This window comes from Ochotona curzoniae, unplaced genomic scaffold, assembly GCF_017591425.1.
Source record: "Ochotona curzoniae isolate NIBS_2020 unplaced genomic scaffold, NIBS_Ocur_1.0 contig_457, whole genome shotgun sequence".
NCBI lineage: Eukaryota > Metazoa > Chordata > Mammalia > Lagomorpha > Ochotonidae > Ochotona > Ochotona curzoniae.
Genome location: NW_024466334.1, coordinates 12,700 through 84,788, shown reverse-complemented (window position 1 = coordinate 84,788; position 72,089 = coordinate 12,700). Strand labels below are relative to the sequence as shown.

General features: G+C 41.7%; 1 protein-coding gene across 1 annotated transcript; it reads left to right on the top strand.

Moving 5' to 3' along the window:
• The first annotated feature begins 27,286 nt into the window (after positions 1-27,286).
• Positions 27,287-33,125, top strand: LOC121160775 (putative vomeronasal receptor-like protein 4). Its single transcript, XM_040986842.1, has 2 exons — positions 27,287-28,104; positions 33,020-33,125. The coding sequence occupies exons 1-2, from the start codon at positions 27,287-27,289 to the stop codon at positions 33,123-33,125; spliced, it is 924 nt and encodes a 307-aa protein (XP_040842776.1).
• The last annotated feature ends 38,964 nt before the right edge of the window (positions 33,126-72,089 follow it).

Here is a 72,089-nt window from a genome sequence, read left to right as displayed (position 1 = left end):
CAGAGAAGACATTTGATAAAATCCAACACCACTTCAGCTTAACATCCCTAAGCAAGATAGGCATAAAAGAGCATTCTATAACACACTCAACACAATATTCAAAAACCACAATGCCAGTATCACACTAAATTGGGAAAGACTGGAAGCTTTGCCACTAAGATCTGGAACTAGACAAGGATGTCCACTACCACCACAGCTATTCAATATAACATTGGAAGTGCTTGCTAGATTAGGCAAAAAAACTTTGCAAAGAAATGCAAATTGGATCTGAGGAATTAAAAATATCACTATTTGCAGATGACATGTTTCTCTACATAGAAGCAAAAGATTCAATCAGGACACTTTTGGAACTCATATGAGAATATGGCAGAGTATCAGTTTGCAAAATTAATGAACATAAATTAATGGCAGTAATATATGCAAATAGCTCTGAGTACAGTTCCTGTAAAATATTGGAGAGGAATCTCAAATACCTGAGGATCAAACTAACCAAAGATTTGGAAGCCCTCTATGATGTGAATTACAAAGCATTAATAAAAAATATCAGAAGATATTAAAAGATGGAGAAACATGCCATGTTCCAGGATCAGCTGGATTAATATCATCAACATGTCCATGTTTCCAAAAGTAAGATACAGATTTAACATGATCCCAATAAAAATAGCAACATTTTTTCAGACATAGAAATCATGATACAAAAACTCATCTGAAAACAAGAGACCACAAGTAGCTAAAGCTGTCCTGAAAAATAAAAATCAAAAAGGAGGAATCACAATTCCAGACCTTGAGACATAGTACAGGGCAGTGGTCCTCAAAGCCATTTGGCATTAGATAAGAAACAGAGACGAAGCTCAGTGGAATAGAATAGAAGCACCAGAATGGTGACCACACATATACAGGCAACCAATCTTTGACAACAGAACTGAAAATAATCTAGGAAAAGTCTAGGTCTCTTCAAAAATGCTGCAGCCTGCAAAAGCAAGAAGCATGACACACACCACCACTCACCTTATACAAAAATCATTTCTAAATGGATCAAGGACCTAAATCTGCTCAAGAAACCATCAAAGTATTAGAGAAAAAACACAGGAATCAGTCTCTTAAGATGTAGGAATTGGGAAGACTTCTTAGAAAAGTCACCTAAAGCACAGGCAGAAAAAGCAAAGTGAAAAAAAAAAAAAAGGAACTACATCAAACTAAAAAGTTTCTGTGCAGCAAAAGAGACCATCAACAAAGTGAGACAGCAACCGACATAGAAAATCTTTGCACACTACACAACCAGCAGGGAACTGATATCCAGGATTTATAAAGAGCTTCCTAAACTCAACGGCAGCAAAACAATCCTGTGAAGATATGGTCAAAGGAAACAGACAGATATCTTTCAAAAGAACAAATTCAAATGGCTAACAGACATAGAAAAGGATGCTCAGTCTCCCTAGCTGTCAGGAAATTACCAATAAAAACCACATTGAGGCACCTCCTATATCTAGTGAGGTTGGCCGACATTCAGAACTCTACTAAAAACACTTGCTGGTGTGGATGCGGTGAGAAATATATCCTACTTCATGGTATAGGAATGTACGCTGGTATGACTACTATGGAAATCAGCATGGAGAGTTTTAAGATAACTGTAAATTGACCTGCTGTATGACATAGCTATCCCATATCTCGGAATATATCCAAAGGCATGAAATCTGCATATGAAAATTGGACCTGTAGTCTTATATTTACAGCAGCACAAGCTACAATAACAAAGACATGATAACAACTCAGATGCCCATCAAAAGAGGAGTCGAGAAAGAAACTGTGGTATATCTACTCCATGAAATATTACTCGGTCATTAAGAAGAATGAAATTCTACCATTTGCAACTAAATGGTCCTAAGTTGAGACCATTATATTTAGTGAAATAAGTCAATCCCAAAAGGACAAATGTCGTATCTTCTCTAATGCACCCTTCATTTAAAAAACAAGATTGATATTTTTTTCAACACCTTTATTCTACATCTCACAGGTTTTGATATTTTTTGTTTTATTTTCATTCACTCTAAAATTATTTTTCTTACTAATATCCCCACTGACTCATAGGTCACACAATATCATCGCTTTCTTCAAGGCTTTTTATTTTTCATTTCTTCAGCATCACATCAGTCATTCAGTAGCATGTTTTTCAACTTCATGTTGTGACTTTCTTACATTTTCTGTTGATTCTTTTTATGGCTTTTCATTTAAGGGGATGTTTAGTACTGATATGAAGATGCACACATCTCTGTTCTACATCAAACATGGACTCCCAATATACTTGTTGAATATATCTTGACAAAAGTGCTGGACTTTCTGCCATTGCCTGTACCTGTAATGTCAGGATTCAGTTAAAGAGCAAACTAATGGACTTATCACTGAGAATGAAGAAGTATTTTTTATAATGATGTAAGGGAAATCATTTGGGGAGGGAGCAGTGGTAGCAATTTGGGGTGGGGAAAGATGAAATTCCAGAGCAAATGGAACTATATCATAAAATAATATAATAAATAAATTTAATATTGGAAAGAGATACAACATCTCACACAATGTTTATACCCTCTCCAAGTAAATAAAAAGAAAATCTTATTAAATTTGTAGATCATTACAATCATATCTAGACAATATTTGAGATATATTCATATTATTTTCTTTGCTTTTATCTAAAGTGACCAATAAATACTACCAGTTAATAATAATATTAAGAGGCATGCTGGTTTTCCTGTGATAATTACACTAATCACATTATTTTGTAGGACTTGTGCTTTTTTCAGCACCACATATACTAATTAACAGGAGTTGCCTAAATCTGATAAAGCTAACACCCACTTATCATATGCTTCAAAAGCAATTTTACCCTTTACCTAAATTAGCAACACAAAATACAAATACAAAATAAACACAAAATGACTTGAGTCTGCCTCAATCAGAAATATATTTATAAATTACTTATAAAGTTCACACTTATTATTTAAAACAGGAACAATTTTTCTGACTCTATTCTTTTCAAGGAAAATTACTGACAGATGCAGAGGATACCGCATGTCATAGTCCACAAAACAATTTAATTCAACATTATTAGATCTATATATTTCCTTTTTTTCTGTTTACTTTTTTAAAGCACAATGCTCTTAGAAGAATTTAGGACAACATGACTTTATAATATTCAGAAATGACTACACAGAGCATGTGCCATGATTATGTGATTTTCTGTATCAATTTAAAGTAATTTTCAGGACCCAGCCGCGTGGCCTAGCAGCTAAAGTCCTTGCCTTGAAGCCCGGAACGCGCCCGGGATGCCATATGGGCGCTGGTTCTAATCCCGACGCTTCACTTCCCATTCAGCGCCCTGCTTGGGAAAGCAGCCGAAGACAGCCCAAAGCCTTGGGTTCCTGCACCTGCATAGGAGACCTGGAGGAAGTTCCTGGATCCTGGCTCCAGATCGGCACAGCACCGGCCGTTGGCACTCACTTGGGTAGTGAATCATCAGATGGAAGATCTTCCTCTCTATCTCTCCTCCTCTCTATATATCTGCCTTTGTAATAAAAATAAATAAGTCTTAAATAATAGTTTTCAATATTTTGACATTAAAAATACTAATAATTACTTCAGACATGATACTGCATTTATTTTCAAAGGAAAATTAACATTTAATAACACACTTGATTTGTATCTCTAAAGAGGCTACTGCACTGGCAAATGATTCAGTAAATATTGGAGAGCTGTGAACAGCAGATCTTAGAAATACCCCAACCTGAGGAAATTATGGCTTTCACTGCTCCCTGCCTCTGCCAGAAGTCCAGAAAAAACCTGCAGCACAATCACCCACCTGCTGTGCTTCTAATTCTAAGCAGCAAAAAGAGGCATCCCCCGTGGAAAGGAGGAACATTTTCAATATGAAGTTGGAAGCCCCTATGTGGGTCTGAAAGACCTCAGAATCCCAGTTACTTAGCTTAACTGATTCCCTCTTTAGCCCAGGTGACTCCCTGTCACTCTAATCTGAAGTTACACAAGTGCCAAGTCACCATGACAGGACATTCCTCAAGGGAATGTCCCCTTTAGAGAGAAAACTCTATGCAAATGAGGGAGTGAGAGATGACCAATAGTATGCCTCAGAGATAAGACTCTATGTAACTGAGGAAGCAGTGGTTGTAATTATGGTTGACTGAAACATAAATAACCAATCATAAATGTGATTGTGTGGAATCCCCCTTAACTGTGTAAGAATCCTGTGATTTTCTACCTTGGGGCTCTCCACTGAGAACCACTGTGTTAGTGATGTTTGGAAGCTTGAATACACTGCCCTTGTGTATCTGCATTGAAGTCGGCCTCCAGCTGTTTCATTAGGGAAAGGCCCAGGACTGCGAGACCAGAGCTGCTGCACACTGGAGCCTGCTTCCCAGGCTGCTGCTGAGCTACCAGACCTGCCTCCAAGCTATGACTAGAGATGTGACACAGTCATGGTGGCTGACACTGTCCCAGCAGAATCGGGATGCATATAAGCTCGGCTGTGTGGCTAGCTGTCTCCACCACTGAGCTGTATCATGGAGGCAGCTTCAGTAGGCTTCCCTGAGCTACTCTGGCGGCTGGCAGTTGGTGGTCGCTGCTGCTCCATGTCAAGATAGCTCCGGCACAACAGGACATATGCCTATTTAAATCTCAGAGATGTGTGAAATTCCCCTAGTAGCTGTTTGATAAGCAAACAAACACAAACAAACAACAACAACAACAAAAACTGGACACATCTGATTTGCTCAAAAACATAATATAGAAATTTCAGGAATAATTGTAAAAATCATCAGGAGAAATGCTCAGTGAAAACTGGTCTCTCAAACTCAACCATCTCAGGGCTCAAACACCTGTCATTCATCCAGGCTGTATTGCTTCTTTCTATTCATCTGGGATGCAATTAATGAATGCCACTAAACCACTTTTTAAGCCTCCTTGGTCCAAAGCATAGGACTATGATTTAAGAAGTCCTCTGCATGGCTTGTGACAGCAGGCTCACAAGATCCCAATTTCTGACCCTTCTTTCCCTAATACCATGTCAAACACAGAAAGCCTCCTGTCAGGTTACTAATTTTAAGATCTTGAAATACAGAAACACAGTTTAAACACTTTTAATTCATTTATTTATTAAAATGTTCTCTACCAAGATTTCACATTAGCTTACAATTGAATCCAGTCTGTAATTTTTCTGGGTCCCACCTCAGTTTTTACATCCAGCCATCAGTGTGAACAGCATCTGCATGGTGAGAGCCCTGCAGTCAGCCTGTGTTCTCCCGGGGAATCAACTTGATGTTAATATGTCTCTGCTGTGAGGTAAAAGATGCTAGCTCAAATTTATTAGAAAAGGAAAAGGAAAAAGGAAAAGGCTCTCTGTGTCCTATAGCATTAGAAACATAGAAACAGCCATAAAAATGTCTCATGTGATTGACATCCAACACCTTAGGATCATGCCCCTTTCAGTAATACGACCAGCCATTCACAAAGCACTGCGGACAATACAGGTTGCTGACATTGTTGAGCTCTGAAGCAATAATTCAGAAGTTACAGGGCTATGCTCAATTATGACCAAAGTCACATCTCAAACTCATAAAATTCATTCCATAATAAAAAATTATCATGGCAGTTGTGCAATTGCCAGTGCAAAAACACAGAAAATATGAAAGCGTGGCATCTCTAAGTGAACTCTGTAGTTCTCTAGAATTAGATTTTGACCTGTAGGAAATCCATGCAGATTCTGTATAAGAATTCAAAATGATGCTAAAGGGAAACAAGATGTGACAGTATAGAAACAGTGAGGAAGAAAGGGAAGTGAGGAAAGCCATAGATCACATGAGATACACTATAAAGAGATAATAATCAATAAAAACACCCACAATTGATAAAACAAAACTTCAAGAAGAGCACAGCAAGAAATTTCCAATTTGGGGGTCAAACTAGTATACAGAAAGTTAAGCCACTATTTTCCATGCATCATCATGCAAAGGGGCTGGAAAATCCTGGCTTCACTACTTCTAATACAGCTCCTGGATAATGCACCTAGGGAAGTACCGAATATGCCACAGAATTGTAGCCCGGCACCAATGTGAGAGACCTTGAAGTAGCTTCTGGTTTCCCCCTTGTGTCTGGCCCATCCTCAGGCCCTAAGGCCAGTAGAAGAGTTAAAGACTGAATAGAAGACCCTTCCTTTTATTCTTCTCTCTGTAACCTTCCCGTTCACATTAAAAAAATAAATAAATAAATAAAACACATAAGAATTTCTCATAGAGAAAAACAGTTTTGAAATAACACAGACAAAAATTTAAAAAAAGGAACTGAGGAAGATGATATGCCATATACAATGCCATTAAACAAATCTAAGGATTCCTAAAGGAGGAAAAAAAAAAGACTGAAATAATCATTGAAAACGTCTCAAGTATGAAACATACAAGGGCAAACATACATAGAACATTGCAAGGATCCCAACTACATTCAAGAGCAAAAGATATTCTCTGAAACACATTATATGCAAATTTTATAAAGTTAATGAAAAAGGGGGAATCCTACAGATTGTAAAAATGTCAACATTCCTATAAAGGAAAGTAAATTAGATTAACAAAGACTTCTGAAATGTAAACTTATAGGCCAAGAAAGAGTGAAATGATATATACAAGATTTGGATAAAAAACAAAAAGCCTCAAACAAGATGATATCTAATAAAGCTATCTTTTAGAATGAAAAAGACATAAGGTGTTGGCTAGACAGTGAAGTTGCCACCAGACCAGCCTTGTGAGATTTTTGAAGGTACTATTTATATCAGAAGTAAACATCATTAAAACATGTGACAATATCATCTTCATTAATAGAAACTATGTAATCAGTATCACATTAACAGAATGTTAGGGATTAGTTCTTTTGATCATAATAACCTTAAATGCAAATACATCATATTCACATTCAAAAGTTTTATGCTTGCAGACTGTATTATAAAAAGGAAACAATTATACTCTCCCTACAAGAATTAACATCAAAGATAACGATACACAGCCTCTCTTTCTGTCTTTGCCCTTTTCTGCATCTGTGCATCTCTGCCTCTCAAATAATCAAAAATAAATCTTAAAAATGAAAACCATTGAGACAACTGCCAAAAGTGAACCAGAACCTAAAGTGGAAGACTCACTCCAATATTGCAATACTTTGGGAATATTTTGAAAAAATGACTTAGTTATTATTGGAAAGTCAGAATTACCGGGAGAAAGCAACACAGAGTGAAAGATTTTCCATCCTCTGGTTTACTCCCCAAGTGACTGCCATGCCTAGAGTTGAGCTGATCTAAAGCCAGGAGCTTCTTCCGGGTGTCCCGTGCAGGTGCAGTGTCCCAAAGTCTTGGGCCATCATCTAGTGCTTTCCCAGGCTACATCAGGGAGCTGGAACGGATGCGGAGCAGCCAGGATATGATTCAGTGTCCACACAGGAACTTGGCGCATGTTAGGGAAGGTCTTTAGCCACTAGGCTATCGAGCTGGGTCCTGCTTTGGGAATTTAACATCTTACTATTATCAAGCAACATTCATCCAGAAAGAAAAATTTGCAGATAAAAAAAAAAATTATCTCACAGATTTTCCCAGAACATTTCACTAAAGAACTTATTAACACATAGATACATTATAGGATAAACCACATATTAGGCTATAAATTAATTCTCAGTAAATATAAGAAAACCAAGTCTTACTGTATTTCTCCTTAAATTAAAAGCCATAAAACAAAGTCAATAAGAAGCTAAACTGAAAATATACAACCCTATGGAAGTTAAATAACATGATACTAGATGACCAATATGTCTCTGAAGAAATGAAAAGAGAAAAGTTTTCATAAGAAAATTGTGCTACTGTATGATCAATATATTACTCAATAAATTAATAAAAAGAAGAAATGTAGAAGTAATGAAAATTAAAGCAAAAATATGAAATCAATGAGTTATAGCAGAGTCCCAAAATAAATATTTATAATATCAAACACTTACAAAAACAGAAATCTCTCAGGCTCAGTACAATGGTTCAGTGGCTAAATCCTCATCTTGCACATGCTTGGATCCCATATGGGTGCTGGTTTCTGTCCCAGATACTCCAGTACCCATCCAGCTTTTTTCTTGTGGCCTGGGAAAGCAGGAGAGGATGGTCCAAAGCTTTGGAACACTGCACCCACATGGGAGACCCTGGCTCCTGGCTTTGCATCAGCTCAGCTTCAGCCATTGTGGTCATTTGCGGAGTAAATCGGCAGCTGGAACATCTTTCTCTGTATTTCCTTCTCTGAAAATTTGCCTTCTAAATCTTTTAAAATCTCAAATAAATTAACTATCTCAAAGAATGATTTTTTTTTTAAAATGAGCAGGAATTTTAAAAAATATTTTAAATTGACAGCAAAAATAAATGGAATTGAAATGAAAAATACAAATTATTACAAGAAAAACTATTTTAAAAGAAGGTGAGCAAAACAAATTATAGCTAGACTAACAAAAAAAAAAAGAGAGAAACATTAACTAAAATTAGTGATGAAAAAAAAATCATAAGAAACTGTCATGAACAACTATACACTGCCAAACTAGGGAACCTAAACGTAATGGATTCTCAAACAAATCTAATTTAACCCAATTAAAGGATTGGAATTGACATCGTGGCATAGCACATGAAGCTTCCCTTTGCAATGCTGGCATCCGCCCCGGTTGTCCCACCTCTGATTCAGATTCCTGCCCATGCTTCTGGGAAGTCAGCAGATCACGGTCCAGGCCCACAATTAACCTAGCTCTGACTTTCAGAAGTCACATGATTTGTACTGGGTGTCTTCATGCCAGTGCTTCTGTTAAAGTAAATCTAGGCTCAGCAACAGGGCAAGGGTATAGACTGCCAGGTAGGGGGAGAACCTAATCATGAGTCAGATACTTGTGCACTGTGGAGTTAGAAGCCAAGTGATGCACCTTTCTGATCCTAAGCAGCCTAATTTGTAAAAAAGTAATTACAACAGCATATTCTCAAAACTGTTGTGATAACGACAAGAAATTATACATGTGAAGGATATAATGGAGTGTCCAGCTCAGAATCAACTGATCAATGAATACTAGTTTATTTTGTAATCTCTCTGCCTTCCCTTCTCACATACAATTTTAAAATATTTTGAAATCATTGCATGCAATTTGAAAGAGTTCACTGCAGAAAAGAGCTCACTTGAGGGGTCAAGCATGCTGTGCTGCCTGTTTTGTGGTACAAGGACATGGACCTCTTACTATCCAGGAAAATGTGCTCTCCAAGATATAAAGTTGCCCTCTGGTAAAAACATGGTATCAGAGAAGACAATTAATTTCTTCTTTCAAGCCACAGCTTCAGATGACATTTCACCATTCAGGTTTTCACAAGAGATGTGTCCTTTTAATTTTAGTTTTAATGGAAAGTGGGAAAAGAGAGAAAGAGTGATTCCATCTTCTCTCTCATTCCCCTACATAGCAGGGGATGGCACTAGTCAAAGGCAGGAGCCTAGAGTTCAGTGTTGCCTCCCTGCTACACTTGAGGAGAAAGCTGGAAGAGCAAGGAGGGGGCAGGACTCAGGCCCAGCACTCCTGTGTGCACGATGGCCATCCCAATCAGTGCACAAAGTACTCTACCAGACACTCCAGGGAGGTTTGGATGCTTATTTTAATAAACCAACCTTTAGAATTATTTGATTTTTAGTTCATTCTTAGTCATTTCTTTTTCACTGTAAAATGTCTAGAAATGTGTATGTTCTTCAAGGACTTTCACCGTTTTGTGTACTTTATTTGAATGCCAGATTTACAGAAACAGAGGGAAGGAAAAGAGAATGGGACAGATAGGAGAGACAGGAAGAATCTCATCTAGAATAAAGCCAGGTGTCAAGAGCTTCATGCAAATCTCCCACTTGGGGAACAAGGGCCCAGATACTTAATTTTTGGATGCTTTCCCAATGTGTGTTATGACTGGAAGTAGAGCAGTCATAACATGCACTGGCCCTCCTTGGGGTACTGGAATAATAGGCAATATCTTTAGCCGCTACTTACAACTGCTGTCCCATCGTTTGAATCTTATTTCTTCAGCAAGTCAGTTTTAATGACACAAAACTTTCCCTAGTTTTCCAGAGTCAACACAGATTCCTGTTACAATTTACATTTTCCTATGAATATAAGATGCAAGCCGTGTGCAGCAGTAGTTGCGGGGACTGGAGTCTGGCATCCCTGTCACAGGAGTGCCCAACCCCTGTGTGCCCAGAGCCTGGGAAGCTTCATTTCTCCCACCCTCCAGTACCCAGCCCAGCAGGCAGGCCCCGTTACCTGGTCTGGTCCTCACACTTCCCACCGTTTCTCCTAACTGGCTGGAGATGCTCTTCTCCACCTGACTCCCTACCTTGGCTTCTGAGAAAGGTTTCTGCAGATCCTCATCTGGCAGGCTGTCCCTCGACTGCGTTTTCATCCTACTCAACATCTCCACTCCTGGGGCTGTTTAAGAGATACTTGCCTTTCTTAAGATGGGAGGTAGAACGTTCACGGCTGAGACAATCGGCACTTTTTCCGGCTTGGGGAACCAGCCTTGCAGATGAGCCCCAAGTCTGGCCTCTGAGAGACTGTCCACTTCACGTCACAATGAGCGTTGCCCAGCTACACAATGAGATGCATGCGCACCTCACGCCTCACGAAGGCCATCTGCTGCGCATTCGCTTGGAGGCTTGCTGCACAGAACTGATGGTTATGTCTTCCTTTCTGGACAATTGTTTTCAAAATGAATAGATATTGGCTGACCATAGGGCTCAATCTGCCAAACATCGGTTTCTGAACTTGATTCTAAACACCTGGTTCTTGTGTGTTTCCACTGTAAGTTGACACTTGCAAAGACAATTGTGTCCTGGAGATCTCAGAAACTGTGGCCATCAGCAGCATCGTGAACCGCAACTTTCAAGATAAAATCAGCGTTCGTTTTCCAAGATTCATGAACAAAAGGAGCCTTTCCAACTTTTTCTTTTAAAGCGTTCTTTTTTTTTTTTTAAGTCTGTATATATGTTAGAGCATTGGAGTCACAGAGAAAAATGCATAGACACAGAAAGAGATTTCTATCCACTGGTTCCCTCGCCAAATGGCTGCAAGGGTAGGACGTGGGACTTTCTGAATCCAGGAAACAGAAGCATCTTCCAGATCTCCTGAATGGGGGCAGGGGCCCAGGGATTTGGGCCATCCTCTCCTGCTTTCCCCTGTGCGTTAGCAGGGAGCTGGGTCAGAAGTGGAGCAGCTGGGATTCCAATTAGCAATATGACCATCAGTACCATCAGCATTATGACCATCAGTACATCAGACTGTACTCAGTACACTTCAACACCAGCCGATACACACTATTTCTCACTCCTGGGGATGGCCTTCACAGGCTCCTCTCTTAAGGGTTATGTCCTAAGGTTCACAGATTATCAATTACTTCCTTAATTTTTGCCTCTTTTTATTACTAAAACACTCTTGCTTTCCATGTTGTGCATCAAATCCCAATATTGAGCAGGGCAGTTGTACAAAATCATCACAATCAGAGCATAACCTTCCATTCTCCTGTTTGTACACAGTTTTGCCCACTTGATACTGCATGGATGAAAAGATTTGCAATTGTTTTAGTACTCTAAATATTCCTTTGAGAAAAGTACTTGTTTGAAGGACTAGTGCATTGGCTCAACTGACTAATCCTCCAGCTTTTATCACAGATCTTCCATATGGGCAATCATTCATGTCCCAGCTGCTCCACTTCTCATCCAGTACCAGTCTGTGACCTGAAAAAGCAGAGAAGGATGGTCCAAAGCCTTAGGACTCTGTACCTGTCAGGGAGAGCTGGAAGACTGTCCTGGCTTCTGGCTTTGAATCAGCTCTGTCCAATTTTACTGTTTCCAGAATGAATCAGCAGATGGGAAATCTTTCTCTCTGCCTCTTTTTCTATTTGTGAATACTACTTTTCAATGATAAAATTTATCTGGTTAAAAATTGGTTTTTTTGTTGTTTTATTTGTTATTTTAATTTTTCAAAATAATTCTATACATGTGTGAAATCGTTGCACAATTATGTTGGCCTCTGAATCATATGGAGAGGCTAAAAATGAAGAAAGGTAAAAGGATGAGAGAAAAATGCTTCAGTCTTTTGTGTCGAATGGGGAGGGCAGGAGTGTACCATTCATTGTTGACACCCTATATCAATGCCCATGGATAGAGACAGTCATTTTACGTCACTTAGATTCTCCAACATAGGCAAGAACATTTTTAGGATGTTACTTGAGTGGGCTTGATTGTCCTGAAAAATTTTAGTGAAAAAATTTTCATGGTCTATTGGCTGCCCTTGTTAACTTGCGTGTGCTCACTGACCAAGATGCTTGCTACAAATCCTATCCAGGAGTGTTGTTCACCCCATGCTTCTTAGTCCTCCCCCAGTTCAAGGCCCTGAGACAAATGGTGATGGCATGAACCACCACTTGGATGTTGCTGGTGTGATGGAGAGGTCCAGAATCACCCTCTCCAGATAAGCAGGAATTTTGCAGCCTGTATCACCCAGGAGGTTTCCCAAAACAAAAGCCTTAGGCATTGTTTTGAAAAAAGGATGTACAATGTTCACAGAAGCTAAGTGTGTGAGTAGAAGATATGTAGATTTCTTCTCATCCAGCACAAAGAAAATGCACACAGAATTGGGGGGGAAAAAGACATATTCCTCACAATGGCAAGTCCAGTTATGAACAGAAAGCTTGTTTTCTTGATGATGTGCAAAACAATTTCATAGGCAGAAAAATTTTGGATCCAGAAAACATTTGTGAAAATTGAGTCAATAATGATGACTTGTATCTGCAACAAATATGTTATATCATAGAACTTTTCAGGACAAAGAGCCATCGACCTGTATGTAACAATTTGCATTTGGTCTCAAGAGCTGTGTTCCTTCTCCTGGAGGGTCTCTGTGGGCTCTCCTACATGACCTTTAACTCCATCTTGTGGAAGAGGACATAAATGTCAAAACTTACACATTTTTTCTGAACACCCAAATAGTAAACCTAAGCTGCTTGTCTAATGCTTGTGTATATCCTATTTAAGCTGCATCTTAGCAGGTTTTTCCTTAAATTCTAAACATCTTGCAAACTGAATGTCTCCTTTTTTTTTTTTAAATAATCTGACTCAAGTCAAAAAACCTGGAGCTCATTCTTCAATTATCTACCCCCTCCAAAATCCCGTGTGTCAGAACATTGCTTCAAATTCTTTAACATCTCTCAACTTTAGCAGCTTTGTATATTCTGTTACGTTTCTTTGTTCACTATAACCATAGAGGTCTCATTTTAATCAGTGTATATTCTTATTCCAGTACATTTGGTGCCATACCTTAATATTTCAGTATTCTTTTTAAAATAAAAATTTGATTGTTTTTAATCCCTACAAATATTTCACGACTTTTTTGGCTTCTTTGTTTATTTGTTTATTTTTGAGTTCTCAGTTTGAAGACAAATTGCATAAAACCTGGAGACAGAATTCCAATAATCAAAGCCTAATTTGGCGAAAAGCTGCAGGGACAAACTTATGCTCCGAAAACCAGATATGCATGCTGGAGGTAGTGTGCGAGGGCTCTACAGGAAAGAAATGTTGCTTTACTGTGTCTTTGGGAGAGGGCTGAGTCTCTCTTGAGTGCTTTAGAGCCTGTGAAGAGAGCCTAAGTCAAGCCAGGACAATGAGATTCTTGGAAAGGGTCTGGGAAGGAATTAGGAGAAGCGAATCAAGGTGTTATTTGCTGTCTTGGCTAAGGGTGATTTATGAATTAGTAACCTGCAATAATGACTGTGAGTAATAAAGTAGAATAGAATTTCATTGTTAAGAAATGAGGACTCAGACATGGCTGGCTGCAGTGTGACCTTGGAGAGTGGTATCTCTATTAGCTTTGCATGCTGCTTAGTAACAAGCCTGACTTGGTGTTTGTGCAGGTGACAGCCACTCTTCCAGCACTGCTTACTCTTTTGCCTCCAACTTCTACAATGCCTTTCTCCAATTAGGACTTAAGTCAAACTATGGGTGATTTCCCCAAACTAAACAAGCCAGGACGCATGATATAATCCCCAGGATGGACATGCTTATGTGTATTTGTAATGCTTTTTATAAACCTTCCCCATCCACCACTCACCCACCATTAAAGACGATCTACAAGTTGTTATTTTCTTGAGGGTTTCTGGAAGCACAAAGCTTTGTGAAACTAAGCTTATATCACAGATTGTCATCAAACAGCCAATAGGAACATGGTAGCAGATGATATTGCACAAGTCACAAAAAGTCTGAAATTCAAGAGCAAAATAGGTTTATAGCAAAGCCATGTGCATCAGAAAATATTCAATCTTTATTTCAATAGCAATTTACATACTATGATTCAAGGTGAAGATATGAGAGTGGAGGATGTCTATTTCTTGTTCTCTCTCTCTCATCTCTCTCTTTGTAAGAAAGCAGAATATGCAACCTTAAAAATAAAAATATAGGGGTTTAATGGCTCAGTGGGCTAACACTCTACCTGTGCTGCCAACATCCTATTGAGCACCAGTTTGTATCCCAGATGCTCCACTTCTAGTACAATTCCCTGCCTATGTCCTGGAAAATCAGTGAAGGATAGCATGAGAGTTTGGGCCCTGCACACATGGGGAGACTTGGATGAATCTCCTGGTTTCATTTTGACTAAGCTCCACCTGCTGTGGCATTTAGAGAATGAACCAGGTAATGTAAGGTATCTTTATTTTTTCTTCTGTACTATTTGAATTCCATATAGAAATGGATTCATTTTCTTTTTCTTTTATTAGTTTTATTGCATTATGTGACACAGTGTTATAGGCACTGGGATATCCCCCACCCCTCCCTGAACCCTCTCCCCATGGAGATTTCTCCACCTTGTTGCATTACCACAGTTTAAATTCAGTTGAGGTTCTTTCATTGGAAGTATTTACCAAGCATAAAGTCCAGCATCTTACTATGCTAGTGAGTTCAACGAATTCTTGGTGAGACCATCTCTGGTCTGAAGGTAAAGCTGGCAAAGTATCATCCCAATCAATTAAAAGCCCAAATATAACATCAACAACAATTGACATGTTATTGGTTAACCAATATGTTAATAGGAAAATGCAGGTTCTTAACTACATCCTGTGACTTCTTCATATTCATTTTCTAAATAAATACATACATAAAGAAATAAATGAAACAAGTTTCACAGAGACCATTTGGGACTACACTTCTTACAGGTTTTTAAAAGATGCACTTTTTTATTGGAAAGGCAGATATACAGAGAGGAGGAGAGACACAGAGGGAGAACTTCTTTCTATGATTTACTCCTCAAGTAACCACAAGAGCTGGAGCTGAGCCTATCTGAAGCCAGAGGACTGGAGCCTCTTCCCCCTCTCCGAGGTGGGTGCAGGGACCCAAGGTTTTGGGCATCCAAAACTGCTTTTCCAGGCCACCAGCAGAGGGCTGAATGGGAAGCAGCATCAGTGGGACAAGAAGGTGCACCATATGGGAGCTCAGTGCGTGCAAGGTGAGGACTTTAGCCATTAGGCAGATGTGCTGGGCCCCTATGCTTCTTACAATTTGTTCCTAAATCTTGGTAGTGAATTAAAGAAGTGACAAGAGATCACAATCAAGTCCAATCTACCTGGACTCCTCTGAGACCTGCTCATCCCCGTGCTACCTTCTGCTCATTACTGTAGGTTCAGAGTAATCAGGATCAGAATGTTTCTGGACTCAACAGTCAAAGGCTCAGCAGGGAGAGGGAAGAGCTGGCCCCAGGGACCCACATCATGCAGAAGGAGCCAAACTCATTACACTGACATGCTGACAGCACTGAGAGTGTCCCTGAGTGCTGGGACCAGGGAAGGATAAACAGGCCTGGCTGTGCTGTTCTGCCACAGCTCCTGCCACCGTCCTGCAGACTGCTCAGGTAAGTGAGGCTGACTGTGTGTGTGTGTGTGTGTGTGTGTGTGTGTGTGTGTGTGTGTTTAAAGGAGTTGCCTTTACTCTGGAAGAGAAGCTGTGCAGATCAGGCTTGTCAGGGCCAGGCTGAGAAAGGGCAGCATCTCAGATTTTCCTGTCCCCTGTGGAACAGAAATGTGTGGGCATCCAGGGAGAGGGTGGCTATCACTCTCCAGCACATCAAGCTGCGCCTGTTTGTGTGATGCTGCAGGGAGATACCATGCAGCAGCAACATTGATGCCTTGAGAGTAAGGCTGCTACATTTCCCAGGCTTGAGGGAGGCTAGGGATTTGGCAGCAATCTGCTCTAAGCCTGTATGTTTAGCTCCCCCTCCCACAAGTTCTTGGCCTGTGTATACTTTGCAGCTCTGCGATGATTTTGTTGTTTTCACTTCGTTTGTCTGTTTGAATGTCCTTTTGTACTTCAGTTTTTTTTTTTCTTCAGCATGTGCTCCTCATAGCTTTATCTGTTGTCTTAGGATTTTGACATTCATTTTGCAAATTCCCTTTAAAGTAACACTCTTTTAACACAGTACAGGACACTGTTTTAGAGTTGTAGACACACTGGAGGAAGATCGGCTGTGAGGAACACACCAATTATTGTAAAAAAAAACACCAATTATTGCTGTTTAGAAATTGTTGCAAGGTCTTACCATACACATACAAAACAACATTCAGCCATGTGTCTGCTTCTCACTGCAGAGCAAGCACTTCCTTGTCCTTACAGTGGACTGGGGTTACAGCGGTGGTGTGCAAACAGACTTTGGGGCACCCAGAATCTGAACTTCAGAGTAGGTGATTGCAGTGTTGGTTTTATGAACCTCTGCATGGTCACACCATCCAGACCCAATGACAATGAATAAACGAAGAGTGAGTCAATATATCTCTATAAATATTTCTGAGTCAACATATCCCTATAAGCTTCTTCATTTACTGATCAGATCTGTTTTGTATTGCTGTGAATTCCCAATTATTGAACCATTTATGGAGCCTAAGCAAGAAGAAGGTATACTAGAAGATGCAGTTGTGGCTCAAGTTGTGCCCGCTTTAAAATGAGGAAGCAGAGACCCCGGGAAGGAAGCCTATGGTCCCCAAATTAAGGAACAGGTACCTACCAGACCAAGGATGTAAACCCAGGCTCAGCCAAGGGTGTGGCACTGACACCTCTCACGTCAGTTACTGTCTCAGGGTGTCAAAGGGACTGGGCTTTCAAGATTACTTGGGGAAAAAAAAAAAACCTTGGAAATATTGGTACATTTTAAATGACAAATCTCAGGGCTATATTATAAAGAAAATCTTACTTTTATTTTCAATTGTGTATTTGCTGGGCTTCCAACTTGACTTTCAATTTCAAAACTTTGTGGTCTAATGGGGCATAGGAATTTTAATGCCAAAAAACAAACAAACAAACAAAAATTAAAAAGAAAAAAACAAACCCTTTAGATCAGAAGCACACGTTCTCCTGTTACAGACAGCCTGTAGCTTTAATCCAAGTGAGGCAGGTGGCCTGCTTTCCTCTTCCCTTGCCTCCCTGTAGCTGGAAAGACAGGATGCTGTTAGGCACAGCTGAGTCTCTCAGGCAGTTTGCAGGCTCCTCTCTGACATGCTTGCTGGGTGCTTGCAGCTGCAGTTCCCTCCAGTCAGGCCTTCCTTCTCACGCAGAAAGGCCGGTTTTGAAACCTGCACTGGATGTAGGCTGTGGACTCTCAGCTGGGATGCATTCAGCACAGTGGACCCCAATGTCCATATTGCACTGCTAAGCCACATCATGGACCACCTGGCATGCTGAGTGAGTTTCTTTCTCACTACAACTATTTCCTATGGTGTTAATGTCCCTGAGTAGCATCTTGTGCAACATGACTCCTGCATTATTGCTGAGAGGCCCTTCTTATGTTTGGAATTAGGATAAGAGACCCCCCTTCATTCTTTCCCTTGACAGACTCCAGAAGAACCTTGCCACAGCAATTTCTGCTCTTAATGGCCTGTAAATCCAAGCACCTTGAACACTGAAAAATTTGGAACTAGATTGTAAGCTCACAGAATGCAAGAACTGTAAAACTGAGTATGCCCAAAAGGAAATCAGAAGATTGCCACATATTAGTGTGCCCTTAAACTTTGTATCCTTTTTAATAATGAGATTTTAAATATTTATCTCTGCCTTAAATATTCTACATTGGCAGGCAAGAATGAATGGGTTAACCAGGAACAAAGCCATGTTTTGAAGTCTATGCATCTTGTGGAATGGCTACATCTGGCTAATTAGCATGCACATTACCTATGTTATTTCCTTCTGTTTTGGGATTGTGCTACACTAAGTAGTCACAAAACTAGGAGCAATAGTTGAACAACAGCACAAAATGCCAGAGGATAGGTAAAAGGTTAAACCTAGTAGCTGCCAGTTGGTGTAGTGGTGAAGATGTTGCTTGCAACACACACATCCCATAGCAGAGGGCTTGGGTTTGAGTCCTGGCTCTTCTGATTGCAGCCTCCTGCCCAGGTGCACTCCAATAAGCAGCAGGGAGTGCTGAAAGAGTTGAGTTCCTGCCACACACCTGGAGAGATCCAGATTGAGTTTGTTATTCTCAGGGAACTGCAACATGTTGCAGGAATTTGGAAAATACAGATGAGGAATCTCTCTCTCTCTCTTTTTCTCTCTGACCAAAACCAAAACAAAAGACACACACACTCTCTCAATTATATCATGTGATGTTAGGAGAAATATCCAAAGAAGGAAGATATGAATGAATCAATGGTACTTTTTTCCAAAGAATTAATGATTTTTTTTTAAATACAGAATTACAGAAATAGAAGGATACACACAGGCAAAAAAAAAAAAAATCTCCCCCAAACAGAGAGAAATCTTCCATCCACTGTTTCACTCCATAAGTGGCAACAAGAGCCAGAGCTGGGCCGGGTCCTCCACATGAGTACAGGAATCCAAGCACTTAAATTATTTCCTATGATTTCCGCATGCCATCAGCAGCGAGAGAAGTTGGAAGTGGAACATGTAAGAGTTAAATTGGCACCTTTATGGTGCACCCGCATTGCTGACACTGGTTTAACCCACTATGTCCCAAGAATTTGACTCATGAATGAAATTTCAAAAACAACTGAAAATTTTCTTAAAATTTTAAAAAGTAAGCTGGATAGTCAACAGAGGCAACACCATATTGAAATATTTGAATTAGGGCAGTGCATTTTAAAGCAATAAGAAATTCACTGGGTTTGAAGCATACATCCAAAATAAACATGTGAAGTGCGTATGCCAGCTCTATATTGCGAATATCAAGCTGAGAGAATCAGGTATTAAGAGTGGCCAGACAAGGGGCTGCCATACCAGTGGGACACAAGGACCTGCCTCTGTTGGCTCCCACATACCTATGAGCCTTGACTATAACTTGTTCCTCTTCATGAGAAAACACTGGGGATGCTAACAAATGTATGGTTAACAGTGATGCTCATGAGTTTTCTAGGACACAGAGTTCTTCGATTCACAGAGAAAGGAAGTCTCCTCAAATAGCTGCTTCCCTAATGGCCTTGGACTTCATCTCTGTCATTCACCTGTGCATGCACAGACAGCAGCTCATGCTTAGTTGATTTCCATTTGATCGAATTGCATTGGATATCATTTTTGCAAGCACAGAGCCAGGTTGCCTAGACTCTGTATAAAAAATGAAACCTCTCTGGATTTCCACAGTCAGGTGCTGGAAGAAAAGTGAAAAAGAGTCAGTGATGGCACAATCCAGTAGGTCCAGTGAGAATTTTTTAGGCAAGAGTAGTAGCTTGCCTGTTGACAAACAGGTATCAGTTGTGGAAAAAGTACATGACAACAAGTGAGGGAGTTTGGATAGAACATATATCCAAGCCCGCATGATAACGTGAATGCTTAGATTTAATTCATTTGAAAGTGTTCAGTGTACTTTAGCAGTGCAGTGTAAGTTTGATAAGAAAGCAAGGAGACCACTGAAAAAAATGTAAGATGAAAAAGAGAAGAAACATGCTTGAACTAATGGGAAGAGAAGTCATGGGGTATGAGTTCAAATAAACCGATTTCTGTTTGAATGTCACCAGGTAACAAATTGATGGAAAAACCTCGAGAGAGAATGAGTTATGAAAGTATTTCACCAACTGTGGCATAGATATTAAGTTATCATTTCTGGCTGAGAAGGTGGTGAGATGAGGCAATGTTCAGGGAGCGCATCAAAAGGACATTGATTTTGTCTGAGTGGCTTCAAACAGATCTTTAAAATGGGATTTGGATCTACATGATTATAGAGGGAGTTACAGGAAGAAAATCGGATCATGTAGTAGAAGCAAGTGGGTCAGATATGTATCTATTTCTTTGAGACTGTGAGATGAGGGGATGACTTTGTATTACCTAGGGACCCAGGCAGAAGGGACATTGTAACTTGGCTTGCACTTCTATGTCAGTTGTAACTGGTCCAGCTCATGTGTTATAGGGGAGAGAGGAAGAGGATGAGGAGGGGGAAGAGAGAGAGAGAGAGAGAAAGGGAGAGTGAGAGAGAGAGCGTTTCCTATTAGAGGTTGGTGGATATTTTCTTTGGACAACTCTGCATAGAAAGTTTCAGCCATGAAACACCTGCAGACCACACTTAGCACACTCTGGGATTGAGCAGACGCCACTAAAGCACACGTAACAGGGAACTCACAGTGCTCACAGCATGGCAGAGATGACTGATCATGTCAGGGAGGTGAAATGGCATGTAGGATTACAGGGCAGTGACTGACCATGTGTCAGGAAATATGTGAAGAGAGGCAGGATTGCCACATATCACCAACTTTTATAAAACATGCAGGCAAAATATAAAATGACAAAGATAATTGAGGGAAGTACAAGCTTAGTCATGTACCTTTATGAATCACATTGTTCTTGTTCTTCTCATTTTAGCAGATGAGATGGAAACCACACATGAAGCATGTAACCTTGCTCATTTGTCTTTTTCCAAAGTTTTTTTTTTTCCTACTCAGATGTATAAAAGTGCAGAATGAGCTCGAGTATCCACATACAAAGAGCGATCTTCCTTTCTCTCATTGGACTTGGCGTCAGAGGGAATTAATTTCTGTTTCCGAAGCATAGCCACATGATTACCATGGGTCCCGAGGAAAAAACCACAGACATTAAATTATGGCATTTTGTGACAGAGTATTCTCAAGCATATTATCAGCGTTTCTTTTCAGTAACTTCCTACAAAATATTATTTGTAAAACTGTGATTTAACTGAGTAGGGTGGCTCAAAGTCTCCCCATATGCACCACCTGCCTCTTAAGTGTAGTCAAGGCCATCACTAACAGTACTAGGAACACCTTGTGGAGAAAGCTCAAACCACGCACTGTGTGGCAGGTTCTTTCCTACCTCCTCATCTTCTGGGTCTTTACCTTCCTCATAAGCTCTAACTTTCTCCACTACATCACAGTAATCAACAGCATGAATAGGTCTAGTATTAGAATGTATATTGGCAATTGCTGCATGCTGCCAGTTCCACAAATGGTCAGATGGCTCTTCCTCTGCCTCATGGCTCTTTGGGATTTCACCTTTCAGAGTCTCATGGCTGAAGCAGTGTGTACATGGCTTTTTATCTGTACAAACATCACAAATGTGTCCTCTACCTCCAGAGCTCCAGGTGTGCCAAATATCCCAGCCCAGAGATCAGAGCCACTCAGAGTACTCTCATTCTCATGACCTGTTTCCAGTTCTTATATTGGATATAATTAATTTTCTCCTTCTATTTTGGAGGAATTAACAAGTGATTTCACATCATTAAGTAGCAAGTTGTTTCTGGAGCTAGGGTATGCTAGTTTCAGCCGCTTTGTCCTGATCAGCAGGTATTCTAACTTGGTCAACTATTGGTATACTTACTGAGAAACTGGAAAATTACTTTCCATAGCAAATGCTCCAATTAAGGAACACATCACTTACAGATTTTTATATGCAGCACAATTTAAACATGTCACATATAAATAGTGTTCTTAAGATGCAAGCAAAAACAAAATCAGAACTGATTAGGGTTAACTCCTGGAGAGAAAATTCAGAAAATTGTGATGATTGGAAGCATGGGGGGAAGAAAGACAGGAACACCTGGGACTACTTGTGATCTGACTTGATATAATTCAATCATGGACTTTGTCACTATACCTCACCACAATATGGGCACAGCACAATATGGACACATTATAGAAAGTGGGGGTACCTGGCCAAGTACTTTTTGCAGTTTTGTGATCTGCTTGGGATATTCTGGTTTTTCACAATTGACTGTGTTGTTAGGCTGTCTAAATCTGTTCAGGGGCTCATTCTTAAGACACAGTTCTTGCAAAAAATATTTTATTATTGCTCTTAGGATATTTTTCTTTGTGCTTGCAGAATGATGGATACTTACTCATCTTTTTTTGATAATGGAAGAAAAGGAGTGAGTTAAAAAGCAGAAAGAAGAGCCAATCATATGAGAAAAAAAAAAAAACACACTTTGTCTTATTTTTCCCCAATGTTTGTCCCACTTTTAGTGTCAAAAGTGCTTAGCCACTCAAAAGAGGCCTGAGGGAGATGTGTTAGCCTCCCCCTCCTCTGACATTCTCACACAATGAAAGACAGGAATGCCACTGGACTGAACCACTGTGGGTGGGAGCTGAGTATCTCTGCAGGAAGGCCTGGGTGTCAGGGACCCTGCAAGCAAGCATGTCCAAAGAAGGAAGACTTGGAGGAAAGAGAAAAGAGGGCAGGCACTTCTCTACCTGTAGTTCTAGACTACAAGGCTTGGCTTCTTAGGCTCCTTTCTGTTTGAGAACATCCAGCAAAACAGCCTGAACAAGTGTTCCATCTGATCAACGGCACTTTGCCTTTGATAACAGCTGCTGGTGAAGCTGCAGAGGATGTGCACATTTGGGACAAATGTGACCTCAGCTCATCGCAGTAGGCAACAATTCACAATAAAACAGGAATATGTGTACATTTAGACTCAGAGATCTTATTTTGTCTAGCAAAGAATGCTGTGGCTACTTTCACATGAGATGTGATATACGCCAAGGTACATTTCAGTGTCTGTGCTTTCAATGACTGGAAGCAGTGCAAGCACGCACCAGAAGGAGACTGGGCCCAGCACATCCAGGTGTATCATGAAGTGCAATGCTCTGTGGCTTTAAGGGATGTAGGAAGTTCTCCATGTACCAATATGTAGCAAGCCCCACAGGGAAGAAGAAGCATTTACAAATCAAGCCACAGAAACATTTACACATTCGCTGCTGTTTACACTGAGAAGGAAAAATATGACTTGCATATTTCTAAGAGACAATATGTATTTGCTGTAGTGTATGAGCCAAATTTGATTTTTAAAGTTTATCTATGAGTAATTATTTTTAATATTTTTATCTTATTTCTAATATTATTTACATAGTTGAAAGGTATGCCTGCCCATGTGTGCTTCCAATTATGGTGGAGAGGGTCAAGGTATGGAGCAAGGTATGTGGGACAAAGGTTTCCTTTCTTCTGTGTCTACTGGATTGTAATAGGAGAGGGGCTGTTAATGGCTGCTAAACTACATCAGCACCAGTAGATGGGGGTTGGTTATTTGATGGCACTTTAGAAATCGTACTGTTCATAGAAAGGCTCTGAGGGTGTTGCTTGAGTGGATTGGCTAGTTCTGAGACATTGTCTGCTATGTTGCTCAAAGTTGAGAAAATCTTTCCAAGGTCTGTTGACTTAGTGTAGCCACACACCCAGAGACTCATTGCAAAATTTGGCCAGGAGAGTGGTGCCACCTGTTGTGCTTTCCAACTTCTAATGAGGCAATTGGTATCCTTTACTGGCCTAAATGAGTTGGTTGTCGTGTTCTTTGTTTGCACCTGGGCATGCTGTCCATTGCACAGAAATTAGCAACTGAGGATGCCCAATACTGACACATGACTGCAAAGTCAGACCTCACATCCTGTGATTTGCCCTGTGGCCAGGGTCTGAGTCTGGGAGTCTCATTGAGGAGTCTCCCAAGAAATGGCATGTGGGGAGATCTCTGGCTTGACACTTGTAAGCACCAGCCAGTGCAGTGTCAAGTTCAAGCCATCACCTGCACTAGCCAATGCATATACAAGTGGATGCAGATGCCTGATCAGTTCTGCACCAGCCCCATCTTTCATGTGAACTAATGGGTGCTACAACCCAGCCCTGCCCAGCCTGTTACTTTTGCAGTCCTCACAAATGCCAGTGTATGCTTTGGCTCAGTTGGGGTTACCCCCAACTAGCTCCACAAAACCAGCCCCAACCCTATTTTTTGTGTTTACTAGCCTATGTTGTGGCCAGGATCAGCCAGGCCACACCTCGATGCAGCCCACATGCCAGCCATAGGTGCTACAGCACTACCAGGGCTGGCCCAACCACAGTTCCAGTTCTCACACTCAGCTGTGGAAACAACATCCTGGCAGGGGAGTCCTTGATGTTTCCCTATTATGTTCACTCTGAACTTTGTGTCTGACAAGTGCTGTGACTCTGCTTGTCATGATCTGCTTTCAGTCCTCTTCTTTGCATGTGCCAGGAGTAGAAATTTAGGATCACCCCTGTTCCGGGCATGACAAGCCAAGACTGATTCTGATTCTTGCTCTCTGTGGCCTTCTGTGGTCATTACAGAGTACTTTTAAGATATTCCAAAAGGATATTTGAAGATGCTTTTTGGTAGAATATGAAATAAAGCTAATTTAAGGGGGAAACATGTATACTCACAAAAATCTCTCTTCCCTGTCATTCTCTACGCTGTTTCAGCTGAGAGATACAACACTGTCCCTAAGACACCTTGTCAGTACAATGCTACTGGACATTTGCCTGCCCAGAATGCAGGTTGACAGACACAGGTAGTTAATTTTAGCTGTTAAGTAAAAATAAACTAGTAGGTAATTCTCATTTTCTCAATGCACACGGCGATGTGTAACTGACTTTTGGGAAACCCTTGAAGAGATAATACACTAAAACTCTGTTCTTTGTGAACTGAATATCTGTAGCTGCATTTTGCTGATCTTTACCATTCTCTGTGTGTAACTGAATTATATTATGTTACGATACATCAGCAAAAGTGTAGAGATTGCGAAAATTGATATACATTGTACAGTTAATCAATGCAAACTCTTTCTGTTGCAGTTTTCAGAAAAAAAAAATACATGCCTAAAGCAAATTTGAGAAAGTGATCACTTCTGACTCAAAGATGCTTTTCTCGAGTTGGCTCATGAGCCTTAGTGGTGAGTAGAAGTGATATCATATCACAATCAAGTCCAACTTGCCTGGACCTTCTGAGATCTCCTCATCATCACATTGCCTTCAGCTCATTAGCACAGGTTCAGTGTAACGAGGATCAGGATGTTTCTGGACTCAACAATCGAGGGCTAAGCAAGGGAGAGGGCCGAGCTGACCCCAGGGACCCACAGCATGCAGAAAGAGCAAACCTAAGCCAGATTGCTCAGGTGAGTGAGGCTGAACGTGTGTGTGTGTGTGTGTGTGTGTGTGTGTGTGTGTGTGTGTGTGTGTGTGCGCGTGTGTGTGTGTGTGTTGCCTTTAACTGTAGAAGGAATGGTTTTCCAAGTAGGGCTGGTCAGGGTCAGGCTGAAAGAGGAAAATTCTCAGTTCCCTTGTGTCTGACCCTGGAGGGAGGCTCTGTGCAGCAACAACATTGTCACCTTGAACCTGAGGCTGCTCCATTTTCCAGGCATAAGGGAGGCTGAGGGCATCAAGCAGCCATGGGTTCTTTGGGTGGGGACCTCTTCTTCTCACAGACTCCTGGCTTTCCGCATCTTCCCTTCCCTGCACTTGTATTTGGGATTTTGTTTGTTTGTTTCACTTCAGAGTCTCTTCCTTCTTTTGTCCCTTATTCATTTCAGGGTGAAATATTTTGGGGTATATTTTAAATTAAATTATGTTATTATTTTTTAGACTCACAATATGACACAGTACCTAGGTAAAGAGAATTGATCAAATGTGACCACTGATATGAGAACACATAATGACACAGGTAATTTTTTCAGAAAATCAGTCTTCATTTCTGGGGATTGATGTGGGCAATGCATAGATCTGCCCATTTAATTCTCACAGTGTGCCTGACTGGTATATATCACCACCCTGTTACAGATCACAGGACGGCAAGTCATACTCGCAGGGTCATAGATGGCAATGTTGTTTAGAGAGATGGAAAGTAAGTATAAGGAAAACAAAACAGAGCAATCAGACAAATATTCCCTCTGATCCCCTGGAGTGCTAAAGCAGAGCAGAATCCTCAGCTCTGCCACTTCCACCTCAGGCAAGGGGTCATTCCTCCTCCCCTACCTCCCCCTCCCTATCTCATACTGGCTTCTAGAAAATGGGCTTGAAAAGCACGAATGCAATTCTGAGATGCTGCCACTCATGTTACATATAGATATGATTCTTAAGTGTAGCTTTTACTTAAAATTGACATGCAGTAATTGTACTTACTGATGGGATTCAGTATGACGTTTTAGTACCAAAATGCAAAGTGTAATAATGAGAAACTGATAACTATGGCATTCAAATAGTTAAGTTTCATTTCTGTGGCTGGGGAATATTTAAAGTTCTCTCTACTGACAACACAGAAACATACAATTAATTGTTGTTCATCATATATATCCTGCTGGGCTATAGAATAGCAGCTGCATCCTATCCACTAACTTTCCTCTTTCCATCCTGTCATTTACACCCTGTAGTAACCATTTGTTTGGATTTCTTGTATGTGATTAAATTTTCACTCACAGAGATAAGTGGGGACAGGTGATATTTGTCTTTCTGTACCTGGCTGATTTCCCAGTGCTCACTGGAAGGCTAGTATGGAGGATGTACCCGGCACACCAGCACAGTCCAGATGGCTAAGGTGCTGAGTGTCAGTAGTGAAAAGGAATGGCCTTAGGGTCATGGTTTAGAACTGATGAAGGGGGGTTATCACTTTAAGATTTCTGGGAAAAGTTCTTCAAGTAATTTTCCACCTAGGGAACACATAAAAGGCTCTTGTAGAAAGGCAGGAACATGCACTAAGGCAGGTGTTGTGTTTCAGTTGCAACTTTTACCATCCCTGTTTCAACAGAAGCAAGACAAAAAGAGGAGATCAAGTAGGAGATGAGAGAGCTTCTAAGCATGAACAGTGATGTATGAATGTGTATGCACATATCAACATGTATGTGCATCACTACTGCTCTTTTGAATAAGCAGAGAAGATCCACACACCTGAAATTTGCCATGTTACCTTCTTTGTTTTCCTTAAAAGTTTCCTAGTCCGTTCCTGAAGTCGGAAGATGAGCTGGAGTGACCTAATCCAGAGAATAGTCATCCTTTCTCTCTCTGGACCTGGAATGGTGGGAAACCTCCTCATAGTTGTGAGACATGCACACACTTTGGTCATGGGTTCGGTGAAAAAATCCGTAGACCTTATCCTCATCCATTTGGCTTTTTCAAATATTATCGTCATCTGTACCACAGGAGTGAGAGACATAATCACAGTCATTTATATCAATAACTTCCTACTAGGTGACATTTTTTGTAAAACTGTGTCTTACTTGAACAGGGTTGCTCGAAGTCTCTCCATCTGCACCACCTGCCTCCTCAGTGTAGTCCAGGCCATCACCATCAGTCCCAGGAACACCTTGTGGACAAAGATCAAACCACACACTGCATGCCAGGTTCTTCCCTACCTCCTCATCATCTGGGTCTTTAGCTTCCTCATAAGTTCTAACTTGCTCCACTATACCACAGCAGTCAACAGCATGAATAAATCTGCAGTTAGAAAACATGTTGAGTATTGTTACCTACTGCCAGCTCCACACATAATCAGATGGCTTGTCCTCTGCTTCATGGCTCTTCGAGACCTCACCTTTCAGAGTCTCATGGGATGGAGCAGTCTGTACATGGGTCTACATCTGTACAAACATCACAAACGTGTCCTCTACCTCCAGAGATCCAGGTGTGCTAAATATCCCAGCCCAGAGATCAGAGCCACTCAGAGTACTCTCATTCTCATGACCTGCTTCCTGTTCTTTTATTGGGCAGATTTCATTTTCTCCTTCTACATAGGGTTCACTCTGACACAGATTTTCACATTATCCAATGTTAAACTGTGGGGAGCTGTAGAGAGCCTACAGCCCACACCCTAGACAGACGGGCGCCGAACTGCTGCTTCCTGCTGTGCTAGAAAAAACAAGTCACAGGAAGTCTGCTGTGATTGGCCCAGGGGTGCGTGGATGGCGCGTGGACAGCGCGTGATCTGTGTGAGGATTGGCCTGCCCGCTGCGTGCACAGGTGACCTTTACGTTGATTGGCCGGGTTACCCAAGATATAAGGGAGCCAGAGAACCGGGGAGGGGGGAGAGAGAGTGCGCCTCGGAGGGAGAGAGGGGGAGAGAGAGTGCGCCTCGGAGGGAGAGAGAGGGAGAGAACACGTCTTGCCAAGATGTAGCTGCTGCACGCCTCATTATGCGCACCGGTTTTGCTGTGTCATCTCTACAATAAAGGTTCCACAAAGACAACGAGTGTCTGGGTTTGACTTGCTGGCCAAGGGACCCCGACATCTGGTGCCGTGACTCGGATAGGTAAGTGTAACTACAGGTAAGTCGTAGCTGGGGATAAGGGACTCAGGGAGCCGCAGAAGCGGGGAGTGTGAAACGGAGCTGAGCAGAGACTCAGGGAGCCGCAGAAGCGGGGAGTTTGAAACAGAGCTGAGCAGAGACTCAGGGAGCCGCCTTGAGCGGGGAATGTAAAACGGAACTGAGCAGAGACTCAGGGAGCCGCCTTGAGCGGGAAGCGTACGCTAGGTTCGCGGGATAGCGACAAGAGTAGGCTCACCGGAAGTGGTGACAATATGGGGAATTCAACTTCAGTACACATGCAGAGTTACTGCAGAAGCTACTGAAGAAGAATGGAACACCGGTACAGGTGCAGAAAGTACTTTCATTTTGTCAATCTTGTGCTCCTTTTCTTTCTCAACCTCATGTTTGTGTGAATCCGCGTGGTTTGTTACCCAATCATGTGTGGCAGATAAATGATATGGAAGGATGTGTTAACTAAACAGTGGAAAGGCCCGCATCCAGTGTTGAGGCGGATGCGAGGTGCAGTGTGTTTTTCCGCAGGATTCCGAGGTTCCTGTGTAGATACCAGAGCGCCTAACAAGAGTGGTGAGAGCCTCCATGCCGGACAACATCCAAGATGAAGCCCTGGACGCTTGGGTCGGTGATCTTGCTGGTAACACTGCTGCCTTCCGGAACACTGAGCCAACAGCTTCAACTATGGGCGATCGTGAAGGCATGGCCAGTGCCATTACTGGTGACCAATAGTTCATCAATGTTGCCCCCAATCTTCAACACTGATGCGAGTATTGGACTACTGGTGGTGCCCCTGGACAACACCACAGTGCCATCCACGAACTGGACAATTCAATTGCACGGATTGGCTTGCTTTCAAAGCCGGCCATTGGCAAATGGGACCAGACCTTGCATCCTATTGGTGAACCAGACCATTGGACGATTTCAGAGGAACAGCTCAGGAGGATGGGCACATCTCCTGATGGGTCAGGTACCCTGCTTTTTTGCCCGCGCTCACAATGCGGGAACCATTCTGTGACTGGGAGTTTGTCAGCTCCTCCCTCGTTGTATGGACCAATGGTCATGGCCACCAAAGTGGACTGGCTGCCAGAGCACTGTCACCCCCCGTAGGGTGGCTCCTGGCCTGAACTTGTCCAATCTGTTTCTGACTTATACCAATGACACCTTCCTGGGATACAATTTTTCTTATGAGGACTCAGTACAATCAGTGACATCCAGACCTTGGAATGCTTGGATTTTATGTACCATTTATCATATCCAATGTCTGTTCAGTTTGATAATTTGCCGAATTGTGGACACAAACTCTTACCATTAATGCTACCAAGGTGGAAATTGCTTTTGTGGAACCATGGACTAATTGGTTGTTAAAGGTTCTATCCTTTGCTAAGCAGTGGGCTGGAATGATTGGTGTATGCATGCTTGTGATGATCTGATAGCCTGGGCCATTCGCACTCTATGCAGACGCATTCAGCAACAGCAGCAGCAACAGGCGCTGTTAGTGAAGGTTGTCATGGCCTTGACTAGACAAGAATCCCCTGAGGTATGGTTTAACATGATGGACTGGTAGTCAAAGACGGGTAAGTATCCGGTAAGGCTTTACCTACCTAAGCCAGGCGCCACGAGCCAGGTGGTTAGCTGATGACGGGTGAGGAGAGCCTACTCCGGAACACCTAAGACAGGCACAGTCCGTGATTAATAAAACAAAAAGGGGGAGCTGTGGGGAGCTGTAGAGAGCCTACAGCCCACACCCTAGACAGACGGGCGCCGAACTGCTGCTTCCTGCTGTGCTAGAAAAAACAAGTCACAGGAAGTCTGCTGTGATTGGCCCAGGGGTGCGTGGATGGCGCGTGGACAGCGCGTGATCTGTGTGAGGATTGGCCTGCCCGCTGCGTGCCTTTACGTTGATTGGCCGGGTTACCCAAGATATAAGGGAGCCAGAGAACCGGGGAGGGGGGAGAGAGAGTGCGCCTCGGAGGGAGAGAGGGGGAGAGAGAGTGCGCCTCGGAGGGAGAGAGAGGGAGAGAACACGTCTTGCCAAGATGTAGCTGCTGCACGCCTCATTATGCGTGGCGGCTGCGCTGCGGCTGCATGGCGGCCGCTGTGCAGCCGCTGCGCACCGGTTTTGCTGTGTCATCTCTACAATAAAGGTTCCACAAAGACAACGAGTGTCTGGGTTTGACTTGCTGGCCAAGGGACCCCGACATCTGGTGCCGTGACTCGGATAGGTAAGTGTAACTACAGGTAAGTCGTAGCTGGGGATAAGGGACTCAGGGAGCCGCAGAAGCGGGGAGTGTGAAACGGAGCTGAGCAGAGACTCAGGGAGCCGCAGAAGCGGGGAGTTTGAAACAGAGCTGAGCAGAGACTCAGGGAGCCGCCTTGAGCGGGGAATGTAAAACGGAACTGAGCAGAGACTCAGGGAGCCGCCTTGAGCGGGAAGCGTACGCTAGGTTCGCGGGATAGCGACAAGAGTAGGCTCACCGGAAGTGGTGACAATATGGGGAATTCAACTTCAGTACACATGCAGAGTTACTGCAGAAGCTACTGAAGAAGAATGGAACGCCGGTACAGGTGCAGAAAGTACTTTCATTTTGTCAATCTTGTGCTCCTTTTCTTTCTCAACCTCATGTTTGTGTGAATCCGCGTGGTTTGTTACCCAATCATGTGTGGCAGATAAATGATATGGAAGGATGTGTTAACTAAACAGTGGAAAGGCCCGCATCCAGTGTTGAGGCGGATGCGAGGTGCAGTGTGTTTTTCCGCAGGATTCCGAGGTTCCTGTGTAGATACCAGAGCGCCTAACAAGAGTGGTGAGAGCCTCCATGCCGGACAACATCCAAGATGAAGCCCTGGACGCTTGGGTCGGTGATCTTGCTGGTAACACTGCTGCCTTCCGGAACACTGAGCCAACAGCTTCAACTATGGGCGATCGTGAAGGCATGGCCAGTGCCATTACTGGTGACCAATAGTTCATCAATGTTGCCCCCAATCTTCAACACTGATGCGAGTATTGGACTACTGGTGGTGCCCCTGGACAACACCACAGTGCCATCCACGAACTGGACAATTCAATTGCACGGATTGGCTTGCTTTCAAAGCCGGCCATTGGCAAATGGGACCAGACCTTGCATCCTATTGGTGAACCAGACCATTGGACGATTTCAGAGGAACAGCTCAGGAGGATGGGCACATCTCCTGATGGGTCAGGTACCCTGCTTTTTTGCCCGCGCTCACAATGCGGGAACCATTCTGTGACTGGGAGTTTGTCAGCTCCTCCCTCGTTGTATGGACCAATGGTCATGGCCACCAAAGTGGACTGGCTGCCAGAGCACTGTCACCCCCTGTAGGGTGGCTCCTGGCCTGAACTTGTCCAATCTGTTTCTGACTTATACCAATGACACCTTCCTGGGATACAATTTTTCTTATGAGGACTCAGTACAATCAGTGACATCCAGACCTTGGAATGCTTGGATTTTATGTACCATTTATCATATCCAATGTCTGTTCAGTTTGATAATTTGCCGAATTGTGGACACAAACTCTTACCATTAATGCTACCAAGGTGGAAATTGCTTTTGTGGAACCATGGACTAATTGGTTGTTAAAGGTTCTATCCTTTGCTAAGCAGTGGGCTGGAATGATTGGTGTATGCATGCTTGTGATGATCTGATAGCCTGGGCCATTCGCACTCTATGCAGACGCATTCAGCAACAGCAGCAGCAACAGGCGCTGTTAGTGAAGGTTGCCATGGCCTTGACTAGACAAGAATCCCCTGAGGTATGGTTTAACATGATGGACTGGTAGTCAAAGACGGGTAAGTATCCGGTAAGGCTCTACCTACCTAAGCCAGGCGCCACGAGCCAGGTGGTTAGCTGATGACGGGTGAGGAGAGCCTACTCCGGAACACCTAAGACAGGCACAGTCCGTGATTAATAAAACAAAAAGGGGGAGCTGTGGGGAGCTGTAGAGAGCCTACAGCCCACACCCTAGACAGACGGGCGCCGAACTGCTGCTTCCTGCTGTGCTAGAAAAAACAAGTCACAGGAAGTCTGCTGTGATTGGCCCAGGGGTGCGTGGATGGCGCGTGGACAGCGCGTGATCTGTGTGAGGATTGGCCTGCCCGCTGCGTGCACAGGTGACCTTTACGTTGATTGGCCGGGTTACCCAAGATATAAGGGAGCCAGAGAACCGGGGAGGGGGGAGAGAGAGTGCGCCTCGGAGGGAGAGAGGGGGAGAGAGAGTGCGCCTCGGAGGGAGAGAGAGGGAGAGAACACGTCTTGCCAAGATGTAGCTGCTGCACGCCTCATTATGCGTGGCGGCTGCGCTGCGGCTGCATGGCGGCCGCTGTGCAGCCGCTGCGCACCGGTTTTGCTGTGTCATCTCTACAATAAAGGTTCCACAAAGACAACGAGTGTCTGGGTTTGACTGGCTGGCCAAGGGACCCCGACATTAAACTATTTCCAGAATTTGGTTTTGCCAGTCTCAGTCCCTGTGTCCTGATTGCCAGAGAATTCTACCTTGCTAAATGCTGGAGTGCTCACTGAGGGGTGCAGGATACAGCTTCACTACTACCTTTTCTAGTCACTTAATATATATTTCTAGAAACTGCCTGTCCTTGAATGCATGAAGTATTAATTCATTGAGGTCTATACAAATACTTGGTTTCTAGAAGAAGCCTCGTACTAGGCAATCTAAGCTTATTCCGATGTTTTGGGAAGCTAGAAAGAGAGTCTTCCTTTGCCTTCAATTTGCCATTCCTAACACAAGGTTTTATGTTCTGTTTACTTGGTTTTTGCTTGATTTCATTCTTTCAAGAGCAGAATGACAGACAGGATAAGGTGAGTGCAATTGCTGTTTTCTGTACAAAAAAGTATGATTATTATAAATCAACAAAATAAAAATATATCAGATAAGAATGCACTAAATATGAAAGTCAAAAAGTTCTGTTCACACCCAGTTTTTTTGCAAATGTCTTTAATCTGATTATTCCACAAGCAAAAAATGGGTGTTTTTTTTATTACTTCAAAACAGTTTAAAAATTAATCTTTTAATCATTGCTTTTGCCTTGTACATTTGCCTCAATGCTGTGCAGACATGATCACTATCAATTCTGGCATTTGTCTTTACTTCAAACAAAATCTTATATGTATAAGACAGTAATTTCCCATGTTTTCCTTCCCCTATCACCTGTCAATTTCTGTTTCTTCCATTTCTCTGCACTGGATTATTTTCACCTCACAAACATCTTACTGCAATGGCAGTTTAAAGATGAGTCCATGGAATGTGAGCATATGTCACCTGGTTGACTTCATTGTCTGAAACCTTGAGTCTAATCGTTGTTGTTATTACCATTATTACTGAAAGTGCAATGCAGAGAGCTATCATTTTCTGGTTCACATCCCAAATGACAATAAATGTCAGCCAGAATTCAGACACTAGGGACTCTGTCATGATCTCTCTCACATGAATAGCTAGGGCCCAGATACTTGGGCCTTCCTCCTGTATATTTTCAGAGGCATAAAATGGGTGAAAAAATGCATAGCCAGGAATTGAAACTACTGATACAGAATTCAGACATCATAGGTGGCGGCTGCACCCACTGTACCAGTGTCATTTATCTAAGGCAAAAATAGTGTCTCCTTTCAAGATAATATTTCACGGCAGACATTTATTTGTATATTGATTAATTAATAGGCATTTGTTTCCATCTTCTGACTGTAGTGGTCACTACTTCAATAAATGCTAGTCTAGAAGTCCTGGCTCAAGTATCTGCTTTCGCTTGTTTGAATGGATGCCTAGGGTGGAATTGCTGGAGCATGGGCTCATTCTATCTAATATATGAAAAACATAAATGTTAAAATCTTTTATTAGTTGCTGAAGAAGCAGCACTGCAGATGAGCATGTTTGGCAGCAGCATCCTCTGTGGTGAGCAAGTTGAAACCCCTCATTGCATCACACCTACCACAGGTCATCCTCATTTTTCCTGTCCCAGTCTCTGTTTTCCCAGTGCAGCCTTGGCACCTGAGCTATGGGCACAAGTTCCCTCCCTGTCTCCAACCCTGCCTCTCCAATTCCTTGTCACTTTGTTGGACACTGCAGCAAGACTGTGCTTCATCTGAATCCTACCTTGGCTTTAGTTTCCTCTAAGGCCCACACAAAGAGATCAGAATATGCATCTCCTGGGATGGGACTCTGCACAACGAATCTTTACAGGGCACTTCAGTTTCCTACAGCCTCATCACCTCTGGCTCCTCCCCCTTGTAGTGGTGCATTTCCAGATTGGGATCCTGCTCCTCATCTTTGAGATCCTCCTTTTCCTGTCCTGAGTTGCTCCCTGGCTCTGTTTTCTGGTCTGTTCAACTTAGGTTGTGCTTTGTTGCTTGGTCCACTTCAGCTCTGTGCCAGCCCACCAGCATGAGTAACTAAAGGGGAGGACATGGTTCCTAAATTGCATTGATGATCCTTCTATCAGGAAAATCCTGCTCATTTCCATCCTCCTACAGGGACCCTCCTTCTCCTAATTTTCTAAGGACACATGACCGTGAGACTGCTGCCTCTAGATCTTCTCTGACACTGAAGAACGATATTTACACCACAGTCTTCCCTCCAGTCACAAATAGAACTGTCTTCGTTGCGGTCTTGCTATGCACTCCTGGGGGAAATTCAAAGGGCTTCAAGACCTACTTTCAGTAGATCTTTCTGAAGGGCAGTCTGGGTTTGAGGCACAGACTCGTCTTCCTCAATTCCTCTGGGAGGACCCTTCCTTAGACCCTGCAGCTGTTTCACAAGCTGCTCTATCATGGTGTTTTCCTCAGTGATGGCCTGTGCCACTCCCCCCAGATTTACTCCTCAGATCAACCTCTTCTCACCCAGGCCCACAGTACACTGGCTTCCTCTTCAAAATGTTCACCATCCACACTAGCATCCTGCTTTCCAGTTAGCTGGTTATGACATTGCACTGACACATCAACGTCCTCTCCCTTCTTGCCCAGCAATTCAGATAGAATTGTGGACATGATTCAACAACCCTTGAGTGGGGAAGCCCATGAATTACAGCGGGTATATATAGTGGCCAAAGAATTTTGTTAGCTTTGAAAATTAAGCTCATCATACGGTTCCATTTTGCACATCCTGTGCAAAGCCACTCACTTTGAGGTGGCTGCCTTGATAAAAATGACTTCTACAATCTAGTGGCATTTGTACCCTGGGAGGACTGTCTGGCTAAAATCTTCTGGCTTGGACAGCTTATATATTCAGTCAGCATTTTGGTCAGGAAGAGGAAAAGGATTGTAATCTAGGAACCAAGGCAGCATTTATTTGTGTACAGATTCTTTAGGCAAACAAAAGCATTTTTTTCTTTTTTTTTTGTTTTTTTTTTATAAAAATATACAGAGGCGGATATACAGAGAGGAGAGACAGGGAGGAAGATCTTTCGTCCAATGATTCACTCCCCAAGTGAGCACAACGGCCAATGCTATGCCAATCTGAAGCCAGGAGCCTCTTCCGGGTCTCCCACAAGGGTGCAGAGTTCCAAAGCTTTGGGCCGTCCTTGACTGCTTTCCCGGGCCACAGGCAGGGAGCTGGAAGGGAAGTAGGGGCTGCCGGGATAGAACTGGTGCCCATATGGGATCCCGGGCGTGCAAGGTGAGGGCCTTAACCACTTGTGCCACCGCCCTGGGCCCGATTGTGTCCCATTCTTAAGATACATTCTTACTTGTGATCCTACGCATTTTGGATAAAGGGGTAGTCAAACTGTAGTAATCCTGTTGCTGAGTCACCTCCTTCAAACCATTTCCCTGGAGTTCACCTCACATATCAGCATTGTGACCTTGATATTCTACATCATTACCCATGTTCATGTTCTCTTTACATTTGATAAAAATGTGATTTTATTGTAGCTTTGACTTACTTTGCTATAAGAAATTGAGATTGAATCTCTCTATGTTCAGTATATTGCATTCATTTTTTGTTCCTGGGTAATTTTTTGGTGTTATCTTTTACGTTTTCATCTTGCACAGGTCTTCATACCTATATCATGAGTGCTAATCTAGAATTCCTTGTTATTAATATGTTTGACCAGCTGACAACCTTTTGCTTAACTTACTTGGTACACTTTTGTTAAGCATGTTGAAGGACTGTGTCAGGGCATCATGTAACTTTCCTTGAGGAAGTCATTTAACTCATTGGGCCTCGTTCTCTTACTTATGCCTTTGGTTCTCATGCAGCTCAAATAATTTATGTGAAATGCTGTAGAAGCATGAGGGGTGGTCAAAAACTTCATGGAAAATAGGATAAAATGTATTTATTTTAATGCAAACATATTTGGAATCTGAAAAATTCTTACTCTGTATTTGCCCTGAACTTTAGAAAGGCCTCTCATGTAATTCAAAATGAAATCAGTGTGTTCATCTCCTCTCATGTGCTAAGGACAAATGTGAGAAAAACAGTATCTTTATTAAGAAGTTGCAGACATCTAGATTTTCTCTGTGTCTGGACACAAGCTCTGTCAACCAGGCCTGAGTTGTGACAAATATACACTGGAGCTTGAACAAAGCTAAAAGCTGAGCAGAATTTGTGTAAATATGGGAATGTGTCACCTCCCAGCTCCAGGCAGCCTTTCTGAGCTGAGTGGCCAATGAGACCAAGATAGCGGTAGAGAAGTGTGGGATGTGCAGCTCAGGATAGGTAAGGAAACACAGCTCTTTTGAACAGGTCAGCTCCTCTGGGCACCCAGGAGGCTCCTCACGGTCCTGCTCCTTCCCTATCCATTTACCTGGCTTATCTGGAATGAACACAGCTGCTCTTGCAGCTGAGCCACAGCTGCAGTCAGAGCTGCATACAACTCTTCATATCAATGTCTGGGCTTGCATCAAAAAGGGAATTGATGGGCAGGACTCTAAAGCAAGCCTGTGCTGAAGGAGGTACCTGGTAGGAACCTGGCTGCTGCCTCCTGTTTGCTGTTTAGTGCACAAATGAGGAGGAGGCCATTTCTGAAAAGGCTTTAGAGCCCCAGAGCTAACAGGCAGTGCTGCCAGTGATGCTGAGTGTCTAGCTAAGTAGGTCTGGATCATAACTGCAGAATTGGAGTGCCCACAGTCAGTGGTGTTGTGATGGTTCATAAAGAACATTTAACAGACACTGGGAAGGGCAAATATAAGGGCACACCTGCAGGGGCTCTCAGCATTGATTCTCACACACACAATCAACATGCTGGTCAGCAAGCAAGCGGTAGCATCTAAAGGCCCCCTTCAAACTTCTGGACATGACACTCAAGACTGCCCTGAATTCTGAGACTTGATAGCCATGAATATTAATATTGAGTGCCTCTACAATGTTAAGAAAATATATTTGTAATGCCTTTGTGATGGCTTATTAGAGAAAGTTGTGATGGTGCAGCCATGTGCACATGCCTGCAGTTTCATGGTCTGCTCTTCCCTGTCATTTTCCAGGTTGGTACAGGGCAGAGACATAGCACTGTCCTCAAGGCAACCTGTTGTAACAACACAATGCTTCTTGAACTTTGTCTTTCCAGGACATAGATTGGCAGATACAGTTACTTGTTTCATGCTTTTCAAAATTGTAATAATTTTATGGAAAACTCTTCGCACACTAACAGATATTCACTGAAAAGGGGAAACCACCTGGAAACACATTAAATCAAATAAGTACACAGTAAAAAACCTCAAATAGGAACAAGAGAAATGCAAATTTATCTTTATGTGTGTTTTCAAGCCTTTTCTACTCATTATTGATCTGGATATCACCTATAGAGTTGAATCTGTATTGCATAATTAATCAAACTTTATGCTGTTCCTTTTAATTATTATTCTATATTAAATTTTTCCAAGAAATCAAGGTATTGCATATATTATTTTTTTATTATTAATGACATTGCATTATGTGAGACAGTTTTATAGGTTCTGGGATTTCCCCTCCCATGGTGGATTCTTCCACCTTGTTGCATAACCACAGTTCAAGTTCAGTTGATAGTCTTTCATTGCAAGCACATACCAAGCATACAGTCCAGCATCTTATCGTCCAGATAAGTTCAATGGCTTGTTGGGGAGACCTTCTTTGGTCTGAAGGTAGAGCCAACTGAGTATCATCCCAATCAATTAAAAGCCTCGACATAACATCAGCAACAGTTTATAATGTTATAGAATTAATTGACATAGTATTGAGTAACCAATATGTTAAAAAGATGACAAGTTCTGAACCACATCCTGTGACATCTACATTGACATTTCAATTTAATTTATATACAACCAGGTTCTATACATCTTAAAATGGCTATAGATTACTGTTCAGCTGTCTCATGTCTATTTTTATTATATTATGTAGCATTTTATAGCATTGAAGCATAATTTTGCTGAACCTGGCTTTTTTTGGGTAGTCTAGACTGGCTTATAACCCTTACAAGATATATGTCAACAGTTTAGATGCAGAACAGTTTTAAGAGGGGTGTGCAGAGAAATCCTCAATACCCTAGTAATCTTTGTGTCCCACCTAGTAAGGTATAAATGAATCCAAGCTGATCATTTCCTGTCTAATCCTAAGCTTTCCTTGTTGTTCTCTAGCTATTCTAGATTTTTTTTGTTTGTTTCTTTGGTTATTTGTTTTAAGAGGTGTGCAGGGTAATCCTGATGGACATTGAAGAGAGCGTGGGGACCTCAAGTTGGAACCAAGCGAGGAACAGAGAGAGCTCCCCTCCCTAGTCCCGAAGGAAGTTTACTGTTCTGTTTCTGTGGACTGCTCAGGGTTCTTGGCTGTTGTTCTGATGCCATTGGATCCTGTCAGGAAGGATTTGAACTTCTTCCATCCCATGTGGTAGATCCAAGTGGGAGTGGATGAGCTCAGAGTTCTTGGCCTCTGAGGGCACTCGAATTCCCCATGGTCTTCTTGGCAGTTGGGATGTAGTCCTTGGTGCTCATACTGATATTCCTTGGTGAGGATCCGGGAGTCTTCAGGGATACAAGCCTCCTCCTCTCCCCCTGCCTCACTCTGGGGTTCCCCCCATCCCGTTCTGTGCATATGACCTCCTGTAAAGAGGTTATCAGGATTGCTCTTGATTCCCCCATATGTCACTGTAGTTTAACTACCGTCTAATGCTAATTTGAGTCAGTTGTCTATGAGTTACCAATTATGATCCTGGTAGGATGTATTTTACGTCTTCCTCACACATTCTAGGGAGATGGAAAATTTCTCTGCTCTCCCACCCCATTATAAAATAACATAGGGTATTAAAAGAATATTAGGTTTTACAGTTCTTTGATGTGGATCATAAGCAGTCTGATTCACATTGATTGTTGGTTCATTGATTACTTCACAATATCTTATTGCATGTGAGATAGGCTGTTTGAGATTCAGATAATATTACATTTTATAGGTACTATTCATATTGACATCATTTCATCTTAAATTGAGGCAAACATGTGGTATCTAATGTTTTGGGATTTGCTCGTTTCCCTTAGCATTATGGTTTCCAGTTGGGCCCATTTGGCCACAAAGAACTGTATTTTGTTTTTTGTTTGTTTGTTTGCAGTTTTTAATAGCTGAGTAGTCTTCCATGGACAGGATGACCATAGCTTTCTTATCCAGTCTTCTGGTGATGGGCATTTCAGTTGCTTTCATGTTTTTGCAATTACTGATTGTGCTGCTATGAACATAAGGTGCATGTTGGTTTCTCGTGTAACAGGTGTTTTGGATATATTCCTAGGAGTGCAACTGCTGGATCATATGGTATGCAGATTTTCAGTTGTTTGAGTGTTCTCCATACTGATTTTCATAGAGGCTGTACCAACTGGTAGCCCAACCAGCAATGATGCAGTGTTCCCTTTCCCTGCATCCTTGCCAGCAAGTGTTGTTGGTGATTTTTTTTTTTTTGTATGTGGTGCAATCTTACTAGCTTTAGGTGGTACCTCATTGATGTTTTAATTTGGATTTCCCTTATTGCCAGCATTTTGTCATGTGTTTGTTTGCCATTTGGGTTTGTTCCTTTGTGAAGTGTCTACCCATTTCCCGTGCCCATTTCTTGAATGGCTTGTTTGTTTTGGTATTTTGGTTGTTTTGGAGTTCTTTGTATATTCTGGAGATTAGCCCTCTATCACCTATGTAGTGCACAAAGATCTTTTTTTATTTTATGACACAGTTCCTTAGGCTCTGGGATTTCCCTTCATCACTCCTCAAGCCCTCTCCCCATATTGATTTCCTCTATATAATTGTAATAGTATAGTTATAAACAGTCATAATTCCATCATTGTAGGCACGGACCATGCAGAGAGTCTAGCATCCTATTGTCAAGACAAATTTAACAGTTGGGCCCCATGGGATAGCGTATTGTTTAAGGTCTTTTGGTCACTTTTCAGGGTGGCACTGGTTCCTTCATTTGACTCAGTTCTTTCCTTGTTACTTCTCCCCATAACTTTATGTCGCATTGTCACCTTATGGTATTGGTCTCTCATGTGTTCTTGGGTTTTTCTGAAGTAACTGAGTCTGATCAATCTCTTGGAAGATCCTTGAGTAGAGTTACTCACATTATGACACTCCTAGTGAGTGGGTATGAGAGGGTTTTTTAAAATAAATATATTTATCTGTTGCTTTTCAAAATTATGATTATTATTTAACTTAGGTGTCAGTTTCAGCCTTGGAAAATATTCTTCCATCTTTCAAACTTCTTGACATCCTTCTGCCACCCTGTGGGTGACCTGAATTACTGCTTTCCTTGATGTTCTAATTTCCTCCCAGATCTAGGAGGATCTGAGAAACTGGTTTTGTAACTTCCACTTGCACCTCCCAGCCTGTAGTGTGCTTACTTCCCTGGCAGAGCTCAGCTGGTAGTGAGAACCCAGTGCCATGGTGATTGCCAGCAATACACGACCCCAGAAACCCACTCATTCACTTTTTCTTTTCCTCATTTCTACAGTTCTGTGGGCCAGGGGGAGCCTCTGTCCTGAAAGATATTAGGTCTCCCTTTCTTGTAGTTCTCAGGGCCCACTGAGTAGCATAGCCCTGGGATTCTTTGGGTGCAGGAGGATTTCAGACCCCAAATTCTCACAGCTCCCTTGTTTTACTCTCCGGATGCCTGCTCCGCAATGGCGCTTCCTCCTCTGGAAAGGTCGCTTAGCTCTGCATCTGCTGCACTTTCCTCACTTTAATCTTCCTTTGCCTGTGTTTTACCCCAAGGACTCAGATGCCCTTCTTTCCTTGTAATGGGCAGGTACCTTTGGAATTTTCCCCTTGTCTGTGACTCACTAAACTTTGCTCAAGTCTCCCTAGCCCTGGGCTGAGCCCTCCTTTACCCTCTTGGATTGTCACTCAGTCTTTGGTGTGCATTTCACTGTTGTGTGCCACATTCCTGAGCCCTGCAATACCTGGGGATTTCCCACTTCTTTCCCCCAATTCTCCTCCTGTGTCCTCTCCTCTGTTGACTCCTATCCCCTTCTTTCTGCACCCATGGTCACTTTTCCAATTGCTACTGCCATCGGCTATCTTCCCATCATGACAACCTATGCTGCTTTTGACACTTTTTTTGCTCAAAAATTAAAACAAAAATTTTACAAGCATAAAAGCATGTTTCATTGGTTTACTATTGTGGTGTAGTGTATTAAGCCACTGCTTGTGAGACTGGCATCCCATATAAGCATCATTGAAATCCCTGCCGTCTTGTTATAATTTATTTTCAATATCAAGCATCTGGATCCCTGACAACATGGGAGATCTAGACAGAGTTCCAGGCTCCCAGATTCTGCTAGGACCAGCCACAATGATTGCAGCTATTTTGGGAGTAAGCCAGAGAATAGAGTCTTTCTCTCTTTTATATGACATTTTACAAACCATAACTGAAACTACATGGGTCAAATATGCTGGCTCTGTAGACTAATCCTGCACTTACAGTGCCAGTATACCGTTTAGTCACCAGTTTGTATCCCAGCTGCTCCACTTCCAGTCCAGTTCTGTGCTTACGGCCAGGAAAGCAGTGGAGGATAGAGAGAGTGTTGGGACCCTGCGTGCAGATGGGAGACCCAGATGAAGCTGCTGATTTTGGATTGTCGTAGTTCCCATTGCTATTGTCATTTGGAGATGGAATCTGTTGATGGAAGCCCTGTCTATACTTTTCTCACTGTAGAGTCTGCCTTTAAAACTGAAATGCAAAAATCTTCTAAAAAACATGAATGAATAAGTACAAATATACTTCAGAGACCAATTCTGACTCATCCAGGTTGTGGTTTCCTGAAACATGGTGGTGAATGGTAGAGGTAGGATGAGACCATAGCCAAGTTCAAGGAACCTGAACCCTCTGAGAGCTGCTCATCACTGTGCTGTCTTCTGCTCATTCATGTAGATTCAATGTAATCAGGATCAGAATGTTTCTGGACTCAAAAGTTAGGGGCACAGCAGGGAGAGGGCAGAGCTGGCCCCAGGGACCCCTGGTGTGCAGAAGGGGCCAAACACATTACACTGACATGCTGACAGCACTGAGAGTGTCCCTGATTCTGGGACCAGGGAAGGATAAAAGGCCTGTCTGTGCTGCTCTGCCACAGCTCCTGCCACAGCCCTAGAGACTGCTCAGGTGAGGGAGGCTGAGTGTGTGTGTGTGTGTGTGTGTGTGTGTGTGTGTGTGTGTGTGTGTGCAGGGGAGTTGCCTTTACTCTGGAAGGGAAGCTGTTCTAGGCAGGGCTGGTGAGTATCAGGTAGAGATAGTAAAAGTTCTCAGTTCCTTTGTCTCTATGAAATAGGAGGTGTGAGATCTAGAAAGAGGATGGCTCTCACTTCCTGGTGCATCACACTGCACCTTCTTGTGTGACCCTGGAGGGAGATTCTGTACAGCAGCAAAATTGATGCCTTGAGCCTTGAAGCCTGCTCCATATCACAGGTGTGAGGGTGGCTGAGCACATCAGGCAGCAGTGGGCTAACAGTCAAAAAGGGGAGCTCCCCCTCCCACAGGTTCTTGGCCTTTGTGTACTTTGCAGCTCTGGGATGGTTTTGTTGTTTGTTTTCACTTCATTTGTCTCTTACTTTGAATATCCTTTTGTACTTCAGTTTTCTTCAGCATGGGCTCCTCATAGCTTTATCAGGTGTTTTAGGATTTTGACATTCATTTTGTAATTTCCCTTTAAAGTAACACTCTTTAAACACAACACAGGACACTATTTTAGAATTGTAGACACACTGGAGGAAGATCAGCTGTGAGGAACATGAAAAAAAAAAAAAACACCAATTATTGCTGTTTAGAAATGGTTGCAAAGTGTTACCATACACATGCAAAAACAACATTCACCCATGTGTCTGCTTCTCACTGCAGAGCAAGCACTTCCTTGTCCTTACAATGGATTGGGGTTACAGCGGTGGTGTGCAGACAGACTTTGGGGCACCCAGAATCTGAACTTCAGAGTGGGTGATTACAAAGTTGGTTTTATGAACCTCTGCATTATCACACCATCCAGACCCAATGACATTGAATAAACTAAGAATGAGTCAGAATGTCGCTATGAACATTTTCTGTGTGTTGTGGAAACTATGAAAGCATCTACAAACTTCTTCATGTACTGATCAGACCTGTTTTGTATTGTTATGAATTCCCAATTATTAAATCATTTATGGAGCCTATGAAAGAGGAAGGTATACTAGAAGATACAGTTGTGTCTCAAGTTGTGCCCGCTTTAAAATGAAGAAGCAGTGACTCTGGAAAGGAAGTCTATGGTCCCCATATTAAGGATGCAAGTGCAGGTTTAGATGGGGTGCTGCACTGACACCTCTCACATCAGTTACTGTCTGAGGGTTTCAATGGGATTAGGCTTTCAGGCTTCCCGAGGTGGGGGGAAATCTTGGAAACACTGGTACATTTTAATGACAATAAATCTTAGGGTTGTATTTATGATAAAAAGCTTACTTTTATTTTCAAATTCATGTTTCCTGGGATTCTAACTCAAGCAGATGATGATCCATTACTTTTAAAGGTGAAGTGTCTAAAGAAAAAAAAAAAAACTTTCAAATCAGAAGTATAACTTCTCTTTTTGCAGACAGAGCCTGTCACTTTAAGCCAAGTGAGGTGTGTGGCCTTGTTTCCTCTTTGCCTTGCCTCCCTGCAGCTGGTATTACCATGACTCTGTTAGGCTCAGCTGAGTCTTTCAAGCAGTTTGCTAGGTCTTCTCTGACATTGTTTCTGGATACTTTCAACTCCCTCCATTCAGGCCTTCCTCTCACCCAAAAAGGCCATGTTTGAAGCCTTCCTGGGATGTTGGCTATGGATTCAGCTGGAATGCATTCAGCACAGTCAACTCTCAGGTCCCTGTTGCACTGCAGAGACAGATTATTGATCACTTGCCATGCTGAGTGCATTTCTCTCTAGATACACATATTTTCTCCATTATGAATGGCATAGTTCCTGCATGGTTGCTAAGAGGGTTCTCCTTCATCCCTCCCCCTTGACAAGGTTCAGAAGAAAACTTGCTCCAGCAATTTCTCCTCTTAATGGCCTGTGAATTCAAGTGCCTTGAGCACTGAAAAATCTGGACCTAGACTGCAAGCTCATAGAATAAAAAAAAAACTGGAAAACTGAATCTGTCCTAGAAGTAAACAGGTGACTGGAAAATATCTGTGTGCCCTTAAATTTTATATTTTTAATAATGAGATTTTAATTATATATTTCTGTCAAATGTTTTTAAACTGACAGACAAAATTAAATGAGTTAACCAGTTTCAATGTGAATTTTGGAATCTATATATCTTGAGGAATGACTAAATCTGGCAAATTAATATTCACATTACCTATGATATTTCTTCCAATTTCGAGATTCTGATACATGAAGTAGTTACAAAGGTGTGTACGATATTTGAACACCAGTACAAAGTACTGGAGGACTGAGAAAAGGTTAAACCTAGCAATTGCCAGTTGGTGTAGTGATTAAGATGCTGCTTGAAACACACACTTCAATTTGAGAGGGCTTGAGGTTGAGTCCTGGCTCCCCCGATTGCAGCCTCCTGCCCAGGTGCACTCCAATAGGCAGCAGGGAGTGGTGAAGAAGTTGAGTTATTGCCACACACATGGAGAGATCCAGATTGGGTTTGTTGTTCTCAGGCAACTGCAACATGTTGCAGGCATCTGTATAGTGCAGATTGGAAAGTTTTCTCTTTTCTTTCCCTCTCTGACCAGAACAAAAACAAAAGACACATACAATTATATTCCACTGATATCACGAGAAGTATTCTAAGAAGGATGCCATGGATAATATTAGTTTAACAGTATATTGGTTTTATTTGAAAAGCAGTTACAGAAATACACACACACACACACACACACATACACACTGCATAAACTCTTTCTCCCCAAATGGCATTAAGGGTGAGAGCTGGGTCCAGCTAAAGTCAGGAAAACATTCAGATCTTCCACATGGGTATAGATCCTAGGACCATCACTGCAACAGGCCACTAGCTGGGATATGAATTGGACATGAAGCACACAACACTCAAATCTGTGCCTATATGGTGCACAAGCTTTGCAGACAGTGGCTTAGCTTGCTATGCCACCATACTGGCACCCATGGCTAAAATTTCAAAAACAATTGAAAACAGTCTTGAATTTTTAAAGGAGAACTGGATTCTAAACTGAGACAGCATCATGCTCAGATGTTTGGCCCAGAACAGAGCATTTTAAAGCTTCAGACACTTCATTGTTTGAAGCATACATCCCAAAGAATCATTTTAAAATGAGTATGTCAGCTCTATAGTGTGATCAAGAAGCTCAGAGAATTAAAGATTTAAGAGAACCCAGCCTAGGGGCTGCCATCTGTCACTCACGTGGTACTCAGTAGGGCAAAGTGACCTGCTCTGTTCCCTTCCCTGGGCCTCCTTTTATGCATCCCCAAGTCTTGACTTTCATTTATTTTTTCCTCTTTCTACTCCTTAGAGTGAGTGCCCTTCAATATAATGAAGCTTTTATTTTGCATGTACTGAAAGTCAGAGGTTTTGGAATTCAACAAAGACTTATAAGCAGATCAAGGCAAAGAGAGTAAAGGTTAGTTTGCCGTGCTTCTCTGGTGGTGCTCATGACTACAGCTGGTAATGTGGGAGACTCCACCAAGTTCAAGCCCTTCTGTGGGATGAGGAGACACTGAAGCTCCTGACAGATGTACTTTTAACAGTGAAGGTCATGAGTTGTCCAGGACACTGAGTTCTTGGATTCACAGAGAAAGGGAGTCTCCTCCAATAGCTGCTTCCCTAATGTCCTTGGACTTCATCTCTGTCATTCACCAGTGCATGGACAGACAGCAGCTCATGCTCATTTTTCACTTGATCAACTTCCATTGAATATCATTTCTGCCAGCACAGAGCCAGGATGCTTAGACCCTACATATAAAATGAGACCTCTCAGGAGTCCCACAGTCAGGTGGTGGAAGAAAAGTGAAAAACAAATGCAGCAATGCCACAGTCCAGTAAGCATTATAAGGGTTTCTCAGGTAAGAGAGGAATAGCATGCTGACAGATAGGTATCAGTTACAGAAAAAGTCTGTGGCAACGAGGGAGAGAATTTGGATGGAAAATATGTCAATACTCCATGATGAGATGAATGTTTATATTCAATTCATTGAAGTATTTAGTGCACTTTAGCAGTGCAATGCAAAATAGATATGAAAGTAAGGAGGCAACCAATGAAAACTCAAGATGAAAAGAGTAGAAATGTGCGGGCCTGGCGCGGTGGCGCACTGGTTAAGGCCCTCGCCTTGCACGCCCGGGATCCCATATGGGCGCCGGTTCTATCCCGGCAGCCCCTGCTTCCCTTCCAGCTCCCTGCCTGTGGCCTGGGAAAGCAGTCGAGGACCGGCCCAAAGCTTTGGGACCCTGCACCCGCGTGGGAGACCCGGAAGAGGCTCCTGGCTTCGGATCGGCATAGCATCATTAGTTGTGCTCAGTTGGGGAGTGAATCATCGGATGGAAGATCTTCCTCTCTGTCTCTCCTTTCTGTATATCTGCCTTTCCAATAAAAACATAATAAAAATAGCATTTCTGGCTAAGAAGCTGGTGAGATGACACAATGTTCAGAAAAAGCACCAACACAACATTGGTCCTGACTGGGTATTTGAACAGATTCTTTTTTAAATTTACTTCTTTTTATTATTGTCATTTTATGATACAGTTCCAGAGGCCATAGGATTTGCTTTATCCCCTCCCTACATCCCTTCCCCCTCACTGAATTCCCCTATATCATTAGTATAGCATAGTTATTCATACACAGTCATATGTCCATCATTGCAGGAATGGAAAATAGTAGAGAGTCCAGCATCCTATTGTCAAGATACATTTAAAGGTTTCATTAGAAGTCCGTCTTTAGTCTGGAAGTAGAGATACATATTGCATTGTGTCCACACATCTGGATATGAGAGTCTCCATTACAAAATTACTATACATCCCCTTAAATGAAAAGCCACAATACAAAATCGACAACAGGAAGAAAAATAGAAGTTTACAATTTCATGAATTTAAATAAAATGCTGCTAGATATAACAGTCTCCATCACACTGTTATTATACATCCCCTTAAATGAAAAGCCACAAAACAAAATCAAAACCAGGAAAAAAAGTAATTAACAACACCATGAAGTTAAATAACATGCTAATGAATGACCAATATGAAATGACCAATATGAAATGAAAAAGAAAATCAAGAAGCTTCTTGAAGAAAATGATGCTAATATATAATCTATGATTCATTGAGGAATTTAATCAGAAGAAAGTGTTTTGAAGAGGTCAAACTAACAATAATAGCAGCAAAAAAAAAAAAAACAAAAAACAAAGAAAACATCAGAATCCATGAGATATGGATTCTGCTGGTCTTTATTGGTGAAATGTGTCTCCTGTAGACAACAAATAGATAGGTTTTGTTTTTTTAATCCAGTCTACTAATCTATGATGTTTAAGCCATTTGCATTCAGGGTTAATATGAATGTGTGGCAATTTGTTCCTGTCATTTTAGCAATGAGTCATTCACTGAGTTAGTCTTCTGTTGTTATTTTACTGGGATGTTCTTCTCCTTAATATGGGATTTGGATTCACATGTATATGGGGGAAGTTACAAAAAAGAATTGTATGTACAAGTGGGTCTGAGATGCAGTTTCAGCTTAGAAATGTTTCCATTTCTTCCAGTGACCCAGAGAGCAGGCAGAGGACAACTTGCTCTTGCACATCAGTTATAAAGTTATAAATGGGCCAGGATACCGAGCAAATATGAGGAAGGGAGAGAGAGAGAGAGAGATAAATGAGGATTGGGAGTGGAGAGGAACTAGGGGAGGGAAGAAGAGGGGAGGGAGAAGGGGAGAGAGAAGAGAGGATAGAACACTTTCTCATCAAAGGTTGATGGGATATTTTCTTTGGACAACTCTGAAGAGGTGTGAGCAGTGAAGCACCTGCAGACCACACTCAGCACATTCCATTAGGGAGCAGAGGCTATGGAATCACTGTGAATAGGGAACACACAGCACTCAAAGCAAGGCAGAGCTGACTGGACATGTCAGGGATGTGAGATGGCATGCAGGATTACAGGGCAGGGACTGACCTTGCCTCAGGAAATATGTGAAGAGAGGCAGGATTGCCACATGTGTGAAAGCACAGCTATGGGGAACGTGATGTTACTGAGATCAGTTGGTCAGGGAAAGTGAATGTGTAGGTATCTGGATTTTAGAGTCACCATCTTTTATAAATCAAGAGGGTAAAAAGTGAAAAGGACATAGAGCAGATAGTGGAGACTAAGATGCTAGCTCAATCATGTCAATTTATGAACTGCAATGTTCTTGCTACTTTTCACATTATTTCTGAGCAGAGAAACACCTGAAGAATGTGACCTTTGCTCATTTGTCTTTCTCCAAAGCTTTTTCCTAACTCTAGTCCACGAAGGTGCAGGATGATCTGGAGTTTCATCAGGATATTGATCTTCCTTTTTCTTACTGGACCTGGCCTTGGAGGGAATTTCTTTCTGTTTGTGAAACACATGCACCTGATTGTCATAGCTCCTGGGAAAAAGCCTACAGATGCTATTCTGATCCACCTGGCTTTAAGTAACATTTTGACACTTTGTGGCAGAGTAATCTCAGGCATATTATCAGCTTTTCTCCTCAGCAACTTCTTAGGCAATATTATTTGTAAAACTGCTTCATCTGAATAGGGTGCCTTGAAGTGTCTCCATCTGCACCACCTGCTTCCTCAGTGTAGTCCAGGCCATCAGTCCCAGGAACACCTTGTGGAGAAAGGTCAAACCATGCACCACATGCCGGCTTCTTCAGCACCTCTTTCTCCTCATCTGAGTCTTTAGCTTCCTCTAAAATAAGGTCTAACTTACTCCACTGAAACACAGCAGTCAAAGGCATGAATGGGTCTAGAGTTAGAATATATGTTGGGTATTGTTACATGCTGCCAGCTCCACAAATGATCAGATGGCTCCTCCTCTGCTTCAAGGCTCTTCCCGACCTCACATTTCAGAGTCTCATGTACTGGAGCAGTCTGGACACGGCTCTCTATCTATACAAACATCACAAGATGTCCTCTACCTTCAGAGATCCAAGTTTGAAAAATATCCCGGTACCTGCGCGGTGGCGCAAGTGCTTAAAGGTCCTCGCCTTGCACGCCCAGGATCCCATATGGGCGCCGGTTCTATCCCAGCAGCCGCGCTTCACTTCCAGCTCCCTGCCTGTGGCGCAGGAAAGCAGTCAAGGACGGCCCAAAGCTTTGAGACCCTGCACCCGCGTGGGAGACCCGGAAGAGGCTCCTGGCTTCGGATTGGCATAGTATCGGCCCGTTGCGCTCACTTGGGGAGTGAATCATCGGACGGAAGATCTTCCTCTCTGTCTCTCCTCTCTGTATATCTGCCTTTCCAATGAAAAAATAATAAAAATAAATCTTTTAAAAAAAAGAAAAATATACCAAAATACTCTCATTCTCATGACCTATTCCTGTCCTTTTATTGGACAGATTTCATTTTCTCCTTCTATGTAGGGAGCACCTTGACAGAGAATTCCCTTATGTTAACTATTAAAATGTTCCTAGAATTGGGTTATACCACTCTCAGCCAATTAGTCATAATCAGTAGGGAAGTGAATGTAGTCAAATGTTTGTAATACTTGCTGAGAATTAGGGAAAATGTTTTCTTTTTAATTGAATTAAACATTTTTTGATGATGTTTACATATTTGATCAGGGTGAGAAGCATCAAGAATTAGGGGAACATGGATGAGATCATTGTTTCCAAAGTTTCATTTTCCTCTTTTTATATTTTTGGGAAGGGGGAATACAGAGAGAAACTGCACCGAGCCTCTCATCGCCCCAGTGCCTGGGAATGGGGAATGAATGCCCCCCAATGTTATTCCAGAATGTTCCACAGGTTCTGCTTAAGTTGTTTCAATAATTCTTAAATGCTGCTGATATCACTAATCCAATGAGGAGGAAATGGTTCCAAGATCCAATGGCTGACATAGTCCACTTTAGAGTATCCATTCACCGGAGATTTTCTGTCAGTGCTGTTAGGAATAGTTGAACAATTTGTTCTGTCTTCCTTCCCTGATTCAGAAGTCCTCTAAAGACCCTAATGGACTTCCATATCCTGCATGTGCAATTGGGGAAGGCAATCTACTTCTCTGTCTTAGTCACTGGGGAGGCCCAGTTCTGAAACATGCACTTCTCAGCCAGCCCATATTTCCTGCAATTCTACCCACGTTGGAGTTTTGAGGCTAGCATTTCAGTTTGCAGGATCACCAAACAAATCTGCTCCGAGGTGATTCCAAACTTGACTCTTGTGTGTGATTGTTAGTACAGGGTCTGGATCAGTCTAACACCAACATCAGTTTAGGCACATGCTGCTAGTTGCAATTGCTGGGTCAGTTATGTCTCCAGCCCAATCTCTTACAGAAACCAATGGATGCTGCAACCTATCCCAACTCACCCTACTACCCACTCAACCCTCACATATATTAGCAGGAATTGCAGCCTAGTCAGAGAGACCCCCAATTACCCTCACCAGCCATCACTGAGTTCTGGTTCCTGTACTTGTCAGTATATGGAACAGACTGACTGCTCCAGTCCATCCTGCATTCCATTCAGCTCTCATATACATTGGTGGACTCTGGAGCCTAGTTCAAGGCAACTGAGCCCCTATCCAGCTCACACTCATGCTGGCAAGTGCCAGCAGATGTCCATGCAAATAGACCCTCAGTGGTGGTTTTCCTGTCCAACAGTAGGAGTCACAGCCCATTAGAGAGATGCCCGCAGTTTCCCTATGGGTCCTACACCCAGTCTTACACTTTCCAGGTGGTTCTGCAAATTAGCTTGACAAAATTTACTCTCAGTCCCAGAACTTGCCATCTGATATTATAGTAAAGTACAATCAGCATACTGGTGATTCCTTGGCTCAGACTGACTTAGTCTACCTCTGTCTTGGCCTGACCAGCCCACACACATTTTGGTTCATACTGTTAGATTTTACAGCCCTGCTACTTCTGGTCTATGCCCAGACACAGCCCTCAAATTGTTTTTCAAGTGCCAAGAAATTGCTAAGACTGTTCTATTTGTACCCTGGCTTTCATGAGAATCAGTGGATATTTGGCACATCCCCGATCCAGTCCAAACTCATGCCGAGGGGCATTGCAGTAATGTTCAGCCCAGATCATCATGCCTCTTCCAGCTCTTACAATCATCACTGGGAACTACAACCCAGGCACTGGGTTCCCAGCCAAGGATCTTTCACAGGCCAATGGTTGCTCTGACCCAAGTAATCATAGCCTATGTTGCGTCTTGGCCTTTGCAATCAGATGCAGCAGCCTGGCCTGTCCCAGCTTGGTACCAGTCTCAACTCATTAGTGGGTATTTCAGCCTGGTCTTGCCTTGTCTGCTCCCATCCTTGGCTCTTGCAGACTGGTAGGTGTGATAGCCGAGTCTGGCATGACTCATACCCAGCCTGGCTCCTGCAAATGTCAGTGAACTAAGGTTTTCCTGAACCTGCCCAGTTCACCTCCCTCCAGAACCAACTCACACATTTACCAATGGGTGGAGCTACATTGCCCAGCTGAACAACACACAGGCCTGAATCACATCCTTACCAACAGGAGCTATAGCAGAAAGGGGAGTTTCCCAAGCTCCCCCACAAGGGCCACAACTAGACCCAGATCTTACACATGCTGACAGTGGGTGCCAAACCCTTACCCAGCATAGTATGCCCTCTAAACCAGCCTTTGCACGAGCTGGTCGATTTGTAGCCCAGCCAGACCCACAATGTATTGTTGGATACACCTGCAGGTGCTGCAAGATGGACCAGCCAAGGCTGTTCCCAACCCCACTACCCATGAGTGAAAGAGGCTTCCATAATAGTGCCTAGCTCAGCACATTACCATTCCAACTCTGAAGCAAATCAGAGGAAATTGCCCATCCTCCACAGGATGCCACCGCAAAGTGCAAAGGCAACCAAAACCACAAAGCTCAGAAAAATACTTTCCATAGTAAATTTTCCAGTAACAAATGACATCATTTAGTTATTCTTTTACTGCAGCAAAACTTCTCTTCAACGCAAAGTAAATACATTTTATATAAATTGTGTCCTCAGATGCAGGCACAAAACAAATCACATCTAATCAGGAAAATCACTGGAGAGAAAACTTCAGACTACAATGAGAGTGTGATTTTAGGCAAGGATGTGAAAATCAGCTTATCATTATAGGGAATGATTTGGCAATATAGAAATACTTATATATTTTGACATGGCAATATTTTGATTGGAAATACTAGGTATGTAGATGCTCTCACACAAGAAGTGATGTATGTCCTCAAGGTACATTTCAGGGTTTCATGATTTCAATGACTGGAAACAGCACAAACATCCACCAGGATGAGACTGGGTCCATTGCATCCAGCTGCATCACAGAATGCAGTCCTCTGTGGCTTTGGGAGGAGTGGAAAGTTTTGCATGAACCAAAATGCAGCAAGCTCCACAGGGAAGAAGCATTTACAGATCAAGCCACAGAAACATCTACACATGTGCTGTAGTTTACACTGAGAAGGATAAAGGATGATTTGCCTATTTCTGAGACATCATACATGTTGCACTGCAGAAGCCAAAGTGGGAACAAAAATTATTTTTAAAAAGTTCAAAGAGCAATTCTTTTAAAATTTATTTGTCTTAATATTTACAGTTGAAAGGGATGCATGCACATCTGGACTTCTATTTAAGTGGGGAAGGTTAATGTATGGAGGAAGATAGACAATCATTTCAGTTCTTTTCTTTGTTCCTCTTGTGACTGACTGTTGGGGAGGAGGAAGACAGAGGAAGCCTCTTCTGGCTGTTAAAATGTGTGAACATCACTCCCAACCCTGATTATTTGCATGTCAGTGAGTGATAGAGCCCTGGTTGGCATGTTCTACTGTGTCCCAGCCTTTGAGTGTGCCGGGGTGGTAAGGGAGTGCTGAAGCCTCACCAATTCTGGCCTCCTCCCAGCTCCCTGCACTTGTGAGTGTTGATGAGTTCTGCTCTCCAGTCTAGCTCTGACTATCACCCCATCCAACTCTCACGCAAACAGATTGATAGTGCAGTCCTGCAGCTGTGAGTCCAGAATGCAAAGAATCTGTCCCTAGACCTGGTTCTCTGGCTTCTCCAACGATGCTACAGCCCAGCCTGATGTGGCTTACCCTCTGTAACAACATTTCTGGGCAGGTACAGAGGGCCAGCACAGTCATGATAAAGGCAGCCATCCTCCAAGATGAAATAATGTCTATGTGACAAACAGAAGTATGCCTAGCTTTGTGAAACAATTACTGATGAACATAGATGCCAGGATCCTCAACAAGATCCTAGGCAACAGAATACAAAAATGCATCAGACCAATCATTCATCCAGGACAACTAGAATTCATCCCAGGCATGCAGGGATGGCTCATCATCTGTAAATCCATAAGTATTGATACATCATATTCCAAAGTTGAAGAATAAAAATAATATGATAATATCAATAGATGCAGAAAAAGCTTTTGACAAAATTCGACACCACTTCATGCTAAAAACTCCAACCAAGGTAGGCACAGAAGGAACAATTCACAACATAATCAAAACAATATATGAAAAACTCAATGCCAGCATCACACTGAATGGAGAAAAATTGGAAGCCTTCCTCTGAGATCTTGGAACAAGACATAGATGTCAACTATCACCTCTACTATTCAATACACTACTGGAAGTACTAGCAAAAGCTATAAAACAAGAAAAGGAAATCAAAGGAATTCGAAAGGGAAACAAAGAAGTCAAGCTGTCTCTATTCGCAGATGATCTGATCCTATACAGAGAAAAACCAAGAGGCTCAATACGGAGACTGTTAGAAATTATTCATTGTTTGGTAGAGTGGCAGGGTACAATATAAATGAACAAAAATCAACAGCTAAAGTGTATGCGAACAGCCCCAATGTGGAAAAAGAACTAACCAACATGATACTATTCAGAATAACAGAGAAGAAAATGAAATACTGGGAATAAACCTAACTAAAGATGTAGAAGATCTCTATGAGTAAAACCATAAAACACTAAAAACAGAAATAGAAGAATGCATTGAAAAGTGGAGAAATTCTCCATGTTCCTGGATAGGCAAAAACAATATGAAAATGTCCATATTAACAAAAGCAATATATACATTTATTGCAATCCCAATCAAAATACCAAGAACATTCTCCATAGAGCTGGAAAAATTGACAATGGTTCATGTAGAAACACAAAATAAACCACGAATACCCAGAACCATCCTGGAGAATAGGAAGCTAGATAGGGTTGGAGGGGGGGGTCACAATCCCAGACCTTTTGACAAATCATAGGGTGGTCATTATTAAAACAGCCTGGTACTGGCACAAAGACAGAAAGGAGACTCATTGGAGCAGATTAAGGCAGAAGGGAACCCACACAGTTACAGTCAAATAATCTTTGATAACAAATGACAATCCTGGGAAAAAGGATGGTCTCTTCAATTAATGCTGTTGCGACAATTGGTTGATAGCTTCCAAAAATAAAAGGCTAGAACCACCCACACCTATGGTTCATTTACTCCAAGGGATACTACTCAGCTATTTTAAAAAATGCAGTTTTTTTGTGTGTGGCCATATGGGCCCAACTGGAAACAATCATGATAGGGGAAATGAGTCAACCACAAAAGGTCAATCATAAATCACATATTTGCCTTAATTTAAGTTGAAATGCTGTCAATTTGTAAAAGGGTACCTGTGAAATGTAGTATTATTTCAACCTCTAACAACCTGTATCTCATGCAACAACATAGTGTGATGTAATCAATGAACCAACAATCAATGTGAGGCAGACTGCTCATGATCTTCATCAAAGAACTGTAAAGCCTAAGGCAATTTTAAGACCCTATGCTTCTCGGTAGTGGGGAGGGTGAGCAGAGAAATCTTCCATCTCCCTAGAATGTGTGAGGCAGATGTAAAGCATAGCCTATCAGGAACATAACACGTAGCTACAGACAACAGACTCCAATCAGCATTGGACAACAGTAAAACCACAAAGACATGGGGGGTATCAGGAGCGACTCTGACAACCTCTTAATAGGAGGTCATATGCACAGAACAGGGAGGATTCCAGGGTGGAGCAGGCGGACAAGAGGAAATGTGTGTTCCCACCCTGCAGACTCACGGATCCTTGCCAAGGACTATCAGTACAAGCACCAAGGACTACATCCCAAATGCCAAGGAGACCACGGGGAATTAGAATGCCTTCAGAGGCTAAGTACTCTGAGGTCATCTGCTCCCACTTGAATGTCCCACATGGGATAGAAGAAGTCCAAATCCCTCCTCGCAAAGCCCAATGTTACCAGAACAGCAACCAGAAGCCCTGAGCAGTCTACAGAAAGAAAACAATAAACTCCCTCTGAGACCAGGGAGAGGAGCTTTCTCTGGTCCTGCTTAGTTCCAGTACTAGATCCCCACCCTCTCTTGCAGTGACCATCAGGGTTGCCCTGGAGCCCCCCTCCCCCAAAACAAAATAAAAGAAACACCACCAACAACAACAAAAATATTAATTAAAATAGAGAACAACAAGGAAAGCTTAGAATTAGACAGAAAACGATCAGTAGGGACTCACACATATCTTACTTGGTAGGACATGAAAATAAACAACTCCTAACTAGGGTATGGAGGATCTCTCTCACACCACTCCGAACAGTGTTCTATGCCACAATGGGTGTCACATGCCTTGTTAAGGGTATAAGCCAGTTTAGACTATCCTAAAATCTGCCAAGTTCAGTAAAAATTATGCTTCAACACAATAAACTGCTAAAAAATGAAAATAGACATGAGAGCTGAATGGTATCCTATAGCCAATTTAAGGAAGATAGAAGCCAGTTGTATACAAACTATAACTGAAATGTTAATGAAGTAGTATCAGGATGCGGTTCAGAACTCGCATTCTCTAACATATCAGTCACTCAATACAATGTTAATTAGCCCCATAGTGTTGGAAACTGTTGTTGACGTGATGTTATGGCATTTAATTGGTCGGAACGATAATTTGCCAGCTATGCCTCCAGACCAGAGTTGGTCTCCCCAAGAAACTGTTGAATTCAGCTGGGCAATAAGATACTGGACACTATGCAAAGGCACATGCTTGCATTGAAAGAAACAAGACTGGATTTTAACTGTAATATTGCAATAAGGTGGAGCAATCCACCATGGGGGAGGGTGCAGGGAGGGGAAGGGGGAACATCAGAGCCTATGAAACATTGTTATAAAATGAAATGCAATAAAAATATATGTAAAAATATAAATAAAGACATTGTTTCTAGAAAAAGAAGGAATCCTTTACTCTTTGCATTCACAATCAGTTTTGCTATGCCCCAGGGCCATTGACATCTCTATGTACTAAAGATGACCTTTTCATTCTTGTTGAAGAACCATTGGTATATGAAAAATTGATTGCAATCAGATCAAGAACTTCAAGCAAATGTCCTATACTGCTAAATAGGAGAAAATATATTGGCATCATTGGATGAAAAATATAGGTATGGCCCTAAAATATGCCTATAGGCATGGGCGCCAAGATAGACTTTCAACATGTGAGGGCAGAGTCAATTTTGGGACATTGCCCAACTGGACAGTCATTTCAATGTAGGGAATTTTAGGGTGTCTGAACACACCAAGAGGGAAAAAAAAACCTAAGATGGGGGTGGTGACTATAGTCAGCAGTAACATTATAACTTTTGCAAATCAGGAACATAATATCGCTAAGTGCAATAGAAACTCCAAGGCTGGTTTTGGGATGTAGCACATGAGCACCTGTTTGGATCATGGTTGCCCATTTCTGATCAAGCTTTAATGCAGCTGAGAAAGTAGCATCTGACCAAGTCCTTTGGCCTGTGCACACACTTGGAGACCTAAGATAAGCTCCTCTCTTCTGATTTCTGTTTGACCTACCCTAGTCAATGCAGGTCTGGGTGAGTTAAACCAGAGGATGGATGGCCTCTGTTTGTGTGTCTTTCCTTCTCTCTTAGCAGAAGTTTAAATATCACAGTGATCCTCTTTAGAGTCAAAAAGACATTTGCATATCTAAGATATATGTGATAAAAGAAGCACCAATGAGAAAGGTAAGCACTAAAAACTCCATTTGGATCTCCCAATTGTTTGGAATAGATTTAACTATGTAAGTCATCACCTGTTTCTTCCAGGATGCCAATGAACAAGAAGTGGGATTAGAAGTATAGTACAATTCGTACTTATATTGTTCTTAAAAACTTGGAGATACTTTTTTTCATTTTTTAAAGATTTTTTTCTTTTTAATTTATGTTACTTACATTACATGGTTATATAGGTATAGGGATAACTCCCACTACCTCCACTCCATCTCTCCCCAATCTCCACCAACCACTGTTTTCTTCCATATTATTACAATAGCATAGTTCTTCAGCAACAGCCACAATAGGATACAAAGCTTTCTACCATTGCCTATATCGTCAATGTCCTGATTCACATAAATAGATGAATATTGGACTTATGATTGTATAGTTGGGATTGTAATGGATAAAGCTAGTTTGTCATTCCCAAAGGGGCTCTAAGAGCTGGGCTTGAATTATCAATAAGATATCCTTTCCTGGAAATGGCCCTGGAACTGCAGAGATGCTAAGAAAATAGTGAGTGATGTGGAGGTATCGCTAGGAAAAAGCAAGAGGTGGGAACAAATATGTCTGTATTGGTTTTCTTGTAACTTCCTGAATCATTATCTTATGAAAAGGCCAAGACAAGGACAGGAGGAAAGCGGCAAGAAGCATACCTTTATACTGACCAGAAGTTATATCACCTACCATGGGGGTCTACCTGGGGTTCCTCCAGTTAAATTTTAACAAAGGAGTTAATATTTTTGGACTTACCAGGAACTACCACTGGTCATCTTCTATCTCTGCAGTCACATGAGAGCTATGGACAGCATTTTTCATTGCTTTCCTCTACAATTAGGGCTTGATCTTTGTAGTATCTGTCATTTTTTATGGTACTTACATTTAACATTCACAGGGCAGTGTCAGAGAACACAGATCCATTCCCATTCCTTTTTGATCTTCCGTCAGTGTATGTGTGTGTGTGTGTGTGTGTGTGTGTGTGTGTGTGTGTGTGTTTTATTTGGCTGTCCTTTTTATGGACTTTAATGACCCCTGAAACCTAGGTCTTGACCATCTGATATTTTGACTTGTTCTAGAAGTCTATGGTCAACTAAATTGGATATTTAGTCTCGCTTTCCAACAATGCTGGAGCTACAAGTACATGGTCTCCTGGGGTTTCTGAATGAAAACTGCTGAGGGTTCCCTTTCTTTCTAATGCGTCAGAGTAAACTGCATGAAGGAAAGCTTTGGGAAGCCTTGAAGATCTATGCGATATAACAGGTGAAGTGCTTACAGGATCAGTCTTCAAGAATTTCCTCAGGGATTCAAACCAGCTCAGTCAATGGGAAACCTCCACATCATGATAGTGTATGGCATCTCAATGGCAGTCTTGTGGTATCGGACTTGTGTTTGTTCACAATTGATTATTACATCTCATTGACTTGACAATATGATTGTTGCTTATGATAAAAACATGGACTATGAAGATTGAATGTATGGCATATCACATCACAATTTATTAGGGTGCAATGGTAAGCCTCAAAACACAACGGTGGTTATAAGAAGCAAAGAATTATGATGTCACTATATTTTCAGAAAATAAAATTGTGGTTAATGACATGAAAATACATTATGGTGGCCCATGGTTGGTTTGTGCTGATGACATTATATAATAGCAGATTTATAGTATTTATATTATAAAACAACATATAGTATGTAATATATATTTCATATATAAATATTTTATATCTAAGTGTAAAATATGTTATATATTTATATATATATATTATATATTATATATTTATAATATCAGAATGGTGGCTAGCCACATAGCAATAAATTATACTGAAATGTTATTTGACATTGTATATCAAAGTTGTAATACAGTTGTGGTCTATGCCATCAAAAGTCACCATCACTGAATGACTGGTTAATCACATCACAATGTATCAGAAAAAATAGTATGTGTTTTTTGACATTATGACAGTGGTTTATAATAATTCAAAGATGGTGATATCTATGCTTTTGTTATGACAATTCAAGTAGTGGTTTATGACATTATAATTGATGATGGCATAATGGGTGGTTTCTATCAGAATGATGGGTTATCACAAACAAATTTACTACAGAACCAATATGATTTTATGACAATACAGTTGTGGTTTATGACATCAGAATTGATTATTACCACACAATGGTTGGCTTATGATATCAGGATTTTACCTTATTATGAATCAACAAATGAAATAACTGTAATATCCAATGAAAATATAGTTGTAGCTTATGACATGAAATCTGTTTATGATGATACAGTTGGTTTAATAGTATCATGCTATAATGATAGAATTTGGTATTACATTTAATTCTAACAGTATAAAGTGAGTTTATTTTATCAAAAAGATGTTTTATTATTTCTGTCCATTGGATGTTTGTCATAGCTCCTACTGCTGATCATAGTCCAGGCCTGAGAGTCTGGCTAGCTGAACAAAGCAACTCCAACTGTTAGCTAATTGGAAGGGGGTAGACCCGGTAGGGCAAACAAATCTTAGCTCATCAGCAAGTGTAGAAGCCAGGCTGCAGCAAAGGACATGCTGGGCAACTGATGTGCATGAACCAGGGATGGGAGCACACTGAAGAGGCTCAGGTTCCAGCTTGCACCAGTCAGGCTTGGGAGCAGGCCGGGTCAGGCCAGGCCAAAAGGCCAAAAGCCAAGACAGGGGAAGGGCTGTGCCAAGCTGGGTGAGAGAAACCGCTGTAATGGGTGAGATCTATGGCTGGGAACAGACTGGCTGGGGAGCTAACGAAATGCCCTGGCTGTGAGGTAGTCCCCATTGGTGATTATGGGGTGGGAGCTGTGTTCTGCTGTGGATATGACTGCAGTGTCCCTCAGCACAAGTGTGGACTGTGACTGAATGCACCAGACTGGGCTAGACTCTAGCACCAACTGATGCTCTGGAGGACCAGGGTCAGTGTAGAATAGGCTTGGTAGGTCTCTGTCCCTACTGAGCCATGTCTGAGCTGTGCCTCGTGGTAGACCAGGATTAGCTGAGCTGAAACATCCAACAGTAACAACCAGAATGGGTTGAAGGCCAGTTTGGAAAGGCCACTGCTCCTTCTAGGTCAGGAGTTGCACTGAGTAGGGCTGACCCATGAAACTATCGCTGTGCATGACATCTGGCATTGGGAGAGATTCTGATGCAGGAGCTTGGAACACTCCTCTGTAAGGACACAGTTCCTGCAGGTAAGCACAAGATCCATGATAGGGAGCAGCCCAGACCAGGCCAGGGAACAGTACCCACTAGCACACATTTTGGCACAGGTCGAGTGTGGACCCAGCTGAGCCAGTTCTTATCACCCACTGGCAAATTTGAGCACCAGAATAGAGTGCGGGACTGGCCAGGATTAGTCACAATGCATACCAGTACACATTAGGATCTGGGCTAGGTGACAGCTGAGCTGGGCTATATTGTGGACCCAACAACCTGAGCTGGAATTGGGGGTGGGCTGGGCCCGGCCATCCCTCAGCACCCACTGCAAATGCCAAGGCAAGGTGGGCTATTCCAGCCTGGCCTGTAGCACCCAACCAGTACACATGAGAACCAGGCGGAGAGGGGAAAACCAGTAGGGGATTGCATGCAGCTGCCCTGCTGGACCAGCACTGCCACTGACACTGGAGAGTATGAGTTGGGATGGGGACAGACCAGACCAGGCATGGCTACAACACCTGTGGTCTCATGTGAGTTAGATCATGGAAAAGCCAGGCTGGGTAGACTCTTCCTACTGGTGCAAGCATAAGTCAGAGTGGGTGTGGGTTGGTTGGGCTTTGCTGCAGCATCAGCTGGCAGATGCTGGCACTGGGGGCTAATTCAATCAAGTAAAACTGCAGAATCACCTGGAGAATGCATGATGCTGGAGTGGGAGTGACAGAGTAGGGAAACAGTGGGCACCTCCCTCTTGGGTTCCCCCTCCATCAGGTGAGCATGAAAACCAGGAATGGGGCATGCCTGCATGGCTAGACAGAATGGCAGCCACCAACATGTGTGTATAGCCTGGATAGTGGTGTTGATAGGGTTGAACTAGGCTTCAGTACCCATTGAAATGTATGAGAGCTGACTGAGATGTGGGACAGAGTAGCCTAGTCGGCTATAATTACTGGCAAGCATGTAGACCAAGTCAGTGGGCAGGACTGGTGGGGGTTCTTGCAGGTAACTCCAACTAGACTGAAGCTTCCACCAGTTTGAGTGAGGGGTGTGTGTGTGATGGGCAGGAGCGGGCTGGACTGCAACATTCATGAGTTCATGTGGACAAAAGGGCTGGAAACAGAACTGACCCAATAATTGCAACCACCAGCATATGCATAAGCTGACTGGGGTGACTGACACTGCCAGACCCAATATTGGTAAGCACCCCCAAGAATGTGGTTTGGGATAACCTCAGATGAAGTTTCTTTGAGGATACCCAAATGAAACTAATGAAACTCCTATCTTGAAGAGAAGTGCAGTTTCCATGGTCTGACCGTGGAGTCCATGTGTCAGGGCTGAGCCTCCTCGGTGACTCAGATGGAGCAGTGGACAGCATACCCAGGAGCACATGGAGGAAATGGCAGTCCATTGGAACCTGTAGAGAACACCTGGTACCACAACAGAGAATGGAGGATTGAACAAATCAATCAGCTACTCCAGCCAATTATTTTCATTGAAAATCGAGACAAATGGAGACTCTAAGGTTGACTATATCAGCTAGTGGATTCTGGAGAGATTTCATCATGCTTGGAATGGTGAGATTAGCAACCATTCAGAACTGTGGAACTATCAAAACCAGTTGAGCAGTGCCCTCAGATCACGCTTCACATCAGGGACCCTGGGATGGTTGGAAGGCTGGGAGAAGTTTCTCCCTTTATCTCTCCTTTTCAACCAATTGTAGAAAACACAATGTGGAAACAGTGGTCTTACCCACTTTCTTGCATCCCTTGGCCCTTCACTTCTTATCTACTATGTAATGATCATCAAATTATTACTATTATCATCATCATCATTATTAAAACTGAAAAAAAAAATCCAGGGGAAAAGCCTGTTCTCTTCAACAAATGCTGTTGGGGCAATTGGATAACCACCTGCATAGGGGAGAAATGGATCAAGGTCCGAAATCTGTATCCATAAGCCATCAAACTATTAGCAGAAAACACAGAAAGCACTCTTCAAGATATAGGAATAAGAGAAGGCTTCTTACGAAAGTCACCAAAAGTACAGGCCTTCAAAGCCAATGGGGCTACATCAAGCTGAGAAGCTTCTGTACAGCAAAGGAGATGATCAACAAAGTGAAGAAGCAACCAATGAAATGGGAGAAATTATTTGCACACTACACAACTGATAGGAGACTAATATCCAGGATTTACAAGAAGCTTCAGAAACTCAGGGCCAGTGAAATTAACAAACCTGTGAATAAATGGGCAAAAGAAATCAACAGACATTTTATAAAGAATAAATTTAAATGACAAATGAACATATGAGTAATGCTTAGGCTTCCTAGATGTAAGGGAAGTACAAATGAAAACTATATTGAGGTTCCACCTAACTCCAATAAGACTGGCCTATGTAAATTCAGAACTCTACCAACAACACCAGCTGGTGAAGATGTGGGGATAAAGTAACCCTGCTTCACTGCTGGTTGGAATGTCAGCTAGTGCAACCACTAGAGAAGTCAATATGGAGAATACTAAGAGAACTGAAAAACTTACCAGCAAAGGGTTCCATTGTCTTTGAAAATGAAAGACAAAATTCTTCCACAGTAAACAACAATTCAAAGGTCTCACCTCTTCCAGACTTACACTACAAATGATACTTGAAGATGTCCTCTTGTCAAAGAAAATGAATATGTTTACCAAAACCAAATGCAAACATCAAGAACATTCCAGTAACAAAATAACAGAAGACTCAAAAAATAAAGGACCCATTGCTAAAATGACAGGAACAAAATACAACATGTCTGTATTAATGTTGAATATAAATAGCTAAAACTCCTCAGTGATGCATCATAGATTAGCCGACTGGATCAAAAAAAGAAAAAAGAAAACAAAAAACAAAGAAAAAGAAACTCCAATGGCTACAGTAGATCTTACCAAAAAGGGTATGTGGAAGTTCAAACAATGGAAAAACATATTCCAGGTTAATGGAAAGCAGAAAGGAGCTGGTGAAACCATTCTTACATCTGATAATACAGACTTTGACATGAAATGCCTTAAAATGGTTGAAAAAGGACACCACATAATGATCAAAGGATTCATTCAGCAAGAAGAGATAACCTTAGTAGTTTCTTACAATGTTTTCTTTTTCATCTGAAATTTTACTTGGTTCATCTCTCTTGTTTTTTGCTGGTCTGCCCCAAAATTTATTTTACTATTCTTCTTAAAAAATGGCCTTTCTTAGTGCAATTTGTACTTTTTAGTTTCAAGTCCCTTTTTTTTATGTGATTTTGATCAATTCTTGTTTCCTGTTCATTTTTTCTTTTGTAGTAAGTTCTTGAGATGCATTACCAGATTATTTGTTAGTATATTTTGAATTTTTATTAGCACCTAATGCTGTAAATGTCTCTTTCAATACTGTTTTTGCTACATCTCCTGGATTTTGATATTTTGGGTTTTATTTTCATTTCTTTGATTTTTTTCTTATTAATTTCTTCAGTGACACATTTTCCTCAAAATTGTTTTTCTTTTTCATTTCTTCAGAGACACATTGGTAATTTTGTTCATATTATTTAGCTTCATGATGTTGTACATTTTCTATTTAATTTATGTTTATTTTCTTTTCAGTTTTTCATTTACAGTGATGTGTAGTAATTTTGTAGAGGAGACTATCATATCCAGATGTAAAGATACAATGCAGTATGCGTCTCCACTTCAAGATTAGAATGGACTCCCACTGAAACTGTTGAATAAATCTTGACAGTGGGATGATTGTCTGTCATTTTCCATACCTACAATGTTGGGATACACTTAAAAAGCAGCATGATTGACTTCTGTATGTTTAGGAAGGAATACACTATGGTAATAATATAGGGGAAGTCCGGTGTGGGATTTGGATAGGAGGGAATAGAAATCATGGAGCCTATGGAACTGTATCATATAATAAAATAAATAAATAAACCAAATAAAACTAAGTTCAGTTTTTGGGTGCAGGTTCCAGGAACAGTTGCTTGGCATAGTCACATGAATGATGTTGACTCTTGGATATTTTTTTATATTTATGCCCTCCTAGAGTGAAATATTTTCCCTCTGTTTCCCAGATGTCCTCGGGATTATAGAGGGTTTATAATATATCAGGTCTTAGCTGTCGATCTAGAATGAAGACTTCAGAGACATTGTGACTAAGGCCCGAGTATGTCTCATTCAGCAGAAAAGTAGCAGGCTGTAATCCTGGGCATGATTTAACGGATAGTTCAGTTTCATCTGAATGTGGGCCTAATACTTTAGAACACAAGCATGTCAAATTCAACGTTAAAACAGAGTAAAGATGTCTTTCAATAATATGAGGGTACTTAACTGCCAGAGTTCTACAAATGGTGCTTTTATTTTCCTCAGAAATAAGCAGTCTTGCTGATTCCACAGCCCTTAGCCAAGTATGACTTCTCATAAAAATGGGACATAGCTCCTTATTTTAACAGCTGGCTTTTTGTTCAGGTGAGGGCATAACCTATTGAGTGGGGACACATTTAGAATATAATGAACCTAAATAGGAAGCCCTAAGGTTCGGACTTCTAAGAGTGCCTTTTTAGTAGTAAGCAGAATGCTTTGGCTGCCTCCAGTTCCACCTGTAAGCAATGATTCCTATCTGTTTGGGTCTGTTTTAGAAAGTAATTCAGAGGCTGGATTTTTTTCAACATACCTCAATATAAATTCTATTGAATCACTACAAAAAGGCCTCTTGGTTTTTTAAGCTCCGTGGGCTAACAAAACTGCAGAATGGTTTTCCACAGTATTGGTCTAAGACACATTGGCTTTGAGACATCAATAAACAAAAATAAGTGACCTACAGTTGGCAAATCTAGGGTTTTTCTCAGGACACCATTGAACCTCACTGTCTAATGAAGATCAGAACTATCTCTTGGGATGTTCTAGAGAATAGTGAATGTTCTAATATCATACAATTGATAGTGAGTCATTCCAGTCTAATAAACCATTAGACAAGGCCCGTAAAAACTGATATGGAGGAAGCTGACCCATTGACTCATTGGCTAATCTTCCACCCTCAAGTGCCAGCATCCCAGATGAATATCTGTTCCTGTACTTGCTTCTCCACTTCCCATCCTGCTCCCAGTTTATGGCCTGAGAAAGCATTGCAGGATGGCCCATTGACTTGAGACCCTGCACTCACATGGGAGATATGTTCAAGACGCATTTGGCTTTGAATTGGCTCATCTTTAGCCATTGCAGCCATTTAGGGAGTGAAAAAGTGCATGGCAGATCTGTTTCTCTGTCTCTTATTCTCCCTGTAAATCTGCCTTTCCAATAAAAATAGGTAAATAAATATTTAAAATGTAAAACTGACATGGAATATCTCAAATACATTTAGGGAACACCATCCACATAATCTGTCCTACATGAGACAAAGGCTTTTTAATTTCAAAGAGATATTGTCTCTCCTGATGCAATGGTATGAAAGTGGAACAGCTGTTGAGATTTAGCATGGAAAAAAAAAAAAAAACCTTGCTGAAGGGAGTACCTGAGCCAACCGGGAAACAGTTTGAGGACAATATGATATTAGAGATCACTACCTTGAGAATTAGCTGACATTCTTTCAACAGTCTCCATTTATCAAGGCTAATTTGAAGTTCCATATATTACAGAAGCTCACACACTCATCTAGTAATCCACAGGGGGCCGATATCTTCAGTCTAGGCCTGAGTCCCTCTTTTTCCTCAGTGAACAAGGGGGTCTAATTTAGCCTTTTCACTGAATCTGAGAAAGTATGGTCATGTGGGTTCTTGCAAGAAAAGTCTCATCAGTTCAAACCTGAGCATATACTTGATGTTCTGAGTGTAAGAGCCAATATATCATCAGCAGGGTGCACTAAAGAGCTGAGTTTGATTTATTAATAGGATGCCCCTTTTCTGAGTGGGACCTGGGACTTCATGGGATGGTAAGAAAATAGTGACATGACATCTCCAAGAACAAGAAAGAGGTGGGAATAAATATATATCTATAGGATTTCAAATAACTCCATCAATCTTTATCTTATGAGGGACAAAAGGCTAGTACCAAGACATGCCCCTGTAATAACCAGAAAGTTGACAAGCTTTCATCCTCCATGAGTTCTTCTAGGAGGGGTTAGCGCTCAATTTTGTTTGGAGTAAGGGAAGGATGAATTTGGGGCCCTAGGAAAATCCCTGACCATCTTCTCACTACACTGTCACAGACAACAGGTGACAGCACAGAGAACAGTACATGATCCTGGTGATTTCTACGAGTTTTCATGACATGTGCATCTAACTCTTACAGGCTTCCAGGAGAGAAGGTAGGCAGATCATTTATTTTCTACTTTTGGATTCTCCACATGGTTGGTTTCACCTTGTAATTTCTCTAGACTTTCCCAGTTATTCCTCTTCTGAGTTCAGTTACAATAATCTTCCGTGACTCAAGAGAAGAAGGTACTGTGATTCTACTCTCTCCCTGAGACAGCTCTGAACTTTGTCAGGAGTCAATAACATCATACAGCCCTTTCAGATCTGTGACTCCTCCATATGAAGAAGTCTAGAGGATTCTTTCCACTCAATTCAAGCATCCCCTCCTCGCTGACAGGAATTCCACACTAATCTGATTTCAGTGAGGGTTTTCAGAGGTCTAGAAGTCTGGCAGAAGCCTGGATGCCAATGGTTATTCTCCCTACCCCTCACACAATTATGGCTGAGGTATTATTGACTGTGTAGATGTGCAGTCTGGTTTCAGATTTCTGCTTTAGGGCTCAGGAAGTATGCACATCCCAGGTATCAGGTTTCAGCTTTCAGATTTCCAAAACATGAAAAAATCAATGGAAGAGAAGCACACCCTGGGCCTTGACTTCTTTAGAAATGAAAAGAAAGAAATTATGTGAAGTGACATTATTTTTTTAGGCTTGTGAACGAACAAAGTTAGATGAGAGAATCTTTATAATAGACAAGTATGCAGATTCCAGAGCTGGCTATCCAGTGGGTGAATGAAATCCTTTGGGCCAGTGCAGTAGCATAGGGGCTAAAGTCCTTGCATTGTACTTACCAGGATCTAATATGGACACCTGCTTGTGGTCTGGGAAAACAAACGGTAATGGCCCAGATCCTTGGGCCTCTGGACCCATGTGGGAGACCCAGGAGAAGCTCCTCACTCCTGGCTTCGGATTGGCTTAACTCTGGCTGTTGCAGCCAAATGGGGAGTGAATCAATGGACAGAAGATATTCCTCTCTGTCCCCTTCGCTCTCTGTATATCTGAATTTCCAATTAAAATGAATAAACCTTAAATAAAGAAGGATATCCCTTAGCACGTCACTTAATTTCCCTTTCATCTCTGCCAGCTAGTATGGCAGCATGGACATGGTGTGTGTGTGTGTGTGTGTGTGTGTGTGTGTGTGTGTGTGTGTGATGCATTGGAGTGGGATCCAGGTACTTCCCCAGATGTGGATGGGACCAGAGAGGACAGAGCTTAAGGGACAGAGCGTGATTATGTCTTGGTGGGCACTGCCAGTGAGAAATGAAGAAAAGGAAGAAGGGAGATATTCCTGTCTACTAGGAATATGCCAATACTTGTGTAAATGATTTATGACATAAAAATTAACAGCAGGATTTTTATTGTGATATCACAAGGTTTGTGCGTCCATGACAAAAAAACTGTGATTTATGATATCAAAAGTGATTCTGAGCACAAAGACAAGTTTTTGATGCTCTGACGGATTGATGCACAATCCATTTTGACATAACAATGATATTTTATGAAGGAATAATGTTGATTTATCATTTGCAAGTTGATTATGACATCACAATGTTTTCATGAGAACACAATAGGTTTTTTTTTACAGATTTATTTATTTTTATTACAAAGTCAGATATGCAGAGAGGAGGAGAGACAGAGAGGAAGATATTCCTTCCAATGATTCACATCCCAAGTGACCGCAACAGCCGGTGCTGCGCTGATTGAAAGCCGGGAACCAGGAACCTCTTCCAGGTCTCCCACGCGGGTTGCAGGATCCCAAAGCTTTGGGCTGTTCTCGACTGCTTTCCCAGGCCACAAGCAGGGAGCTGGGTGGAAAGTGGAGCTGCAAGGATTAGAACCGGCGCCGTTATGGCATCCCGGAGCATTCAAGGCAAGGACTTTAGCCACTAGGCCATGCCACCGGACCAATGGTAATTTCGTGACATCACAATTTATTAAATACACAATTATGACATCACAATGGTAGGTTTATTGTGTGAAACTCTGTCATATACAGTTGACTTTAACATCACAATGTTTTTATGGCAGCACAATGCTAATTTAATAATGTCAAATTTTCTCTGATAGAAAATAGTTGCTTTGTGACATCATGATTGCATAACAGCTTTATTAAAGCCAAATTAATTATCACATTATTTAATAGTAATAAAACTGTGGTGTATGGCATCAAAATTTATTACAATGCACAATGAGTGGTGATTTGGATTATGGCAATACATTCCACACTGCAATGATTTTTTGATTAAATGGTTGCTTTGGACACTGAAATTGTGATGAAGCAATAAGAGTTTTATCACATCACACCTGATTAGGATAGGACAATGTTATACATATACTATAAGAATAAGGATTCATTGGGCTTGGGGTGGTTGCATAGCAGCTGAAGTCCTTGCCTTGAGCACGCCAGGATCCCGTATGGGTACTGGATCTCATCAGGTCAGCTCCACTTCCCATCCAGCTCCCTGCTTGCTGCCAGGGAAAGCAGTTGAGGATGGCCCAAAGACTTGGGACCCTGCACCCATGTGAGAGACCTGGAAGAGGTTCCTGGCTTCGGATCTGCACAGCTCTGGCCACTGCACTCACTTGGGAAGTGAGTCATCAGATGGAAGATCTTCCTCTCTGTCTCTGCTTCTCTGTGTATATCTAACTTTGTAATAAAATAAAGAAGTCTTTAAAAAAAAAACGAACAGGGACTTATCACATTGTTATAATTATTACAATTATCACATCTCAATATTTTCTATAAGATGTTGGTTCATGATATGACATTCTTGATTTACATACACATTGGTTGGTTTGTTACAACTAATCATGAAGTAACTAGTAGGTTTGCTATATCAAAGTTTATTATGATGGCAAAACAGATGATCTAATGACATACAATTTATCACAAAGGGATTGATTATGATATTGCAATATTTTATGGGTTCACAACAATTGCTTCTGATATAAAGTTTGTATGAATAGTTGTTTATGACAGCAAAATTAATTATGCCAAGTCATGTCAGTGTTACAATGGATTGCATAATCATATTATTTATTATGCCATTGCAATGGTAGGCTTAGGCTCCCTGAATCTTGGCATATCAGTTAGCAATTTAACATGAACACACAACATTTTCCTGAAAATACAATCCAGGGCTTGGAGCAGTAGCTTAGTAGCTAAATCCTTTCTTGTATGCACTGGGATCCCATATGGGTGACAGTTCATGTCCTTCCTATCCAGCTCCCTACTTGTGGTTTGGAAACCAGTCAAGGATGGCCCAAAGCTTTGGGACTCTGCACCCAAGTCAGAGATCCAGAGGAATCTCCTGGCTCCTGGCTTTGGATGGGATCAGCGGATGGAAGCTCCTCCTTTCTCTCTGACTCTCCTCTTCTTGCGTATGTGACTTTAAATAAAAATAAATCTTTAATGAAAATATAATCCAGCTTAGTAGTATTAAATGGATTATGATGGCACAATAGTTAACACAATATAGTTAATTATGATATCTCCAAATAGGTCTGTATTATCAGAATCATATTACATGTGAGTTGGATATAATATAACAGTATGTTATGATTATACCATTTTAGCTTTTTCCCTCACTGTTTATGACAGCAGAACAGTTGGCTAACACCTCAGAATTGATTAGAAGAGTACAATTGTTTGTGTATGACATTCTAACTGTGGTTTATGATATAATAATTCATTATGACAGTACTTCAAAAGCTTTGACAGTTCATGCTGGTGATTTATTATATACATTTATTAGGATGTTGCAATGCTTTTTGCTATAAATGATGGTTATTGGACTGAATATTATAATGGCAACTGATTATTGACATCAAAATAAATTATCATATCACAATGGTAGATTTATATCAGAATTATAGTTTCATTTGCCTATAGTTTATGTTCGTAAGATGTGTTCATGACAAGATGTTGTTGTTTTATGACATTAAAATTAATTGTGATGGCAAAATTATTCATTCTTGATATTGTAATTATTCAAGACATCAACTTGGATGTTTATGTTAATGACATCAAAGTTTATTAGAACAACATTATGATAGGTTTATAATAGTTACCAATTTTATGATGTTATAATTGTTGGTACATGACATCAAAATTGATTATTACATCTCAATAGTGTGTAATCATATAAGATTTGTTTTATCCCCAAACAATTGACTATGACCTTATGACAAGCACATTAGTATAGCACAGTCATTAATTTACTACATCATTTGTTCTTATTAAATTGTAATGGAAGGTTTATGATATCAGAACTGTAATTTATCCAAACCCTGATGAAAATGAGAGCCAAAGGATTTTATCGAATGCAGTTTGCTTTATGACATCAAAATTGATTTTTACGGAACGGTGGTAGGTATCATTGTCCATTATATTATCATTTTGCAATGGTCACCTTCTTCAAACAAAATGATTGTTTATCACCTCAACATTC

What these genes read in the sequence shown, in the direction of transcription:
- LOC121160775 (XM_040986842.1), top strand. Translation starts at nt 27,287, where the DNA reads ATGAGCTGGAGTGACCTAATCCAGAGAATAGTCATCCTTTCTCTCTCT. An exon ending in ACATTATCCAATGTTAAACT is followed by an intron (nt 28,105 to 33,019) that starts GTGGGGAGCTGT and finishes TGGCTGGCCAAG; the next exon opens with GGACCCCGACATTAAACTAT.